The sequence below is a fragment of the Lissotriton vulgaris genome, chromosome 2_1, assembly GCF_964263255.1.
Source record: "Lissotriton vulgaris chromosome 2_1, aLisVul1.2, whole genome shotgun sequence".
Taxonomy (NCBI): Eukaryota; Metazoa; Chordata; class Amphibia; order Caudata; family Salamandridae; genus Lissotriton; species Lissotriton vulgaris.
In genome coordinates, this window is record NC_141687.1 from 217,294,185 (window position 1) to 217,366,273 (window position 72,089).

Consider the following 72,089-nt stretch of genomic DNA (forward strand, 5'->3'; position numbering starts at 1 on the left):
CAAACTGGCAGATGGATTATAGCCAAACTAGACTTTGAGTTAGCATGTGTATCTTTCTACGGTCTAAACATCGATGATCCTGCGCACTTATGTAAGCTACAATGGAACTTTTTTTTTTTTTTTATTGAGCAGAAAGAGGTTAAAAATACAATACATGACTGAGGAATTTTCAGCAGCAATGGAATTAAAAAACAGGTTTAGAAAAGATGCTTCTTCTAAGAATTGAAATACATAAAGATAAAACATGATTAAGGAGCGGATTAAAAAGGGGGTACAAATTTGAAATATGCAAAACCCTAAAGCAGGCATTAATGTACTCATTATTTCACAGCATATTGATTAATTTTCAAATAAAGTCAGTACGCAGCGATCGCAAACTTTGATCATAAAGTGCAAGTGCAATACAGTACAGTCAAATATGGTAGAATCAATGTGCAAAAGTCCACAAATTTAAGTGTAAAGTGCAAATGCATAAATAGTGCAATCCAACCTGAAATAAAGTGCTTGAACAAAACAGTTTGCTTATTTAATTCGGTCTAACAGTATTTCATGCCTGCTTTTAAAATCGTTTTGATCTAGTTTTAGCATTCGATCTAGTTTTTAATTCAACCCCCCCTTTATCGTCTTCAAAATCTCAAAATATTTCCATTTTCTTTCAAAATTTCTGATTGCTCCCACTCTACAGGCATAGGCTTTTTAAAAGTTCCGGGACCTTCTCATTTTGTTAAACCATTTTAGATGGGATGGAGGTTCCTTTGATTTCCAATTTTGGAGTATTAGGGAACGAGCAACTGTACATGAAATAAACAAAAAATGTTCCTTGTTCTCATTGAGGGAGCCTCTATCTTTGGATATACCAAAAAGGGCCAGTTCAGCTGAAGGTATTAGTGTTTTTTACCTATTGCCTCCTTGATGTCTATGAATATAGCCTCCCAAAAGGATTTCAATTGAGCACAAGAAAAAAAAGTGTGGAGCCATGCTCCCTGGCCGGCGGCTAGGCATCTAAAACATTTATTCTCAGCCTCTGGAAACCTTTTTTCGATTGCTTCCGGAATCCAGTACGCTAACCAGCGGGACAAGAAGGCCATCCTTTTAAAATTAGCGGCACGTAATGATTTATAGCCTAGCAAGCATATTGTTTCCCAATCCTTGTGTGTTATATTGCATTGGGTTGGTTAAATATTTTCTCTAAATGGCTATTCACCGTATTTAAATGGCCACTGCAATGGAGCCTTTTGTACCAATTTCCTATGCCGATGATTTTGACCTCATAAAGGAATGGTACCACCTCACCCACTAAGGGAAGATGTCCACCAATAGTTTTTCTTAAAAAGTACGAGATTTGTAGTTATTCAAAAAAAGTTGGTTGCATGGGAGTAGTTGTTCTATCCTGGACTTTTTGACAAGAAATTATTCTGTTTTGGACAAAGAAGTGTCTTAATTCCCGGAATCCCAACTTCTCCCAATTTAAAATTCAGCTAATACTAATTTGGAGGCCCAAACAAGAACATTCACATAGGCTTGGCAACTGGGAAGCTGAAGAGCTCTGATTTTTCTTTAAAAAGGACTGTAATCTAGATAAATGTACTTTTATGGTCTTATATCTAGTCCTTTTGAGGAGTTTTGCGGTCTTTAAAAATACCTGAGTTTGGGAGTCAGATTCTTGTAACATTTTTACTAAGAAGAAGCTGTCACGTTTGTTTTTTAATCCTATCAGACCCACCAACGAATCCAGAAAGGCTGCTTCATAATATGTTTTTATGTGTGGAAGAGCCAGTCCCCCCTGATCAACTGGGAGTTGAATGACCGAAAGCTTTACTCTGGGGGTTTTTCCCCCCCAAACAAAGCGTCTGATCATAGATTTGATTTCTTTAAAAAAAGTAGAATTCAGCTCAATAGGTATATTACTAAATAAAAATATTAATAAAGGTAAAATCGACATCTTGATCAGAGATACCCTACCAATCAAGGATAGAGGAATTGAAAGCCACTGAGAAAGGAGATTCTTTATTTTATTGTTCATTCACACGTAGTTAAGGAGATAAAGCTGGTTATAATCACAGGTCACATAAATGCCTAAGTATCTAATTGGGTCTCGACTTATGGCCTGGACATGCAAACAGGATGAAAGATGGCTAAGACTGGTGTTTAGGGCGAGAACCTCTGTTTTTTTTGTATTGATTTTGTAGCCTCCTATTTGTTCATATGCTTTTGAATTCTTTTAATATGCTTTCAATATTCTCCTTGTTTGGCTTTGCGTAGAGGATAATATCATTGGTGAATAATTTAAGCTTCGCCATCCCAGTAATAGGGGGGAGGATATCAGGATTGTTTCTAATTTTGATAGCCATGGGTTCAATAAAAAAAGTAAAAAGGAGGGGGGATAAAGGGCAGCCCTGCCTGGTCCCACGATTAGCTTGGATTGAGCCAGCTTTTTCTGCATTTATTATAATCTGTGCAGAGGCTCCTTGATAGATGTTCTGGAGCATTTTAATCACCTGTTTGGGGAACCCGAATTTATTGAGGGAGTAAAACAGGGTTGCCCAATCAACTAGGTCGAACGCTTTTTCAGCGTCGACCGTGAGGATACAGGCGGGGGTTGAATTCATATTAAAATAGTCTAAAGCCTGTATTAAAAATTCAGTGTTTGAAGCCATAATACGTCCTGCTATAAATCCTGACTGATCACTATGTATGACTTCTTGTGCCGCATACGTAAAACGCTGGGCCCAGATTTTCATAAGGATTTTATAATCAGAATTTAAAAGACGAATTGGTCTATAGGAGTTGATATCTTCTGGGTTTTTGTCTTTTTTTACGAAAGATATTATTATTGCTTCTTTAAAAGACGCGGGTACCATTCCTCCTGACTTGATGTAATTAAATAAATTCATGAGTGGAGTGGTTAGTTCTTTTATGAAGGTTTTATCAAATTCAATTGGGAACCTGTCTTGCCCACAGGCTTTCGCCCCTGGTGTTGCCTTTATAGCTTCTACTATTTCTCCTATATTAATTTCTAACCCTAGTTGTAAAGCCCGGTTGTTGGTGATCTTTGGGATATCTAAGCTCATAAAATATTCCTGAATCTGACCCTCCTCTACTTGATATTCAGTAGAATAAATGTGATTAAAATGCTCCAAAAAGCCCTTTGAATCAACCTGTTGTCCATTATCTCTTGATTGTTTAATGGATTTCTGATTTTAACTATTGCAGCAGATTCTTGTTTTTTCCTTACAGAATTAGCTAGAAGCTTTCCAGCCAATTGGCTGTCCTCGTATATTCTTTGTTGGAAGGTTCTAGAACTGTTGATTTCTTCCAGAACAAAGAAATCCCTTAATTCTGCCTTTCCTTTCTCCAAGTGGTTCGGGCAAGGGATAAGCTGTAGGGCATATTCTATATCCACGGCTTTTTGGAGCGTCACTATCTTTTCTCTCCTTTCCTTAGCCTGGGCGGAAGTAAAAGATTGTATCTGTCCATGTGCTGCTGCTTTGAATCCCTCCCAGACCGAGAATGGTTCTGCTGAATTATTATTAATAATAAAGTATTCTGAGATCCATTCTCCGAAACCGGCCACCTAGTCGGGGTTTTGAAGCAGGGTCCGATCCAGCTGCCACCTGGATTGTTCCCTGCCCCCACCACCTAAGTTGACTTCCAATTCTATTTTCCCATGGTCAGAAAAGGGATTGCCACCAATGGTTGAAGTTAAAATCTGAATTGATCTTGATATCAAGAAAAAATCAATTCTTGACGCCGTCTGAAAACGGTGTGAAAAGCAAGTGTAAGATGCACCTTCTGGGTTTAATGTACGCCAAGGATCTATAAACTGGTATTCTGAGATAAGGGCGTCCACAGCTTTTTTTGTGTTTAGTTTTAGTTGTTTCTTGTTTTTATTAGAGGTGTCTTTTTTTTAAATTTTGTAAGTAATTGAAATCCCCTCCCATGATGATCTGTCCAGGGACTCCCCTAAGAAGGTTGTTGATTTCTAAAATACTAGACACCTCATCGAGTATTTGCCCATAATAATTTACAAAGTTCATTATTTTCCCCATGGATTTTGATTGCTACCCATATCCATCTCCCTTCGGGATCCCTTCTTATTTTAAGAATTTCTCCGGATAACTTCCTTGAAAAATAAATTGCGACGCCTCTCTGTGCCACCCCTGCTGAAGCGAAAAACACATGGGAGAAATATTTTGGGATAAATAAACTGGGGGTGTTGGTTTTTAAATGAGGTTCTTGAAGAAACATCACGTGGGGACTTTGAGAGACTGCCCATTTTATGAGAGCGCCATATTTTTGTTTATTTAAAACACCATTGGCATTGACTGATAGGATATTACATTTGTTCATTTCCATAGATGAATTTTCGCATCAATAAGTCCCTCATTCAGATTTTGGTATACGTCCTGCCTACAATTTCTGCTCTTTTTAATGCTTTCCACCCTACCCTCCCTCTCCCTCTCCCTCCCCGACTGGAGTCCCTCCCTCCCTCCCCCTGGAAGTGGCCCTTTTCTTACCCTCCACGCAGACCACATTCCCCCTCCATTCCTTTTAAGCCCGGTGCCCCCCCTCGACAGCCAAACGTTTTTGTCCTGTTCTGTTTTGCTGCAAAACAGAACAGGACAAGCTACAAAGGAACTTGATGGAAGTAGTTTCCCCTATAAAAATCGGGGGAGATTTTAATGTGTTGCTTGACCTCTTGCTGGATAGATCAAATCAGAGTCAATATGTAGGGTGCCCCAGGTATGTCAGGCTTTAAATAACATGATGCATGACCTGGAGCTTTCTGTGATATGGAGAGCTAAGAAGGGCAACATACAGGGTTTTACCTTTCACAGTAAGAAACATGGACATTTCTCAAGAATCGACTATGTTCTGGCTGATAGGTCTATTATAGATGATATGATGTCAGTTACCAATCTGCCAAGTCATATATCAGATCACTCCCCTGTTGCTTTTTCCCTAGCTTGGAGCAGGTATAAATTAAGACCTAGATGGACAGTTAAAAGATCTATGTTGGTGGATCCAGAGATAGCTATAGGGCTCAAACCTGTATCCCTCGACTATTTTATTATAAATATTGGATCTACGTCTCTGGACTATGTTTGGGATGCCTTAAAGGCATATCTGAGGGGCTTTCTGCATAGTTTTATTTGTACTAAAAATTGAGAGGAATCACATGAGTTAAGAACGCTGGAGGATAAAATCTCCCAACTTGAAGTAGACCTGCTTTGGCTCAATCAGGAGGCCTCTGAAAGAGTACAACAAGCTCAGAGAAAGCTTGAAAATGCCCACCAGAAATATAGGATCAGGCTCGATCAGAAATTTAAAGCACAGTGGCTGACAAAGTCCATGCAGAATTTCGAGTACGGAGAGAAGGCAGGAGCACTTCCGGCCTAGAAAGCCAGAACGGATCGGGCAAAGAACCACATAAACGAACTAATTATAAATTAAAATGGGAAGATATCTCGATCAGAGGACATGCAAGCTTGCCTTCTCTCTTTATTCTCGGTCATTCTATAAGGAGGAGATCTCACCTAATACTGAGATCCTTGAAACCTGGCTGAGGGTGAAATCCTTGTCTACTCTGGAGGATTTTCTGGCCAAATTTAACCTCCTTGAATTTACAGCAGGAGAGGGGGTACCTAGAGCATCAACGTTCAAGGGCTCCCCCATGGGTTCTATTATTGATTATATTTTTGTGACCTCGGCCATTTTTAATTGTATTATTTCCTATTGTACTGTGTTTTCGCCTTTTAGTGATCATAACCCTGTTTTCCTGTGCATCCGTTGGGGGGGTGCTTTGGGTCCCATGCCAGGGCATTTTAAACAGGGCTTCACCCTTCGCACAACAGACCAAGGCAGGCGTTTGAAATGGGGGAATGTGGTGGCAGATGAGTTTTACACTAATATCGGCCAAAAGATTGAAGAGCACATCAAAACCTGTCAAGATCCCACTGTGCCAGGTAATGACATCATGGCCGCCTTTCAATCAATATGTTATATAGTGGCTGAGAATCTTACGGTATCAAGGGGTAGGGGTGATCAAAAGCTGCATAAATGGTTTGATTCTGCTTGCACCAGGGCCCTTAGAGATTTAAAAATGGCCCTTAAAGCACAACCTAGGGACAGGGCTTTGGTTTCAGTATTGAGAAAAGAGTATAGGGCCGCCACAAAGTCCAGAAGGGACAGCATCAAACAGGAGGCATGGGACCAACTAAACGACATTAACATCTTGAGAGACAGCAGGCAATTCTGGGCCGTAGTAAATCACCCTTATTTTTCAGATTCTCCAAATCTAGATACCGATTGTGTAATACCCGATGAGAAGTGGCTGGCCCACTTCAGCTCTGTCTATGGCGAGCCTGGTGCCTGTTCGCTGCCACAAAAGCGTGCAGGTTCTGTGGCCACTCCTATACAATTCAACAGCGGGGAAGTGGAAAAAGCAATCTGTGCCACAACAAAGAATAAAGCCCCCGGCCCAGACGGGGTACCAGCTGACTTTTATCTACACTCCCCCAAATTCTGGGCTGGTATCCTGGCCAAAGTGTTTACAGCCGTAAACACCACGCCCCCCCCAAATACATGGGCTACGTCCACCATAGTGCCTATATTTAAAAAGGGCAGAAGGGATGACCCAGGGTGCTACCGGCCCATTTCTCTCCTGGACTCTGCTATTAAGATCCTGGGCAGAGTCCTTTTAGTGAGATTAAGAGATAGCCTGGAGGATTGCGGTGGCCTGGCTGACATACAGTATGGCTTTAGGGAAAAAAGGGGCACGCTAGAACAGTGCTCAAACCTGCACCTTCTGATTTCCAAGTACACGGTGGCCAAGGAGGGGACCTTGTATTTAGCATTTATGGACCTCTCCTCGGCCTTCGACCTGGTCAACAGATCGAAACTTTGGGAAATCCTAACTAACATGGGAATCGACGCCGACTTGGTGGCTTTTATAGCTTCTATGCATCAGGATTTATTTGCTGCTGTAAGAGTAACCAAAGAGGGAAGATGCACGTCAAGTTTTAGATCTCTACGGGGCGTTAGGCAGGGATGCATATTGGCCCCCCTGTTGTTTACTATCTATATAAATGACCTAGGCAAGCATTTACTCGAGGCAGCATGTGACGTACCGCGTGTAGGAGAAGTTAAGATCCCTGCTCTCTTATACGCGGACGATGCTGTACTCATTGCACGCACAGGGGTATGCCTCCAAAAATTGTTGGATGCTTTTGGGACTTTTATGGACCGGTTGGACCTGAAGGTTAATGCATCCAAATCGCATACCATGGTTGTAGGGACACAAGGGAAAAGTGGCAAGAGAGGAACCAAAACCTTCTTTTGTAAAGGGGAGATTGTGTCAGGAGTTCCCGTGTTTCCATACCTGGGAGTGCTCTTCGATAGCAGGGGTACCTGGGGCCCACAGATACGTGCAAAAAGCCTAGCGGTTACAAGAACATCTAGGGCCATCTTAAGTTTTGCTAAAAGGCTGGGACATAGACCCATGAAGGCAATCATCCAGGTTTACAACAGTAAATCCCTTCCTGTGGCTCTGTATGGTGCCTCCCTATGGGGTTACGCACGACTAGAAGAAATCCAGGTAGCCGAAAATAGTTTTCTACGTTCAGTCCTGTCCCTCCCCCAATCCTCCCCGGTTTTCTCCATTCATACAGAACTTGGCTTGGATTACATCCAGGACAAACTGAGATTGGCCCCATTAATATACTGGCTTAAGACCTGGTTAAACCCTGAACTTCTGTTAAATCACACGATCATGAGGGATGTGATGAGTTTAGAGTACGGTCACAAGATACCATGGATGGCGTATTTGTACAAATCTTTTAATGAACTAGGACGACCAGAATTATTCACCTCCCCCTCGTGTATCACAAAGCAGGATGTGAGTTTTATAAAAAAACAGTTTATGTCTAGGGCATATATGTTGCGAGAAGAAGTCGAATTAGCAAAACCATCTGTTCGAATGCATTATTTGTCACTCCAGTCACCTGCAATTGAACCCTATTTATGTTTTGTCACTAATCCGTTCCATAGATTTTTGCTAACAAAATTCAGATTTAACACTATTCATTTTTATTTGGGCCATTTTAATACCTGGATGAAACCTGAGTTAGCTCCCCCCTGCACTTGTGACAATTTTTCTGTTCAGGACAGTTTACATTTTGTTATGTTTTGCGATTTCTTCTCCGACCAAAGGAAAAAATACCTGTTACCAGTCTTAAGAGAAGCGGGCTTCTCCCAGGTGAGACCTGCCATGTTATATTTAAAATCACTGGGTAACATCTGTATTACCTTCGCCATGGCCAATTTCCTTGTGGCAGCAACCAGAGCTAGAAGGGGCATGAATTTGGAAATCTGATGTACATAATGTGTTTCTTAAAACATTTCAATGTACTGATTTTTCGTCTCATTAACTTGCTTATAAATGAAATTGTTTAATTCCTTTTTAAATTGTAAATAATACTGTTTTTATGTACTTTGTATGATTTTAACAAATCGAATAAAGTTAATTTGACTGACTGACTTGTCTACTCTAACCGGTGAAAGCTGGAAAAAAATGTGATGCTCCAATAACAGGACGAGATCAGAACGCAAATCGGGAGATGCAAAACTAATAAAGCAGCAGGTACAGACGCGCCTCCAAGCAAGATATATAAACTCTTGATGGAGGAGTTGGTTCCAATCATGGGCACTCTATTTAATTCGGTCTATCGATTAGGGGGGCAGGTACCTTGGTTCTGGAAGGAAGCAACGATAGTGCTCATTCTGAAGCCCACTAAGGATCCCCTAAGGGCTGATTCCTACAGACCAATCTCCCTGCTGAATGCTGATTATAAGATCTTTATGAGCATTCTAGCAGGGAGGCTGGTCAATATTGTTCCACAGCTGATTAATTCTGATCAGAAAAAGGATTTATCCCTAAAAGGTATATTCAAGAAAAACACAGCAACTCATAGGTAACATAGACTTGGCAACTACTCGATCTGAACCCTTGGCCGTGGTGGCACTAGATGCAGCCTGGGCATTTGACAGGGTATGCTGGGTATATCTTTGGGAAATGTTAAGAAAAATGGGTTTTGGGCTTATTTTTTTCGAGAAAAATGTTATCTTAAAATCTAGTTTCCATATATACTCAGAGGAACGAGACAGGGTGGTCCCCTTCCGCCCCTAATAATCAATATTTATATAGAACCCTTGGCACAGGCAATAAGATCAGATGTCTTAATAACTCACTTTAATTTCCATTATTATAGCAGCAAAGTAGCCTTGTACGCTGATGACTTGCTGTTATATACTGATAACCCTGCAGTGGCAGTTCCAAGGGTTGAAACCTTGCTAGAAGAGTTCAGATCTCTGTCGCGGTATCTAGCCCACACCTCTTAAATCGAGGTGATGTGTTGGAATATCGACTATTGGAGGGGAACAAGTCAAAATTTTAAATAATTGGGTATTATAATCGTTAACCTCTTGGCTGCTAATGACAAGGGTAACTCGTCATGGACTTTCCATTGATTTCAATGGAAATTAAATAAAATCCGTAATAATGCCTTAGCAGCCAAGAGGTTAAGGACATCGAGGAGATCCCACAGATTAACCTAAATAGGGTTATAAAAGAAATCAATAATTTATTAGCACGGTGGAAAAACCTTCCTTTAACAATGTACAGAAGGGTTAAGCTAGTTAAAATGATTATTCTCCCCAAATCAACTTACTTGTTTAATGCCATCCCCCTCAATTTCCCAAAGTTGGGCATTAGTAAAATCCAGAGTAAGATCGTAAGTTTTATCTGGGCCTATAAGGGTGCCAGGTTGGCCTGGAAGAAGCTTAGGCGCAGGCTTATTAAAGGTCGACTGGCTCTCCTTATATCAATTGGTACTGTGTAGCCTTTCAATTTAAGAATATCCGGATGTTGCTCACGAAGCCGGATTATTCAACTTGGGGAAGACTTCTGGCTAAAATGATAAGGCAGGATGGTGGGGACAGTTTCGTATACAAATTTGGGGCACCAAGGTACTTAAAAAAAGTACGTTTAAAAGTACTGAAGTCTGCCCTCAGTCTGTGGTATATGGTTAGAAGCAGATGGGGGGTAGGTTACTACTCTGATTATGCCCCAATCTGGGAATCTCCTGGGACCCCTTTATGCCTTAAAGATAGCCTAACTATTCCAATTAGAAAGGCGGGCATAACAATATGGTCAGATCGGATAACATCAGAGGGGGTCCATCCTTGGGAGGTTTTAAGAGCTAGGATTGGAAGTGACTTCTCTATATTCAAATACATGCAATTAGTATCTTGGTTTACAGCTAAGAAGAATGAAATCTGTGGTGACTGGAGCAATCCCTTCAAGACGTATATCTTAAGAGCAAGGCAACTGCTAAATGGTATAAGAAGTCCCTGGAGGCAGATGAGAAGGAGTATCTTCCACAACACTCAGTATGGAATGAGGTTTCTTTCGAGTGTGATATTGAAGCAATCTATGAACTCTCATTGAAGCTTCTATATAAGTATTTAAAGCCGGATAACCTCAAGATGAAACACTTTTTTGTTATCATCGGCTGTACTGGACTAAGATAGCAAAGTTTGCTTCATCTCCCACTCCCAAATGCCTAAGTTGCGATCTCATAAAAGCTAACAACCTCCACATTTCTTATGAGTGCCCCAGGCTGACAGCCTATTGGAGTGGAATTGAGAAAGCCCTCTGCTGTATTTTTGGCAGGGAAATCATCTTGAATGTGGCACTTGTTCTTTTTGGGGAAGATGGTACGATAAGGAAGAAGATGAAGCATTCTTACAGAGGTTTACTGCTGTATCTTGTTTTGATTATTTTCAAAGAACAAGGGAGACCCAAAGGAATATCACTAGGGACCTTGGGCAGTTACGTATTTCAAAAGACAGTGGTCCCTAGTAGTTCAGGGATTAGGCAGAATTGATGGACATACACTCAATAGTCAGTATGACCTTTGTCCAGCAGGACAGGTTTTTATTTTAAGAGATATGGAAAACATAAAAGGATTTTTTACAAGGTGGGTACAACCAGTAACCCACAGGGGACAAGACAAAACAGGGGGGTAAACTTGACGCAACAAAGGCGGTCTGTGCTAGTATCTCAGTGAACAGACAATGGTAAAGTACAAAGCATCATTGTGAACAATTTTCTATTTGTAGGGTACATATGATGCTACTATGTCGACGGCGTTTCGATGCCTACACACAGATACATGGCATCATCTTCAGGACAAAGAATTAATTTGTTTGTCTTGAAAGCATAACAGTTTTTTGGGGCCTATAAGCATACATACAGTTATATTGGGGAAACAAAAAAAGGGAGACAAAACATAAACATTGGTCAATAACAAAAAGACTAGGCATGTATATAAATCTGACCAGTGATCATCTGTGGCATTGTGAACTGTTTGTGGCAGTTATTCATCTTTTAGGAATAGTAATTTTGTGAATTGTAACGTGGTGGCGTTACAGGCTTTTGTTTCCATGCAGCCTATTGTGAATTGTTTATGACAGTGGGGACAACATTTAAAATCCGACGCAGTGACGGAACTGTGGGGGGCGACGCATGAGATTAAAAAACATTCAATGAGCTCAGAGCTGGACCATGCAAAGTTTAAAAACGGGTGGCGAGCGGTGTAAGCGGCGAAGTGTTGGTAACCGGCGGTTACGTGTAAAGAGTTTTACATGCGGTTTAGAGGCGAAAGGAGTTTGTGAATTATCGTTTAGCTCTACGTGATCAATTTTAAAAGGAAAGTAGCGCGAGCATACAGATCGTGATTTACCAATATTGTGGTCCACAAAGTAGTCTGTTAAGCAGTACCTATGCTTTTGGAATCAAAGCAAGTAAGGAAATTGAAGGGTTTAGGAGCACAATAGTATCCTGCCAAAAAAGCGGGAAAATAAAAGAGTGAGTATAAACATATTGGTGGACCGGTGAAAAGGTGATGAAAAGCTCAAAAAATAAAATAATTACCAAACCAGGGCAAGGGAGCCTCTAAATACGAGACCGGACCAATCGTGTCTCACTAAGTATGAAGAAAGTAGATTTATATGAGTTATGGTCCTCGTGGGGTATGGAAAAGCCGATTAGAGCATTCTGCAGGTACTTACTTCCTGGTTTGGCTGCTCCTTGTCTATGCAGGATACAAAATGGCAGGAATCGCTGTTGTGCTCGTGCCTGAGGGCTAGATATAGGGGAATTCAGAAATGGAAGAGGGACTAGTCGTGGTGAGTACGGCGGCCATGCTGGAAAGGTGTGGGAGTGTTTAGAGATAGGTAAAGGACTAATCGCAGTGAAACTGGCGGCCATGCTGGAATGGTGTGGGAGTGAGGAGAAGAGGTTATATATAAAACCATGTGCAATAAACATTTACATATTTACATGAATTGTTTAAGAAACATCGCGAAACCTAGGAGGAAGTCAGGTATGTATTACAGGGTGACTGATCACAGGAGAGATGTCCAATCTTCGAGACGATTGAGGCCTGTATGGATACTGTTGGTGCGCAGTATCCAGTGAAGTTCCTCCTTGTTCAGTAACTGAGTTACGTCCGCTCCTCTGGGTGGTGGTTTTACCATGGTGATGATTGTCCATGTCAGATCATTTTCAGTGTGTCCTTTTTCTTTGAAATGTTCGACAAGAGGGGCATTTGGAGTATGGCACCGGATCCTACTATGGTGTTGTCCAATGCGTAGCTTGACCTTCTGGCTGGTTTGTCCAACATATATCATCTTGCAGGGGCAAAAAATGGCATACACCACATTGATGGAGTTACAATTAGTGAAGTGTTTTCTTTCAAAGGAAATAGTGCCAAAAGTAAATGTTTTTCCCTCAATAGTGAAGTCACACACTATGCAACTACCACATTTTGCATGACCCGTTAGGGCAGGTAACCCCCATGCATCATTGATGGTTGTTTTCAAATTAGGCTGAGGTAGGGAAGCTCTTACCAAATGATCTTTTACATTTTTTGCTCTCTTGAATGCAAAGATAGGGTGCTCAAGATTCAGTAGTCCGGCATTTAATACAGGCCAGTGTTTCAAGATGCTTTTCTTTATGGCATTAGAGGCTGGGGTAAAAGTGGTTACACACACTAGTCTGTCTTGGTTTTTCTTTGGTTTTGGTTCTAGCAGACTCTCTCTGGGGCAGTACCAAGCCCTTTTTAAAGAACGCCTTACTAGTTTTCGAGGGTATCCCCTGTTTCTGAGTTTTATGCTGAGAGTTTTTGCCTCGGAGAAATAGTCTTCTTTGAAATAACAGTTTCTTCGAATACGAAGGAATTGTGAAAATGGGAGCGAATCTCTGAGTGCTCGGGGATGGTGACTGCTATAATTCAGCAAGGTGTTTCGTTCAGTTGGTTTTCTGTGGAGGCTGGTGGTAAGGCGTCCTTCTGTATGTTTAATTTCTAAATCTAGAAATGGAATTGAGTCTTTATTCTGGGATAGTGTGTATTTCAAGCCATTACTGTTATTGTTAAGCCAATGTAGTAGGTGTGGTAATGCTTCCGGTGAATCGTTCCAAATCATAAATATATCGTCTATATATCGTTTCCACAGGGCAATGCCACTGTGGAAAGGATTAGATTCTGTCAGTATACAAGAGATCTCAAGATGATCCATGTAGAGAGTCGCTAGGTTGGGGGCAAAAATAGCCCCCATAGATGTTCCACGTACCTGGCCATAAAATTGACCCTCAAAAAGAAAAAAGTTTTTTGTTAAACAGATCTCCAGAAGTTGAAGAATAAAGACTGATGGGACATTGTGAGGGCGCGGACGTGTGTTAAGAACTGTCTCAATCACGCGTGGTGAATCCTTTTGTGGAATATTGGTATATAAAGATTCCACATCCAGCGTGCACATCGTGCTGGATGTGGGATCAAATGGGTATTCCTCAATCATAGTGATCATTGACATGCTGTCTCTGATGTAGCACAGTGTGTCAGCTACAAAAGGTTTTATAAAATAGTCAATATAGTGCCCGAGTGGCTCAAGGACAGAGCCACACCCTGACACTATTGGGCGACCTGGTGGTCTTGTTTTGATAGCACAGAGAGAAATATGTATGAAATGGAAATACCCCCTGCCCCCTAAGTTGGAAGATTGGGTTAAAGCAGCTTCTAAAATGGCCCGTCTGGACCAGGCAGGAGGCAAAGAGAATTGCCTTGATATTTGGCAGGCCTTTATATTGTGGTGTAGAGGTTGGGGATTCGAATAAGCCCTCATTGTCCAATGATTACACCAGGTCATCAACAATGGTGCAGGACTGGATTGGTTCATAGACCAAAGCAAATGCAGTGGCCGTGAGGTGCATAGTTCAGAAGGGCGGCTCTATAAGAATTGCAGACGCATATTTGTTGATATGAGGATTAAAAAAAAGAAAAGCTTAGAAATTCACTTAAAAAAACAAAGGTTATTTGGATGTTATGGTCAGGCTCAGATTTCACTCATACCAAATATGTGAAATTCAGCAATTATAGTTACCTGAGCTATCTATATCTTACGCCCCCGCAATGCACTATGTATGACCCCACATATTACATTGGTCAGTGTCCGCTAAGGCGTTGCCCCACTTATTTGCAGCAGTGAAATAAAGGGAAAATAAAATGCTAATAACTCAAGGCTATTATCCTCTTATTTTTTCCTGCTGCTGCAGCTTTGTGGGCGGGGCTGCTCTGATGATAGAGGAGCTCTGGAGGAGTGGTGGCACACTATAAATACACATGAGTGTTTGGCCGGCCGTCTGGGGCCGGTCAAACAGTCATGTGCACTTTGCATGTTCAACACCTAGGCTGCAATACAACCAGGGAGGAGAGCATGCCCAGGCTACCACTGCCTGTCTGAGCACCGAACCTCGGTGCTCAGTGAGTGTCTTTGATCCTGGGTGTTTCCTGTTCTGAGATGAGGAGAGACACAGCCATAAGGTAAGTTCTTTTTTGTCTTTTTTCACAACCTTTAACCTCCCCCCCCCCCCCCCCCCCTCCCACAATACCCCCCCAACACCCCTCACCCTGCCACCCCCGATCCATGCCGGTGTACCGTAGTTTCGATCTTCCCATCTGGCTGATCTTCCCCCTCGTTTGTGCGCATGCGTATCAGTAAGCGCATGCGCAGGATGCCCTTTTTTGTAAATCGAGGTATTTTTGATCTCCCCCCGTTCTGGCATTTTTGTGCGCATGCGTGTCATTTCACGCTTGCGCACGAAGTAATTTTTCATTCAGTTTGAAGCTCCCGTGGCAGCGTTACCACCATTACCAGTTGTGCTCCCCAGCTGCAGCCTTTTTTAGTGCGCATGCGCGTCATTTCACGCATGCGCAATAAGTCCTTGTTTTTCCATTTGAAACTCCCGGGGCAGTGATAGTGGCAGTTAACCAGCTTGTGACCGCGGCGCGTTGCTGGACCAGGAACGGACTTTCATCCCTTGAGAAGCCCAGCTAGAGGACAGGAGAGGCTGGTTCAGGTACTGCGCGTTGTGTAATTTGTCGGTCATTAAGAGGCTTTGTTATAAACGCATGTAACTGTGCTCACCGCTTGCTTCTCAGTGGCCCGCGTAGCTGAAGGGCTCTGGGGCTAGGCAGGCAGCCCAGAAGCGGTCAAGCCCCTCTGAGTTTATTTATTTAATGCATTCTTATAAAGCGCGGACTTTAGCCGAAGGTGTCATAGTGCTGTACAATAGAACCAGAGTGTGTGATGGCACTCTCCTCGGCCCGGAGAGCACACATGGCAACCTCATGGAAGGCGTCTCCTAGGGCCTCCGTGGCCGCCACAGTGCTCAGCGTGGTTGCCGCCGTGGGGAAAGCATGTGAGGTCTAAGTGCGCAGGAGAGAGGGGCTCGTAGGGCCCTGCATGTCGCCTTTGTAGTTTTGCAAGGATCATGTGGGTTAACCAAATGATCGCAGTACCCAGGTGTCCTGTTTGATCCCTGCTACGCTCAGCTGCGGGGTCTTTTTATTCACAAATCTTACGTAGCTCTGGCCATAACGCGGCCTGGTGTGAACAGGTCAAACTGATGTACCCCCTAGTGCTCCTCAGTCAGCCATCACGCCCACGACGCGCCAATGCTAATCCTCAACTTCCCTTGGCCTTCAGATGGACATATCACTCTTTCACCCCCTCCTTTTTATTTTAAAAATGTGCCCTAGAAAGTCAGTAATAACTAAGGCCTGTAGATAACTCAGCCCACCCTGGCCGTTCGAGGACGGGTGGGCAGAGCAGGACAAGGACTTGACTGTCTTTTCCTTCTTACCCAAATCAGACAAGCACATTCTCCACCTATGCGCTGCCGCTGCACGCCCCCCCCCCCATTCCCTCTTTGTCTCGCTCCTCACTTAGTGAGAACACCGACGACTCTTACCCTCTATTTTCTCCATTCCTTCGTTTTCCCCCCTGTGAAATGGATAAACAAAGCAAGATTTTTGCTGGAAATGTCTTTCTAACATTTTTGAATTCCAAAGTTCAGCCTCGAGATGGAGAAGGAAAAAAAGGTTCGAAATATAAATAATTAAATGAAACAAGCCAGAGTGATCGCAAAGTGGCCTGATTGGGTTTTATTTACAACCCAACACATTAGGGCCACTTTACAGCGTTTGCCAGTTAGGCGCTACTGTTGTTTTCTGCTCTTTTTGTTTGAAAAGTATTGTTTTCCCCAAGTGGGGAAGTGCACTATTCATGTAGGTACTCAATACTCTGTGATGCGTGGAGTGTTAAACTTTTAATACGATATGTGTCTACTATTTTGCTTACTTTAGTTTACAAAATGTATACCGTTGCTCTGTTTTCTGGAAAGTGGTCTTTATAAACCATACTGCTGTCATGTACTTAACTTATCAGGCAAAAATTCTTATTGATTTCTGAAAAATCTAAAAGAGTAAAGTTTACCATGTTGTTCCTGCTTATATTTGACACGCTTTACGAAATCTTTAATTCACTAAGAGTGTTTGCTTTTTCTAGGATGTTACATTTTTTTCAGGCTGCATATTACTTACTCTTTTCTAGTGCATAATTTGAATTGAGTCGCAACCAGGTGTTTATAGCGGGGCCCAATTGGGTTGTAGCTGAAAGCACTGCAAGTTTCTCTCAGCGGGTCATTATGGTGTTCAGTAAGAGAGAGAGAGAGAGAGGATGTGGCACTACGGCCAGAGCTGTTCAATTTGGAACTGAGGAACCATGGTTAAGCCTTAATGACCAGACCATTCTCTGGAGGGAGCACATTTCCATATTAGAATTTAGATGGCTTCAATGGACCTTTGAAGCCCTGCTCTCCTAGCACTAGCAGGTCGACCCTAGCAGTGGAAGTGTGGGTTAAGCTTGAAGGCCTGTCCACTACAATCCATACTGAAGTTCATCTCCAGCCTTGTGGGTAATCTCACGAAGCAGCACTCCCTAGAGCAACATTGACTGTCACTGAGGTCACAGGACCATTGAGGCCAGTCCGCCTCACCCATTGGTATTGTCATTGTTTCAGCAGTAGCAGGGCAACTCGCCAGGGATTGGCAATGCAGGATTTGCACACACACCAAACTAAATTTTCAAGCTTCACGTTTCAGACACGGGCATTCTTAACTAATTGGTTAAGCAGAGAAGCTTGCAAGAAATTATAGGTTTTCTGATTTTACATTGCTCATTCAGCCTCTGGATGAGCATCGTGTGACCTCTCGTAGTTTACATCAAAGGTTAATGTTAATAATGTTTTCAATTTGTGGTGCTTTAGTTTAGTGTGGGCGACAACCAGGAGCCACATGAAAGTTTGGATTCCTTTTTCTCAAGGGGCCCTCATGCGGCACCAGAGCTAGGCATCTGGCCCAAGCCTCTATTGGCCTGCACACTTTTTAGTTTAATCTCACATCTCTTGCACTCAGCTGGAATGTGGATACTGCCAAAGGTAGTTGGCTTTGCTACTTGTGATGAAATTGGAAAAAGTAGGTCAGGAAGCCCGATTTTTATAGGCAACACTCACCTGCAACAATCTGGTGTGTACTGGCTGCAGTAAAACTGCAGATACTGGTCCTACTACTGTGGGACTGATCACATAGACCTCCCCCTTGTAGTTATGTGGTGTTCTGATATGATTAATTGCTTCACTAATTTCTTGGTACTTGCAATGTTTGTAGATTGTCTGTCATTTTAAGCCACCTTTGTCATTGCTCTAAATTCTCCACTTTTCCTTTAGATAGTTTAGGACTCCCAGCCATTGCCACCCTTCTTTGTTTATTTATTATTTGTTCCGTGCCTGATAAATGGGATATTTGGATGCTGTTGCCATGTTTAGTGCTCCTGTACCCAGGGGGTTGGGACACAGTTCGGGACCATGGCCTGCTGGTACAGATGGTGCATGCATTGTTTTAAGTGGAGAACTCTGGAGAAGGGCGCCTGGTGAATAGAGGCCTGGGGGAGGAGGGATATGACTTTTCCGCCATTGGAATGTTTTTCATTTTTATTTTTTTTCATAGGCTGTTCACTGCTCTAGTATTTCAGTTGCACACAGAATATTTTGAGCGGTTGAATTGCATCAATGCACTTGTCTTTCTGTCTGTGCGTTATAAAGCGTTGAAATATGTCCATTATTGTTTCCTGAGGCAAGCATTTATTCCTGAATCAGGCTGCATGATCCAGTGTGTAATAATTGTATAGCTCTACAATCCCCGGTGGCACAGCTTTCAGGATAATGTGCTTCATGGCAAAAAACATGTAAAGTCCCAAATCGAGACCTATTGGCTATGCTAATGCTTGTTCACTACAGTGAACTCCACAAAGAGCTGATCACCCACCTGATGGTCTTTGGGGCAAATCTGTATCGAGGATCCACGCTTTTGGGTTCCAAGTACTGCACCAGTCAACACATTGTTCCCAGCAACAGACATATATATAGTTTAGTTCTTGTTGAGGGATGCCTTGCAGCCAAGAGTATGTCCATCACCTCTGGAGTAAGATCAAACATGTTCAGCTGTCGCAGCTCATTCTCCATGCATGGACATGGATTTTGCGAATGCCTGGCCTGAGAACCCAGCTCTGCTACTGCAATAGCAGGTCCTCCCGTTGACATAGCCTCATCAGAGTACAGATACTCCAGCATTACCTTCTGTGCCCAATTTGGGTCCTCTTGGAAAATTTGGTCCAGTTGGTCCTAATATTCTTGAGAACGTGAGACACGAGTGGTATCCACAAGAAGGCATACAGGAGTCCCACAATCCACCTAAGGCGGAACGCATGTCTGAGTGACAGATGCCTTTGAAACACCAGTCTGCAGAAGTGCTGACATTGCTTGTACTTGACGGTGGCAAACAGAGCGAAGGTTATCCCCATTTGTGGAAGAGAACCTGACCTGGCTCCATGTGTTATTGCCACTCTTGATCCTCCTAGGCTCTGACTGCTGAATTAATCCGCCTAGACCTCTGTACTTCTGGTCAGAATACTGCTCTTCCCCTCAGGCAGCTCCACCGTTAACTACCTACCCCATCGCTGCAAGAATGGTGTTCGAGGCTTCTGTGCCTTCTGCTCGTCTCCCCTTCTGTGCCTAATTCTTTCCTCCTTATGTCTGCCCTTTAAGTCTTCATTTTTTGCTACCCATTTCCTTGCCTTTTCCTGTTCCTTTTTTTTTGTTTATTTTTTTTTCCTCTTCCCCATGTTTTTCTCCACTGCGGCTCCTCCAGCATGGTCCTGCCCTCTCCCTGCTAACCCTCTACTTAATAATAATAATTTGTGGCATATATGCGCGTCCCAACCGCGGCCATCACCAGGGACCCTGGACCTCCGGCCGCCAGTGCAGCATCTACTCTGCCCTATAGGCACTCAACACAGGCCAGGACAACTGCAAGGGTTCTTAATCTATTCACACCCACGGACCTTTTATCTGCTGCCACTGTCGCCACGCCGAGACCCATGACCCACCTCAACTCACTGCCACAATTTCACTGCACCCCAAACCCTGCAATGTATCCTCCTCAGTATCCGTTCCCTCCACATACACATGGAGGAAATCTGGGACCTCCTCGACCGCACCTCCTACGATGTCACCCTCCTCACAGAAACCTTGATAAATGACTCCTTGAACTGGTGTTGCAATCACCACCCCCAAAGGCTACAACATCACTCAGAAGGACCCCCCAGAGGAGGCATCACCATCGCTCACAAATCCAACATCTGACGGAGCACCCACACAGACAGGCCCACAGACCTGATGGAACACCTTCACTTCAACATGCAGACCAACCCGACTACCACCCTTCGAGGCACCCTCATCTATAGACCCCACGCACCTTTTTCCAACTCAATCACCAACATCATCCCGCAAGCCATCACCTCCACGTATTGCACCTTGCTTGGAGAACTCCACTCCCACCTCAACAACCTCCAAGACCCCAACTCCTCCTACCCCCTCAACATTGGACTCCCAACAGATCCTACCACAACCAACATCAACCGCAAACGTCCACACCAGCTCCAACGCAGGAGTTTGAACACCAGTGACCAGCTCACTGCCTCCCTCAGAAGTTCCACTCCCACCTACACGGATGACGACCCAGCCAACGCTGCCTGAACGCTGCACTGTTGGCTCACCGACTGCGCCAACATCACCCACCCCTTCAAGAAAACTATCAACCCACAAGCCAAGAGAGCTAGCTGGTTCTCCGCCGAACTCCGAGAATTGAGAGTAACTTGCAGACGCCTCAAAGAGATGGAAGAACTCCAAAACCACAGCAAAATTTGATAACTTCAAAGCAGCCACTGCTGTTCGCCACAAGCTCATCAGATACACAAGGAAGAAAGCACTCCAGGACAGACTCCACCCACGCACACAACAGCAAGGAACTCTCTGGCATCATCGGAGTTTGCCCAACCCAACAGAGAGACGACCAATATCCCCCCCCCTCACCTGTACCTCTGCAGCAGACTCAGCACCTTTTTCCACCACAAGATCAAGACCATCTACACACTGAACCTATAATCACCATTCCCTACTCTACGCAGCCATCACTCAACAGCTGTACTGCCCTCTCCATCAATGACACCCTGAAGGCTATGAAGTCAGCCAACTCCGGGGCTCCCACAGACCCTTGACCGTACCACATCTATCACAGAGCTTCCAACATCATCGCCCAGAGCTTCAATGAATCATCAACGTATCCTTCAAGACCGCCTCCTTCCCCAATGACTGGAAGCACGCCGAGATCAACCCTCTCCTGAAACAACCCTTGGCAGAGCCCCACCAACCTCAAAAACGTCAGACCGTTCTCTTTACTCCCTTACCCGGCGAAAGCCATCAAATAGCGTAAACAGGCAGCTTGCCTCCTTCATAGAAGAAAACATCTTCAACTCCTCCCAATTTGGTTTCAGGAAAAAACGACAGCACTGAAACCACCCTTCTTGCCGTGACAGATGACATCCGCTCCCTCCTCGACAGAGGAGAGACTGTGGCCCTCATCCTCCTGGACCTCTCCGCAGCCTTTGACACTGTATCTCACCGCACCCTGGCCCACAGACTACAAGACGCAGGAATTCGGAACAAGGTCCTTGACTGGATCTGCTTATTCCTATCCTGCAGAACGCAGCAGTTCACACTCCCACTATTCCTCTTGGATCTCACACTGACTGCCTGCGGAGTTCCCCAAGGATCCTCCATCAACCCCGCCCTGTTTAACGTCTGCATGGCCTGCTTGCACCCATTTTCAGATCCCACAAACTCAACATTGTATCCTATGCAGACGACACCTAACTCATCCTCACTATCCAACGAACCCAATATCTCCAAACAACTTCCAAGAATGAATGGCAGCTGTCGCCAGGTTGATGAGCAGCTGCCTACAACTCAATGGACAAAACTGAAGTGCTCATCATGGACCCATACACCTGGAATGACACATGGTGGCCTCCTGCTCTTGGGACCCCCAAACCTGCCCCACCATCCCCCTCCCACCCCGGACCACGTACGCAATCTCAGAATCATCCTGGACTTTGAACTCAAAATTAACTGCCAAATCAATGCCGTCTCCTCTTCCTGTTCCCACACCCTCCGTCTACTATGAAAGTCTTTCAACTGGATTCCTCTCTAGCACGGGGAACCGTCACCCATGCCATCACAAACAGCAGACACGACTACAGCAACACACTCTACGGCTTGATCAACGAAAACCTCACCCACAAACTTGAACGTCCACAACACCTCCACCAAACTAGTCCAAAACCTACCTCGAGACTGCCACGTCACCCAACACCTGCGGACACTACATTGTCTCCCCGTTGAGAAGAGAATCTCGTTCATGCTTCTCACCCACATAAGCCTCCAACTCCAGGTCTACCTACCTGAACCACTGACTCTTGTTCCACGTACCCCAAAGATTGCTCAGCTTCCCCTTGATACAGTGTCACGCATCAAGAAGAACAGAAGACATTTCCTACTTCCTCGCTGCCAGGGCATGGAGCATCCTCCTTCAACAGACACAAACACTCTCTATGGTTCATGACCTGGCTCTTCAAATTAGGCCCCCCACCCAAAATGGCCTTGATACCCTTCCGGTGAGTAGTTGCGCTTTACTACCTCTGATTTATTTATTGGCCCTTCACTTTTTTAGGTTGATGTGGGGCTGGAACTCGGCCAGAGGCCACTTATCTCCACCTCTCACAGGTGGGCACCCCTAGCCCATAAGCAACGCATTCCTCACTGTCGGGTCTGTATAGGGATGAGAAGAAGGCTCTTGCAGTGTCTTCCAAAATATCAATTTAGTATGAGATGTCCCCTTGATGTTGGGCCCACAAAGACTTCAGATCTTTTTCCATAGCCCCCATTTGCCACTTGATGTTTAGGAGGCCATCATTTCTAGCAGCCTTAGAGTTGGTCTCAGTCCAGTACCCAGGTTTCACATTGAAGGATGCTGCATTGAGCTTTAAACATGTATTTAAGCTTTAATGTTTACTAAAACTTGCGGTTGAAATGTCTATTATATTTACCTTTGGACATCCGGTTTACCCTCCTCCCAGTAAACACTTAGTGTTCTGCCTTGTGAAGTTTGAGTGTGGCAGGCAGAAGCCACGCTAAGCAGGTGAAGTATTTTCAGAATTTACATAACCACATTTCTTGCTGCTTACAGCAAGCTATCTCTGAATAAGCAGGTAAACGCATTCTCATCTGCCTGCTTCCACACCCTACACATGCTTGGCAAGGTCTTTAGTTGGCTCCCACTCAACACTGGAAGGACTGTTATGCAGGCCCTTGTTGCTGGCTGGACGGTGTGAACACTCTGTACATAGGACTCACCGCACATCTCCTGAAGAGACTACAGTCAATACAAAACTCAGCTGCAAAACTCTTCCTCGATCTCCCCAGACAGACCAGCATCACACCCCACCTCCAGAAGCTTCACTGGCTCCAGATCCAGAAGAGATTCCCGTTAGAGATGCTGATCTACTCATACAAAGTCCTGCATAGTGAAGGACCAACACAAATCAACAAAAGCATAACTTTCCACTAACCGACCAGACACCTGCCATCTTCTCGCCTCTTTCTCGCACACAACTTCTCTGATCTGCCAAGTTAATAGCCGATGACGCTCCTCACAGCTGGTGCCCAAAGCTTGTAACGGCCTTCCACTGCACCCCCTGACTACCCCAATCACCCCGGCAATTCAGGAAATTGCTCAAGTCCTGGCTGTTCGAATCAACAAATCACCACAAAGCAGTTAAGCAGCTCCAGTGCCTTGAGACCCTCACAGGTAATATGCCATGCTTTATATATCCTTTCTGGATTAAGATGTCGTAGACTGCCTCAATGGCTCTGTGGCGCTTGGATAAGTGTGGGAACTGCCGAAGTCTGAATCCTGCACTGTATCTAATTGGGGTATTGCACTGCAACGATGATTCTCAAAGATCCACCTCATGTCTGCCTTTTCTGGCTGCTCGTGCTGCCCTGTAGCAAGTGGGCCACTTGGGTTGTGCTTATACCCTCCCATGGCAAACGTGGCTCTGCAGTTGGAGATGGGGTTTGACAAGCCCTCACAACTCAAACTGGCCACAAAAATACTAGTATATTGCACCTACCGCAAACCAACTCTCCCATCAATAACAATAAACCGCCATGCCCAACATCCTCAAAGCAATTCAAGGCTCCAGGGAAGCAGTACAGACAAAAGTGGATAAGTTCTGGGTGGATGTAATCTTCCTGCAATAAGATACTCACAAAATAGTAGGTAGGGTGGCTAAAGCCTGGGTCTCCGTGGTTGAAGATGAAGTGACAACCCTTAAACTGCAGGTCTCTAGTTGCTCTCCACAATGGATACACTGGAAGAACGAAAAGAGGGTGCCGAAAGCAATTCCTGAGAAACAACCTGTGCCTCATTGGGTTCCCAGAGGGGGTTGAGACCTCCGGGACAGACTGCTTTCTGTGGAGTGAACCAGAAGCTCTTGACCCAAAGGTGTCGCTCTCTGGCACCCCCACAATCTTTCAGACTCGAGATGGCGATCATGAGCCACTCACTTGAACCCCGCAGATGGAGAGGTGCAGAATAATCCTTTCATGGATGGCCAACCATTGCTACATAAGCTGTGAAATACTGTATTGCTGTATTACATATAGTCTTTTTGGTTATGGGTTGGAGGGAGTGTTATCCTGTGTTCTTACGTTCTTTTGTTGTTTTATTGTGATAATCAGAAATTGCTGTCAGCTACCATGATCCTTCTATTGGGCAACAGGGAGCCTAGGATGTAATCCTGACACCCTACTAGTTTCTTTATATTTGAATGTTTGGCGACAGATGCTTCATAGTTAGGAGTATGTGTTGAGGTGGGCGGTGTGGTGGGATGGGTTAATGTTCTGTTTTCCTTTATTGTTCTGACTTTCTTTTGCAGGCACCAACAACAAATTTTCTCCACTGGGTCCACTCACATAACAACATGCTCTATGGTTCCACTGAGTCTATCCCTATTTGGACCGGGAGGCCTCTCATGAGGAGAGTGGCCAGTACACCACTTTGCAGCCCTGCCACACATGGTAATGTTAATTTCCTAGAATGTAAACTATGTTCTTTATCGATAAGGGATTGCCTTTAACTTTTTATATAAAGCGGTTTCGCTAGGATGTGGTCATGCTCCACGAAACACATCTTTTAGGGTCCCACTGTCCCTGGCTCATCCGGTTTGGCTGTGACTTGAGTTTTTCATGCTTGTTTCTTCAGAGGTTCATGAGGAGTTGCGATCTTGCTGCACAAGGCCTTCCCAATGGCATTGTCCTCCTCCTACATTGACCTGCAGGGGAGGTACATAGAAACGGAGGGCACTCTAGAGACTAGACACCAGAACTTAATATCTGCCTACGTTCCCCAACATATGTCGCACTGGACACTGCAGGCTCCCCATGACCTTGTGGTGCCCCCGCTACTCGGACTATCTGATTGGTAGATGTGGTGTTTTTTTAACGCTGTCTCCGACCCCTTTCTGGATATTTCCGAGGCCCTTTGCCTGTGCCTAATTACACTCTCATCCCAACTTGCATTGTAGACCTACTCAAATGTCCTAAGCGATGCTTTTTAGATTATTGAACCCCTCACGCTTGTAAACTTACGTGTCAGCAGAGCATAAACTGGGTTCCAGACCTAGAGACCCTCACTGGTGAAGCTGCTGTGTTCTACAAATCCTGATTGAATCAGTCAGATTTGGCTCCCATCCAATGACTTCCTGCCCGGAGGCATCTCAGATCACACAACCTTCAACTCTGTAATGGAAACTCTTCGGTCTACTTACGAGCTATGTGGCGCTTCAACGCCTGGCATGTAGTAGACCGCGACTGTATTGACGTTATAGCGGAGGAACTCCAGATCTCATTTAAGCTAAACTGTAATACGGAGCCCTCTGCTGGAACCCCTATGGGTGTCCAGCAAACCCACCCCAAGGGGGTCTGACCAAGGGACATGTAAGTGGAAAGGAGATACTCCAACTGCTACAGTTAAGGGATTTTGAAGCCCAGATCCTCTCTGGAGTGGTGGACTTGTGGCTGGGCCTCTGTGACATTGAGCGACAGTTGCAGGACCACCAGTCCATAGAGAGAATCTGTTCTGGCCACCCTGAAGCAGATCTTCAATGAGGATGCTAGGCGGTGCGGGAGAGCGTTGACCCAGCTGGTCTCCGAACATAGAGACCAATCTAGCAAGCTCTTATATTCTCGGGCACCGTATGCGGCCTTGACTAGAACCGTACCGGCCATTCGTAATTCTCATGGAACGCTTCATGAAAGTATGCCTGAGGTAGCTCAGGTCCTCGCGGTGTATCAAGACTTCTAAGTGGCAACCCCTCTACCCCCACAGGAGCTGCATTTCCACTGCTAAAGGACATTCCCCCTACACTTGATTCTCTGCTGTCTCTGGCCCGAGAACTTGACCAACCGCTCACAACTGTGGACATAAACATAGCTATTTCAGATCTCAATTCGGGCGAGACACCTGGCACAGACTGGTTCTCCGTAAAATTCTTTTAAAGCAACCTGGCCCGTTTGTTCCCTCACTTACTGGCCCTCTAAACTGAGGTGGCAGAGCATGGATCTTTCACCCCCAAACCTGGGCACTGCCATTATTGTGTGATTTTAAGGCCAATCAACCGGCAGAATAATGCACCTCGTATATGCCCACCTCTCTCAAAAAAATAAACATCAAAGTGTTTGCGGAAGTCAGAGTGATTACATTAAGTCAGACACTGAGTTACCTAGTCCACCCAGAACAAATGTTGGCTCAAGCCTGGCAGGATCCCCTGCTGTTGTGCACGGAGGGTACAACTCTCCCTGTCCCAGCTGTCACGTTTGAGCAGTTCCCTGGTCTTAGCCCAAATTGACTTTGAAAAGGCCCTTTACACTGGGGCGTGGACCTTGGAAGCTGTGCTGAAGCATGCATGTTTTGGAACCTACTTCCTCAGACTCATCAGCCTACCATACAATTCCCCTGCATCCCAAGTTCAGGTAAACTGAGCCCTATCCCCCCGCCCTTTTCAGTAGTCTGGGGCTCCAACCAGGGCTGTCTTCTGTCTCCATTACTTACCCTAGTAATCTAACTCTTTGCACGTATTATCAGATGCAACACCCACATTTGGGTTGGCTTTAAGAGGAGGATCCTGAAAAGCGCAAAGCTCTGTAAGCGGATAACATCCTATTATTTCTGGCTGACCTGCAGTCTTTCAGCACCAGACGCCTCAACCCATATTGTGAAGCATGTGGTCTGCAGAAAAACATGAACAAGTTGCTGTTCGTACCAGTTGAAGACCCAAGAGGACATTCTTGGCACCCTGCGATCTCGATATGTTGTCTCCTTCAAATATTTAGATCTCTAGATATTCTCCGCTGCCAAGCCCTGGCCTGGACTCTTAGTTTTCAGCCCCTTGTGATCACCCTGACTACTTCCTGTGGAAATGGGGCCTCCTGCCTCTAATCGCTATAGGACGGGTAGCTTATCTCTATTGACCCTTGTGATTGGTTTGACCACCACGCCATCACCATCCGCCTGCCTAGCACCCACGAGCCATGAACAGCACAACCTGTGATTACCAAACGATGGGTTAGACACCAAGAACCTTGATCACGGGAAAGTGGCAGCACATTGTGAGACTTCCTCCACTATATCTGATATTCTCGATGACATGGTTCAACGGATCCCTCAACAAGGAGAGGAGAGCCCTTCGCCAGACTGAACAAAACTGGAAACACTCATCAGCAACCCATCTAAAACTTCTCCGCCAGACCAGGAATTCCGACAATAAATAAGATCTTCAACTCCAAAATAAGAATTCTTCTGAACAGAGCTTGACTGCCAAAAATCGACCTCTCAAGCTGGTTAACTTGGTCAAATACCAATCCAACAAACTAGCGAAAACCTCCAAACAAACACCTGAACCCCTAATATCTAGCCCCCCTATATCTTGCCTTAGCCCAGCTGCTGCTGCTGCTGGAGGAAGTTGGAGGCCCTCCTCCACCTGCAGGCTACAACCTGCGCCTCATCCCTGGTGGCCAGTGGTAGGCCCTAGGTTGCTCACTGTTACTGTATTTCTTTTTGTTGTCATTGTTTATTTTGTCTTAGTTTCATTCCTCCTTTTTCCCCTCTTGCGCTATTCTGTGCCCTGTGACCTCTTTTGCTTTCTGTCCCCCTCCTTGTTCCTCACAAAACACTTTCCCACCCGCTCTCATTTGTCTGCTCCCAGCTGCTCCTCCCACCCACCTCCCCCCTCTTATGGCGGGCGCGCCAAAGGCGTGCCTAAGGCAAGCCCGTCTGTGCATGGACTGCACCCAGCTACAGAATCCCTGGCCCCAACTAACGCCACGACACCAGATGCTGCTACGATAGCAGTATCCCTCCACGCACTCCACATCAGACGATCACACACCTGCTTCCTAGACGCCCGAAGCGTTCCAAATACCCTTCTCCTGCCAGAACTGCAGCTTCACCAGCATCCGATCCGCTAATCCACCCACCAGGAAAGAACTCCACTACCTCAGATGCAATCTCCTCAACACCAGCAACTGCTCTGTTGAACTCTGGGGCTACTTGACTCAACCTCCCCATATGTCGCCTTCCTGACGGAGACCTGGCTGAACCCCGCCTCGGCACCCAACATCGCCATAGCCATCCCGGACGGCTACAAGATAACCCGCAGGGACCGCACCAAGGGAGCAGGAGGAGGAATCGCCATCATCCACAGGAACACTCTCTTGATCAACACAGACGACACCCTCAGCACTGCAGAACACCTGCACTTCCAGATCCACACCGATTCCAAACACCCTCAGAGAAACCCTAGTCTATAGAGCCCTCGAACCTCGACCACAGTTCAGCGACTCCATTGCTAACCTAGTCAGTACACACACACACACACTCGCCTTCAGACTAAATCCTTCTCGGGTACCTGAACTTCCACCTCTAACAACGACGACTGCAATTCCACCACCGTGATCGACAACCTCTGGCTCTAACAACTCCGTCACAACACCTACCCGGTCCGCTGGACACACGCTTGACCCCATCTTCTCCGCAAGTGCCCACTTCTCCTTCAACCACACGACCGAACTCCACTGGACCGACCATTGCTGCATCCACTTCACCTTCCGGAAACCCACCGCACCCAACAGATCCCCCGCTGCTGCTGGAGCAAAGTCACCAAAGACTAGCTAACCACCACCCTTGCCCGTAGCCCACTGACCCAACCGCCGCCCGCAACCTTAGACAATGGATCAACTGCATCAACACCCTCTCCCCGATCAAGAAACCCCCCAACAAACACCAACAAGAAAGCAGGCTGGTTCCCTCAAGGCCTCCAAGCAAACCTTCCGAAACTAAGACAAGAAATTGCTCCCTGAACAGACCCCGGACAGCAACACAGCCCACAAGAACGCCACCTGCAGACACCCATCACCTCATCAGATCTGCCAAAAGAGCCTCCTTCAAACACCGCCTAGACAACAACCCACACAACAGCAAAGAGCTCTTCAGCATCGTGAAGGAACTCTCCAACCCCAGCTCCAACAATACCAACATCCTACCTTCGCTCGCTCACCAGCCCCCCATTAGAGAGACCCCCCCCCACCCCAAGTGGTCCAGGAATCTGTCGCAAATCTGCACTACTGATCTAGAAGAAAAAAATCTCCCTCATTCCCATCTCCCCGGACGGCCTCTCTACCGCTGAACTCACAGCACATTACAACACAACAGTGTACAAAAACCACATCACTAAAGAAAAAAACAACTTTTTTTTCAATGCGCTCGACAAGGCAAAAAACAGACCAAGAGAACTATTTGACATCATTAAAAAGCAAACCTCCAAACCGTCTAATTCCCTTGTCCATCCCTCTAAAGCCTTATGCGACAACTTCATCAACTTTTTCAACGACAATCCACAAGATCGAACTTTCCCTTGACATTAACCTACCTCCTCCAGGCAACAGCCTTATAACTATCTAATCCTCCTCCAGTAGGCTTCCCGCACGTACCTGGTCCGCCTTCGATTCCCGTCTCTGAAACTGAGATTCTCAACTTAATCGCCTCATCGAAGGCCTCATCCCACAATATGGACCCTCTACCCTCCCAATTGGTCAAAGCTCTGAAATTCGCCCTCGCTCCTATCTCGTGCGAAAACATAAACCGTTCCTTGAAAAACGGTACCATACCCGAATGCCTCAAGATCGGACAAGTTACCCCTCTCCTAAAAAAAAAAAACAGGCCTTGACTAAAAAGACTTGAACAACTTTAGACCGGTCTCCAATCTCCCCTTATTGGCCAAAATTTCTGGAAAAATGTGTGCTCCACCAACTGAATAAACAGATTGCTTTTGATCTAGCAGGTTGATTATGTCAATCGTGTTTCATAAAAGGCTATAGCACCAAAACTGCAATTCTTAACATTGTCTACAACATCAGTCACTCCCTTGACTCAGACCACTGCTGTCTACTCATCCTCCTCGGTCTGTCAGCCGCATTCGACACAATGGATCATAATCTTCTCATCAAGGCCCTCAAGGAGAGAGTTGGGGCGAAGACCAGGTTCTACAATGGTTCTCATCCTTCTTCCAGAATCGTTCCCAGAGAGTCAAAATCAAGTCATACACCTCCGACCTTCTCCCCGTGAACAGAGGCGTCCCCCAAAGCTCTGTTCTCTCTGCAACTGTTTAATATCTACATGTTTTGCAGCGTGAATCTTTCTGGATTCACTATGCTATGCATATTCCCCAATCTGGTGTTTGGGTCCGGAATCGTAGTCTTTTTCTTTTTGTCTTTTTTCGCAGCCCAGGTGGTCGTCGACGTCCCACCATTTGGTGTACCTTCGGTGACGTCGGAATGCTTCCGGCGGAAGCTCCCACCCTTGGGCCCCATCTTCAGATTCTTTTTTCCGCCGTTGGGTCTGGATCGTCGCGTGAAGCTCCAGAAGTTTTGTAGGAGAAAAATAAGTGAATTTCTTCAGGAAAAAACTCGAAGACCAGGTGAAGGAGATCACCCGAGCCGGGACGACGGAGAATGCACACACAGGGGACCCCCTGAGCGCAGTAATGGACAACACACCATTTAAAATCTGCTGTAATTGCCATCACAAGTACGTGCAGAGAGACCAGCACCCGGTCTGCAACCTCTGTCTGCCTATCGACCACGGGAGCAAGGACTGCAACACCTGCTCAGTCTTCACGCCGAAGACGCTGAGGATTCGTGAAAAACCGCTCACCACACGATGCAGGGCAAGGCCCCATCGCTGTATGAACTGGGCCTCTCCACCGACGACTAGGACAAAATCGCCGAAGGTCCAGATGTCTCCACGGTCACAGAGACCGATAAGAAATCGTCAGACAAGGTAGGAGAGTCTACGACTCCGAAACCCTCGACAGGGCCTCGAAAACCTGAGGCTGACTCTCAAATCAGAGTCTAGAGCCTCGCAGGGAGCACCGGGGTAGAAATCTTCGACCGAAGCTGCGGTCCCCGAAAAACAGCCCAGCGAATCCTTCGAGAAGGACTCCCAGGCGGCAAAGACCAGCGAAAAACAAGGGCTGTCGGAGCAAGCTCCCGAAAAAGGAACCTCGACTTCAAAGGAGCCGAGAGCCGCTCCGACGGGCCGTCTAAGAGGGCTACCGAAACACTCGACGCAGAGCAGGCCGCACAGATGGAGAGAAAGAAAAGAAGGCTCAAGGCCGAGATTGACAACATCATCCAGAGGAAGAAGGATTTCGAAGACAACATTAAAAGCTTCAGGTTCCCCTCTAAGCCCACGACGGTCCTCGAAAAGATAGAAGAACACGAGGAATTCGACGCAGAAGAGCTACCGAAAACTCCGGAGCCCTCGGTGCAGGGAGAAGAGGAGGACCTCTATTACACAGAGGGTGATTATGGGGACCCGCGTTAGAGCTACGACTCTGGATCCTTGACGGCTTAGGACCAGGATTGGCAGGACATCGAGGCCAAAAACCCGGAGGAGGCTGTGGAGACATACCCCTCGAGGCCTTCGCCGCCAGATGACATTGGGGCCTACTATGAGGTCGTCAAGAAGGCTGCAGCAGCTTATGAAGCCAAATTGGAGGAGGAGAAGGCTAAGGCAGATTTCCTGCTCCCCCCGCACAGACAAAAAGCCACTTCCAGCCCATGCTCAAGAGTATTATGGCACAGGGCAAAGAGGCGTTCAGAGAACCAGCTACCTGCAGGTCAGTCACGCCAAGGACGGAGAAGTACAAGTTCTCCTCCCAGGACCACCCTTACATCCAGGGGTCAGTTTCAGCAGACTCAATTATAGCCGCAACGGCCAGAAGAAGGGCCACCATATGACAAGGGAAGCAGGTGAATGGACCTAACAGGCAGAAAAATTGAGAGAAATGCAGCAATGCACTGGTGGATGGCAAACTCCAACGCCCTTCTCAACAGGCACCAGTACCATCATTGGGACGAGATGAACCAATTGCTCAAACACATCCTAGAGGAACACCAGCAGAGAGCCGCTCACCTCGTGGAAGAGGGGAAAAGCATCGCAAACTCGTGCCTGAAGACCGCCTTGGACGGGGCAGAAACATCCAGCAGGCTGATGGCTATAGGAATCACAGAGAGAAGGCAAGCCTGGCTCAGGATCTCAGGCTTCAAGACGGAGGTTCAAAACAACATCCTGAACACCCCTTTCAATGGAGAAACACTGTTCTGAGCCCCAGTTGATGAGAAACTCACACAACTGAAGAAAGACAATGAGACGGCAAGGTCCATGGGGGCCCTGCAACTCAGGGGGATGAGAAGAGGCACTCCTACGCGGAGGCCGAACGGAAGGGGTGAAAACCAGCAAGGACAACCACACCAGGCCTTCCACCAGGGTCAACAAAGTGACAGCCAAGGCCACCAGGGCCAGCAGAAGCAAAATTGGAACTACCAGAACAGGGGCCAGTTCTTTCGCGGGAGAGGAAACGGGCGGGGCCAGAGAAGCAGAGCAGGTGAACAACCCCCCTCTAAGTGACTTCACACAGGAAAAGGTGGCCACCCACTCAACCCCTCCGAGGGAAGAGCACGGACAAGACACAAAAGAACATGTAACACCAGTACGAGGCAGGCTGAGATTGTTCCTCCGAGTGGAGGAAAATAACCACAGACAAGTGTATACTCAACATCATACAGTTCGGATATGGCATAGAGTTGGAAAAGAGACCACCAAACAGATATCCAAAGAAAAGAGAGCACTCAGGAAGGGAGCTGCATTTGCTCAAAGAGGAAGCTCAAGAACTCCTCCTCAAAGAGGCCTTCGAACCGGTCCCATTCAAATAACGGAAAAGGGGAGTGTACTCAAACTACTTCCTGGTGCCAAAAGTGGACGAAAGCCTAAGACCCATCCTGGATCTACGGTTTCTAAACAAATATGTAAAGACTCAAAAATTCAAGATGACGTCCCTACAAGAGGTCATCCCACAGGTAAAGGTTGGGGACTTCTTGTCCACCATAGACCTCAAAGATGCGTACCTGCACTTCCCCATGAACAGGAAGCACAAGCACATGCTAAGATTCACAGTAAATTAGGATCACTACCAATTCAGAACCCTGGCATTCGGTCTAAAGTCAGCACCAAGGGTATTCACCAAATGCCTCGCAGCAGTGGCCGCACATCTGCGAAGAGAGGGGATACACGTGTACCCCTACCTCAACGACTGGCTCGTAAAGGCAAGCTCTTACAAGACATGCAAAAATCATGCAGAACAGGTCACAAGAACGCTAGCAAGCCTGGGATTCTCCATACACTGGGGAAAATGCTTGATGGAACCGGAGCAAGTGAAGATCTTCCTGGGAGCTCAAATCAACACCGTCCAATGCAGGATGTTAACCAGCGAGAAGAGACACTCAGCCTACTGAGGGAGAAACGTCACTACCGGAAGGGGTGAACTCTGACAGCGAGGACAGTGAGCAAGATCTTGGCAATGATGGCAGTCATGCATACACCTGGTCCCCAATGTACGACTGCAGATGAGACAACTCCAAGAGTGGCTGCAACAGCAATGGTCACAAGCTACAGGCAGTTGGGAGGATCTAGTGGTTGTAATGCACAAAGTGCTGGAAGAAATAAAGTGGTGGACCAAAGAAAGGATAACAATAGGAAAGCCTCTAACGCCACCGGACCCAACAGTGACCATCACCACAGACTCATCCCAGAAGGGATGGGTCGCACACATGAACAAGCTCAGAGTGAGGGGTCTATGGAGCCGAGGGGATGTGGTCAAACACATCAATTTCCTGGAGCTGAAAACAGTGCTTGCCCTCAAGGCCTTTCAGAAACAACTGTACAACCAGAAGGCGCTGATACAGACGGACAACACCACAACAATGTTTTACATCAACTAGCAGGGGGAACACAATCATTCCCTCTGTCAAGCTTGGCACAGGAGATCTGGAGATGGGCAATACCACTCAAAATAGACCTGCTAGCCATACACCTGCCAGGGAAGGACAATGTAGAAGCAGATTAGCTCAGCAGGTAAACTTCAGCATCCGATGAGTGGCAACTCCACATACAGGAAACAGAGAGACTATTCAGGAGGTGGGGCACTCCGACAATAGACCTGTTTGCAACAGGCCAGAATGCAAAATTCCAGTACTTTGCATCCAGACAACCAGAGGCACTTTCCCAAGGGAATGCCCTATGGATAAGCTGGTCAAAAATATTTGCCTAAGCTTTTCCCCCGATACCATTGGTCCCAGGGTTCTCAAAAAATGCATGACGAACAACATAACACACATCCTGGTGGCACCACAATGAGCCAGGCAGACCTGGCACAGGTTTCACCCCACAAGTTCCCAAAAAGAAAAGACCTACTCTCCATGGAAAAGGGAGAAGTTCTACACCCAGAGCCGAAGGGCCTCAGCCTATCTGCTTGGCTCATGAGGACTTGGAGTTTGCACATCTGAAACTACCAGAGAGCACCCTACGGGTGCTGCGAGAGGCAAGGAGGCCCAGCACACGCAAGTGCTATGGGGAAAAATGGAAAAGATTCACTCAACGGTGCTGCAAGAAAAAACTCCAGAGAAAGCTAACCAATGAATCAACGGTGCTAAGATACCTCACGCACCTAATAAGAGCCAAGCTAAGCTCATCCTCGCTTATTTACATCTCAAGTAGTAAAAAGATTCCTGGTAGGGGCTAAGAGAATAGCGCCACCAAAAAGGATGCCGGCTTGGAACCTGAATGTGGTACTGACTGAGCTCATGAAAGCACCTTTGGAACCCATCCACAAGGCATCACTGCAAATGCTGACAATGAAAGCGGCCTTTCTGGTAGCAATCACCTCGCTACGTAGGGTGAGCAAACTACAGGCACGAACACTGCAGGAACCGTTCATCCAGATACACAGTGACAGGGTCGTTATGAGAACAGACCAGCACTTCATGCCAAAGGTGGTGTCAAGGTTCCACATGAATCGGCGTATTCAGATTCCTAGCTTCTTCCAGAACCCCACGAAAAGTGCTGAGAGTGTGCTCCACACTCTAGAGGCAAGAAGGGCAGTGATGCACTACATTGACAGGACGAAGGAACACAGGAAGACAAAACAGTTCTTCGTATCCTTCGCAAACAGTTACATGGGTAGACGAGTGACTAAGAACACTATAGCTCGATGGATCGCACAAACGATACAATTCTGCCACAAGCAAGCGGGCAGGAGCTAATAGGAGGGGCACGGGCCCACTCGACCAGGAAGAAAGGAGCAACAATTGCCTTTCTGGCCAACACACCAATTCATGACATATGCCTGGCGGCAACATGGGCTTCAGTGCACACATTCACTAAGCACTATTGCGTGGATGTACAGATGAACAAGGAAGCACAAGTAGGACAAAGAGTGCTTCAACATATATTCAACAACCAACGCTCATCTTCCACCCAGCTGCCACAAAAGTAACAAAACCGCTACAAAATCTATGCACAGCAGAATTAATCCAAAAAGATTCACGCTGCAAAACGAATAGTTTCTTACCTGTCGGTGTAGTTTTGCAGCTTGAAGATTTTTCTGGATTCACTAGCGAACCCACCCGTCTACGCCAGAAAGATGAGGCTGGAGAAGAAGGTGGAAACACATGGAAAGGAAAGCAAGTTGAAGCTTACAAGATACGTGAAAAGAATTACGTTGAAAAAAGGATTAACAAACATAGCCATGGATTCACTACAAGCACCGAAAAGAAAAAAGAATCCGAAGATGGCGCCCAAGGGTGGGAGCTTCCGCCGGAAGCACGCCGACGTCACCGAAGGTACACCAAATGATGGGATGCCGACGCCCACCTGGGCTACGGGGAAAAAAAGACTACGATTCCGGACCCAACCACCAGATTGCAGAATATGCACAGCATAGTGAATCCAGAAAGATCTTCAAGCTGCAAAACTACACCGACAGGTAAACTATTCGTTACCCCTCGCTTTCATTCTGAATAAAGCCAACATCCCCTTCCACTTGTATGCAGATGACACCCAGATTTACCTGGAATCCTCCTCCATCAATGAAATCCTAAGGCTCAATAATACTCTCAAAGAAGTCCAAGAATGGCTATCCTCAAACCACCTGAAACTCAATCAAGATAAAACAGAAATCCTACTGATCTCAAACAAGGAAGAAAACCCGCAAGTTTTCGAGTGGCTAAAATCTATTGACACTCTCAACGTGATGCCCACTCTGACTAATTCTGTAAAATCACTAGGAATCATCCTAGACCACAAATTATCCATGGCGAACCACATTAAAAACTGCCAAGAGCTCCTTCTTCAATCTGAAACTACTCAACAAAGTGAGGTAATAGAAATTTTTAGGTAGCTAATGTGTCTCCCACTCGCACCCCATCCAAACACACGTGTCCCATGTATGTCATGTAATTCCTTTTCCGTGCCTGCTAGAAAGACGCATATGCATTTGCGTCCAACATTAACATGTCAGTTATATAGTTCCCCAAGAAAATCACGTTAATTAGGCTTCTAGGCTTATGGTGCCAACGTCTTTACATGGTACACTTTTGAATGAAGCACACGTTTTCTCCATGTTTTCTGGCCCAGACGAGCCAGGCTCTTAATCGAGGCTCCGAGTTCTTTTCTGTCTCTGAAAGCTACAGTTTAGGTATGCATCCCTGACCTCTACCTTACATCCTGCCCAGACGAGCGGTGCCCGGCTCGGCCTGCCTGCCAAGATGATATTTTACCTACAGTTATCTGCTCAGCCTCCTCAAACACATTCCAGTCTAGTGAAATAGGTAAACATATTCCCGGCTGCAGAGCAAAGGGCCCTGCCTTCCTGTCTCCATGCAAGTAATTTACTGCACTTGTTACCATGGTAGGCCCATGGCCCCCGCACTTTACATGAAGATACATATGCACGCACTAGCATTCAGTGATGAACGGCCTCTGCCCGAGAGACCTTTTACTTCAGACACTACATCCTCTAAACATAAGATACCAGATATGCTATAGGTGCAGGTCGTTCTGACATCCCAGACATTAGTCTCCTCTACTAGTGCAAAAGTCAAAGCCCCCAGCTCTCCCCAGTTGCGTGTCATGCTCAGTTGCGCGCGCATCTCGGCCAAAGGTTTCTGCTGATCCTGCAAACTTTCTCTAAGCATCCACCCACTTGTGACGTTACTTGTGACGTTTCTCTGACATGCCCAGTGCACGCCCACGTGTACGCCTTCTTACACGCTTCCTGTTACGCACATGTGTTCTTATCTCTCTTTTCACCTGTTACGCCTACTGTATTCGACTCAAGTATATGCTTTTACTATATATATTGTGTGATGTTAATAAAATGTGGAATGTCCCTTCCTGAACCTTAGTAGTGATGGAACTCGATGTCCCATGCCTCGAGGCATTTCATTAAAGCCCGTATGACTCAGATACCACGGACTCTGCCTCTCATTTGATTGAGCAATCCTTATTGTCATTTAATGTATAGAAAAATAGTCCGGTAATTTTATTTACCACAGAAGTCCAACCCTACATTCCACCTGCGGATCTCAAACAAGCTACCCAATCTCTTGAGTTATCCAGACTGGACTACGGGGACGCACCCCTCTCTGGTACCCCCCTCTTCCACCTAGCTCCTCTAAAAACCACCTTCAATGCATCGGCCAGAATGGTTTTGGGAGTGAGAAAATTTGACCACATTTCTCCTGCACTCAGATATCTAAAATGGCTCCCAGTGGAAATGCGTGCCAGCTTTAGAACAGCCTGCCTGACTCACAAAGCCTTGCACACAGGGAAACCAGAATACCTTGCCTCGAAACTAAAGAAAGCCAGTCAAGCAAGAACACTCAGAAGCTTAAACTTCCTCCTGCTCATCCACCTAAGAATTCGGAAACAGAAAACTGCAAACCGCTCCTTTGCTGGGAATGCTCCGAAAATCTGAAGCGCCATCCTGGTCGACATCAGAACTGTTTCCTCCTTTCTAAAGTTTAAATCCCAACTAAAAGACCTCTACCTCAAACATGCCTTCCCGAATCCAATTACATAACCCTCTAATCCGAACTTTTGTTGCCTCCAGATCGCACGTTCCTGCAACTGACCTCTCCCTCCCCTTTTCCTGGGGTCGGCCTCGCTACGGATATGACTTTATCCGCACTGCCTCCGGGCCAGTTGAATCTCTTACTGGTATGCGTATTCTATTTGTGGTCCTGCTGTACGCTCACTTTGTGCGCTTTCGATTCTTTATATGACTTATACGTGTTGGACTTGTTGTTCGCTTAACGTTCTGTGTATTGTATTCGCTATATTGACCTACACATCTTGTTGTGAAGCGTTCCAATGCCATCGGGTTTGTCCAGCGTTATAGAAAACTTAAAAAAATTAAAATAAACCTGTGCAACTCCCTTGCCACCTTCCATCGCAAGATCGCAGACATCCACGACCGCTTCACGGTCTGACCGCCAAGACAACCACTGAGACCTCTGTCTGCACGTCCACCATCCGCACCGACCCCCTGCGCTCCTGGACCAACATAAACTACAATGACACCATCAAAATCATGAACACCATCCCCTCCGGATCTCCGTCAGACCCATGCCCACACCACATCTTCCACAAAGCCAGCACCACCATCACAAACCCATCTCCGGAAGGCCATCAACATCTCCTTCGAGACAGCAACCTTCCCGGAGAGGTGGAAGCACGCCGAGATCAATGACTTACTCAAAAATCAAAGGCTGACCCCGAGAGCTTCCGCCCCATCGCCCTGCTCCCAGCAAAGGACATCAATTAAGACGGTCAACAGACAACTGACCCGCTACCCCGAGGAGAACAGCACCCTGGACCCGTCCCAGTCCGCGTTCCGCAGCAACCACTGCACCGAAACTGCCCTCATCGCAGCCACCAATGACATCAGAGCCCTGCTGGATTACGGAGAAACCGCGGCCCTCATCCTCCTGGACCTGTCAGCCGCCTTCGACAGTCTGCCACCGCACCCTACGCACGCCTCCGTGACGCTGGAATCCAAGACAAGGCTCTGGACTGGACTACCTCTTTCCTTTCCGGCAGAACCGAGATCTGTGGCGTACCCCAGGGCTCATCCCTCAGCCCAACATTGTTCAACATCTACATGGCGCCGCTTGCCCACATCACCAGACTGCACTACCTCAGCATCATCTCCAATGCCGACGACACCGTGCTGATCCTCTCCCTCACCAAGGACCCCCTCACTGCCAAAATCAACCTCTACGAAGGAATGAAAGCCGTTGCCAAGTGAATGAAGAACAGCAGACTGAAGCTAAACTCGGACAAGACAGAAATCCTCCTCTCCACCCCCTAGGCCTGGGACGACTCCTGGTGGCCGACCGCACTGGGAACAGCTCCAACACCCACCGACCATGCACTCAACCTATAGTTCATACTCTAGTTTCTCCATGACAAAACAGGTCAACGCCGTCTCATCCTCTTGCTTCAACACCCTCTGCATGCTCCACAAGATCTACAGGTGGATCCCCACAGAAACTAGAAGAACGGTCACACAGGCCCTCGTCAGCAGCAGGTTGGACTACGGAAACGCCCTCTACGCAGGAGCCTCGGCCAAACTCCTGAAAGGACTCCCAACGCATTCAAAACTCCTCCGCACACCTGATCCTAGACATCCCTCGCTGCAGCCACATCATACCCCACCTGAGAGACCCAGGACCTCCTAACCTTTGGAAAACTCCTCAAGACCTGGCTTTTTGAGTAGTGTTAAAACCTAGACTGCAGTGTCAACATTATCGGCGCCATCTTGCCCCCTTTTCGAGCCCATTCGTGCGCGTAAGCGGCAGCCATTTTGAGTACCATGGCCTCTCTGCCCATCGCCGATAGCTAGCGCGTCTCTCTCTCTCTCTCTCTCCTGACCTCGCAAGCATCCCCCGCACGCAGACAGCCCCCGCTCTCACAATGCCTCTGGTCATAAACCCCTCTTCAGCACAGCTCTGCCTCGGAACCCCTTCCTGTTCCCAGCGCGACACCTCCCTTCATTCCTTTCATGATCCCGGGTCCTTTGATAAAACCCACCTTTCCTCTGTGCCAGTTTGTCTCATTCGTTCCCAAGCCGCCACCTGGCTCTGCGGATACTGTTTATTGCCCCCCCCCCCCCCCCCCCCCCATACAGTAGGAAGCCTCCCCCATCAAAGGACCCACGAGTTGATCAAAGCCCCCACCCCATGAGATCCGATCAACCTCATACATTCCGTGAATCGGCGGAATGTCCAGCTGCGCGATAATCATCACCTGTTATGACCGGGGTGGGGACTTCAACTGTAAATGTGTGTGGGAACGGGCCTGAAGTGGGGATTCCGAGGATGTCTTTCCGTACATCAAAGTGTTGACAGAGATGTGTTTTACGCAATAAAGCAATAAACTTGTGTATAAGAGGCCAGGCCTCAGATGCGGTTAGAGCACCTCGAGAAGATACCCTGTTGTCTGATTTGATGTGTTCTGCTCCGTCGGAATAAAAACTTCTGTTTCCTGCCTTCCAGTCTCCAGCGCCTGCCTCTTTGTTTGGTAACTTGAGTGGGTATAGAGGCGGTTAACGCCGGGCAACTCTGAAAAAGGTCATCGGCCCTACCTTTTTCCACAGTAGTAGCAGCATCCTTACCCCCCCCCCCCCCCCCCCCCCCCATCTTCAGCGCCTTGAGACCCTCATGGGTAATTAGTGCGCTTTACAATTGTATTGATTATTTGATGACTAACACTCATCTCGAAATCTTGCCTCTTTAAACCTGAACAATCACTTCAATGATCCTCCCCCTTCTAACTGCCTAGCTGCCGCCTCTCAGGCTATTATCCCTTCCTGCACCTCAAAAATCAACGCCTCCCTCCTACAGGGCTCCATTCCTGATTCTCTCAAGGCTGGCCAAGTTGTCCCCATGCTAAAAAAAAAACTATGTTGGATCCTGCTTCCGCTGACCACTGTAGACCCAAATACAACATCCCACTCCTAGCCAAAGTTCTGGAAAAATGTGTGCAACAGCAGCTGAGCCTGCACATCAACCACTCCCACCTTCTAGATTACTTCTAATCCGGGTTCAGACCTGGACACAGCATGGAAACCATCCTTCCCACATTGTGGATGACTCCCCCCAAGCCAAAACCGGTTTGCTAATCCTCCTAGACCGATCTTCTGCCTTTGATACGGTTAACCACGAATTTCTCCTTGAACGCCTCAAACTCAGGATGGGTTTGGATGGCACAGTCTTGAATGGTTTAGATCCTTCCTCCAAAATCGCTCCGAGTCCTCATCAACGGTAATCTATTCGCTCCCTCTCCGGTTAGAGTCCCCCAAGGATCAACCCTCTACCCTACCCTCGTCAACCTTTACCTTGAACCACTCACTGAGGTGCTGCCAATATCTCCTACCTTATGTACCCCGACGATACACAGATCTACATCAAAATCTCTTCCCCTGGGGACACTTTCTCCCAGAATGAGGCCCTGAAGCCGACAGTCCATTGGCTCACCGCCAACCAGCTTAAATGCAAATAAAACTGAATTTATTCTTATCTCCCCACCCACAACCAATTCAGATATCCAGGAATGAATCCAGACCAACACAGCACTAAACTGCCCTTCTACCATTGTTGACTCTGTGAAATCCCTTGGAATAACCCTGGACGGCACCCTGAACATGTGTGGCCATATGAACTCTTTAGCCAAAACTGCCAGATTCCACCTGAGTTACCTCAGAAACCTAAAACCCTTCCTCGATGTTTCTACTTTCAAACTGCAATCTAGGCACTAGTCATTTCCAGACTTGAATATGGATGCTCTACTCTCACAAGGCTACCCAAGAACTCTGTCCCCTTTGAAAGACTGCCTCAACGCCGCCGCTAGACTCCTAACTGGCTCAAAGAAATTCAACCACATCTCTCTCCACCTCAAAGTTCTGAACTGGCTTCTCCTAGAGGCCAGAGTCCAACTTAAACTGGCCTGCATTACTCACAAATCTCTTTACTCCAATTCCCCTGCATTTCTCACCCGAAAACTTGTGATACCCGTAGAAGCCAGAAACTCCCGATCTGCCAAAGACCTGTTGCAACTAGCACGCTTCCGGAAGAAAAAACCTACAATCCGGGCTTCTCTGAGCCCGCTCAAAGAATTTGGAACTGTCTCCCACCCGCCATCGGAAGACTTCCGTCCTTGGCGCACTTTAAAAAGGAGACCAAATCCTTCTTAATGGTCAAATACATCATCTAACGATAACATTTCTATTACCTCAGTAACCTGTTCCACCCTTCAGCTCTGCATTATCCGCTGTTCCTACGGATGATACCAATTCCTGCACTCCTAGGCATCCCACCCAAGAGTTGAGACGGCGTTCCTTCTTTTATAATGTATCTATTTGTTTTAATTTTTATCCCAGAAGTACCCGTGGCCTTAGACTGTGTGTTTTTTTCTTTTTTTTTCCTTTTTCGTTTATAATGATTGCCTGCATAGCGCTGCAGCGCGAGTGCTGCACTCTTAATTGGGACTATTTAAATAGCTTCTGGGGAATGCTGACTCGGCGCTCATAGAGCTACTAATAGAATTGGGAACGCTTGGGGGCATTGTACTGTCGGCGATTCTTCTTTAACATTAATTTATAGAGGACGTTTCAGCAGCAAGCTTTGTCAATCACCTGAGCCTCAGCATAACGCAAGTTGCGTTTATTTACACAGCTGCCGCCATCTTACGCCTGTTGTTGTTGTTCAGACCAGCCCCCACAGCCCGCCCGCCTACCTGCTGACCCTCCCTCGCCCCTCCCCCGCCCCTCCCCCGCCAACCATTTATGACAGATGCTTTTGCGTGCAGCGTCCACGCGCAGTGGTCGCGCCCCATTCGCGCCGAAGGTGCGCCAAAGGTAAGCCCCTCTACGCCTGGACCGCGCCCAGCGCCAGACCCCCCTGGCCCCCGTCCCTTCCACCCCTCCCGCATTACTTACAATGCCACCACCCTCCTAGCCCTTAACCCCGGCCGACTCCCCAACTGCGCCCAAGCCGCTCCTGGACACACCCATGGACCCTTCTCCTGCAAGTTCGACTGCACCAAGAACAAATCCTCATCCACGAACACAAAACAGACATCTGACTCCAACCACCTAAAATGCATCCTGCTCAACACCCGCTCGGTCCACAGACACGCCATCGACCTCTGGAATCTACTTGACACCAACTCTCCCGACGTCGCCTTCCTAACAGAAACCTGGATGAACGCCTCATCAGCCCCAGACATCACCATTGCCATCCCGGAAGGATACAAGATCATCCGTAAGGACCGCACCGACCAAACAGGAGGAGGTATCGCTATCGTCCACAAGAACTCCATCCGCATCTCAACCAGCTCAGACGTCAACCTTACTAGCGCCGAACACCTTCACTTCCAGATCCACACCGACCCCAAGACCACAATCAGAGGTACACTCCTCTATCGACCTCCAGGACCCCGGGCACAATTCAGCGACGATATCACTGACTTTATCACCCCACACGCCCTCCCCTCCGAGGAATACATTCTACTGGGAGACCTCAACTTTCACCTGGAAAAGAGCAATGACAGCAACGCCACCTCCCTTCTGGACAATCTCGCCAACCTCTGACTCAAACAACTTGTCACTACGCCCACCCACATCGCAGGTCACACACTCGACCCTATCTTCACCTCCAGCAAACATGTCTCCTTCAGTCACACCACAACTCTACATTGGACGGACCACAGCTGCGTACACTTTATCTACAATAAAACCACAACTCGCAACCATCCTCAACCTACTCTGCGAAGAAACTGGAACAAAATCACAATCGACAAAATCTCCTCATCGCTTCTTCAAAACCCCCCTGCCCACTCCTCAAACCCCGACCAAGCAGCCATTAACCTCACCCAATGGCTATCCAACAGCGCCAACATCCTAGCACCGCTGAAAAAACGTCAAATCAAACTAGGCAGCAAAATTGCCTCCTGGTTCAACGATGATCTTAAGAAATCGAGAAGGCCTGGAAAAAAGACCCAAACACCAGCACCAGGGACGCCTTCAAAAACGCCACCCGCATACACCACCAACTAATCCGATCTGCCAAGAAAGACTCATTCAAAAACCGACTAGACAACAACGCCCATAACAGCAAGGAATTATTCAACATCGTCAAAGAATTTACCAACCCCTGAGCCAACTCCAATGATATCACCCCCTCTCAAGCCCTCTGCGACTCCCTAGCTTCGTTCTTCAACAACAAAATCGCAGACATCCACAACAGCTTTGACAACCGACCAGGAGACCAACCCACCCAACCTTCTGCAGGACCTTCACCCCCCTTGAACATCCTTAATGACTGAAACCCAATCTCTACCGAGGACACCATCCGCCTGATGAACTCCATCCACTCAGGATCCCCCACAGACCCTTGCCCTCACCACATCTTCAACAAAGCAGACTCCATCATAGCACCACACCTCCGAGACGTCATCAACTGCTCCCTCAACTCCGCCACCTTCCCAGAAAGCTGGAAACACGCCGAACTTAGCGCCCTTCTGAAAAAACCCACATCTGACCCCACCGAACTCAAAAACTACCGCCCCATCTCGCTCCTTCCATTCCCAGCCAAAGTCATCGAGAAAGCTGTCAACAACCAGCTCGCCGCCTTCCTCGAAACCAACAAATCCCTCGACTCCTCACAGTCCGGCTTCCGAGCCAAACACAGCACGGAGACCGCCCTCATCGCAGCAACAGACGACATTCGAACTCTACTGGACAATGGAGACAGTCGCCCTCATCCTCCTCGACCTCTCTGCAGCCTTCGACACAGTTTGCCACAGCACCCTTCTACAGCGCCTCAAACTTCGGAATCCATGGAAAAGCACTGGAATGGATCACCTCGTTCCTCACCGGAAGAACTCGGAGAGTCCGCCTCCCACCGTTTAAGTCAGAGGCCACCGAAGTCATCTGCGGTGTGCCACAAGGATCTTCACTCAGCCCCACCCTCTTCAACGTATACATGAGCACCCTCGCGGCCATCGCACGCCATCACAACCTCAACATCATCTCCTACGCGGACGACACTCAACTGATCCTATCACTCACCTAACACCGCCAAAACCAACCTACATGAAGGAATGAAAGAAGTAGCCGAGTGGATGAAGCACAGCCGTCTGAAACTAAACTCAGACAAAACAGAAGTCCTTATCTTCGGTACCTCCCCCTCCGCTTGGGATGACTCTTGGTGGCTAGAGGCCCTTGGAAAAGCACCCGTCCCAACGGACCACGCACGGAACCTGGGCGTCATCCTGGACTCCTCACTCTCTATGAACAGACAAGTCAACGCCGTTCCATCATCATGCTTCAACATTCTTCGCATGCTCAAAAAACATTTCGCTGGATCCCCACCGAAACCAGAAAAACAGTCACCCATGCACTGGTTACAAGCCGCCTGGACTACGGAAACACCCTATAAGCTGGTATCACCACAAAACTCCAGAAAAAACTCCAACGCATCAGCCAGACTCATACTAGACATCCTGCGTAAAGACCACATCTCTAGTCACCTGAAAAACCTCCACTGGCTCCCCGTCAATAAGAGGATTACTTTCCGCCTCCTAACCCACGCACACAAAGCACTTTACGAACTTGGACCCGAATGCCTCAACACACGACTTTCCTTCTACACCCCCTCTCGCCAGCTACGATCTTCCAACCAAGCCCTTGCTACCGTACCTCGCATCAATAAAACCACCATGGGGGGTAGATCCTTCTCCTACCTCGCAGCTAAAACCTGGAACTCACTCCCCACTCACCTTCGTCTCACTCAGAACCACCTAACCTTCAGAAAGCAATTTAAAACTTGGATATTTGACAAGTAATTCCCCACCCTTCTTCAAGCGCCTTGAGACCCTCCGGGTATGTAGCACGCTATACAAATATTTTTGACTTTGAATGTATCCACCTATTTTACCCAAGCGGTCCCTCTCTACTGTACGCTTTGTCTACCACCCGTAATCCTGTAAAGCTCTGGAATACCCTCACGGGTCTGGTTTGCACTCTATGAACTATAAAATATCCATTTTCATGTGAGGCAGCTTGCGGTCTCGGGATCTTTGTCTGTTGCACAGCTCTTTCACAGAGGAGTGCCCAGATACCCAGGGCTCAGTTTCCTCTAGGTCTGACCAGTGTTCTCCCAGAGGAGAGGAGACCTAAACTTGTGGCTGCTCTGAAGTTTGCTTCCCAGACTTCTTACCTTTTCTCTTGCAGTGTTGGGGTATTATTCCAGGCCCCAATACCCCTTTTCTTTTCTGCCTTTGGCTTTGCTTTGTGTTCCTTGTTTTTACACCAGCCCAATCTGGTATTCCCAGCATGGTTGCGTGGAATTGTTATCTCTACCTCGGCCCGTGCTGAGGGCTCCAGATCATTCCCTAGATGACACTGTAATGGGATGGCAAAAGACCCAACCACCTTTTAATTTTGTCCAGTAACCCCTCCCCACTTTAAGGGCACGGTAGCCATGAGATGAACTTTAGTATAGTTCTCACCATTGGTGACTAGTTAATTTTGTCCAGCGCAATACTGCTCTAGGGATACCAGGTTTTTTTTTGTCGCCATGGTTACACTTGCACCTATATCTCTGTGCTTCTACTCTAACCCCATTGATGTGTGGCTGTCCAGGTCACGGAGCCAGACAGCCAGAGCAGTTGCTTCAATCCCACACTTTTTAGATTACGGTAGAATCCCATCTGTAAACTCACCACTTCAGTTGTAACTGGGGGTGTACTAGTAGAAGCCTTTTTGGGAGCAGGAAAGCCCCCAATTAGGTGTCCATTTGCCTTACAATTGAAACAGTCTTTTTGAAATCCCGTTTCTTACACTAGTACCCACCCTTGGGTTGCGGACTGCCCCTGGGCCCACCCTCCAGGACAGGTTTTTGTGGTACCTCAGATGTCAGGGTTTTTTTTTGTTCTTAGAATGTTCCACATGCTCCCAGTAGAGGGAATAGCAAAAACTTTCCTTTGCTCACCCCCACCATAAGACTTTGGGGACCCCCTAATCTTGTTTTGATGGTTTTCCTTCTTCCACTAACTCCTCAGGAGAGGCTAAACCTATGTCTACCAAGTATTGATCAAATATTTTAGACTTGTAGTCACCTACACACCACCCTACACTTACACCCCCTCACTTGCATTCATCAATATGGCTAAAATCAAAAGATCCAAGCTAAGGATCCCCCACTGAGGGACCTGTCCAGCATTGCAACATCGGCCCGACGAGGAGCAGACCAATGATGAAGCATGACATCCTTCTGGGTGTGTGATAGCATTCAGATCCGATCACTCTCCAACCCCCTCATCTTCCTCAGGATCCCTTAGGTCTACCAGCCAGTTACTTCAATCAATCACAGACATTTATAGAGCGCACTACTTACCCGGAGGGTCTCAAGGCGCAGGGGGGGGGGGAGAGTGCTGCTACTGCTCGAATAGCCAGGTCTTGAGCTTCTTCCTGAAGGAGAGGTGGTCTTGGGTCAGGCGCAGGTCGGTCTGGAGGGAGTTCCAGGTCTTGGCGGCCAGGTAGGAGAAGGACCTTCCTCCTGTTGTTGTTCTTCGGGTGCGGGGGACAGGGGCGAGGGCGTGGCTGGCTGATCGGAGATGTCGTTTGGGAGCGTAGAAGTTGATGCGGTTGTTGAGGTAGCTCGGGCCTTGATCGTGTAGGGCTTTGTGTGCGTGGGTGAGGAGGTGGAAGGTGATTCTTTTGTTGACGGGGAGCCAATGCAGGTCTCTCAGATGTCCGGAGATGTGGCTGTGTCGTGGGATGTCGAGGATGAGTCTGGCTGAGGTGTTCTGGATCCGCTGGAGTCTCTTCTGGAGCTTGGCGGTGGTTCCGGCGTAGAGGGCGTCGCCGTAGTCCAGTCGGCTGGTGACGAGGGCCTGGGTGACCGTCTTCCTGGTCTCGGTGGGGATCCACCGGAAGATCTTCCGTAGCATGCGCAGGATGTTGAAGCATGACGAGGAGACGGCGTTGACTTGTCTGGTCATGGAGAGGGAGGAGTCCAAGATGAAGCCCAGGTTGCGTGCGTAGTCTGTCGGTTTGGGTGCGCTGCCCAGGGCGGGGGGCCACCAGGAGTCGTCCCAGGCGGAGGGCGAGGAACCCAGGATGAGGACTTCCGTCTTGTCTGAGTTCAGTTTCAGGCGGCTGGTCGTCATCCCTTCGTGAAGGTTGGCTCTGGCGGCGGCGGGGTCGTTGGTCAGGGAGAGGATCAGCTGGGTGTCGTCAGCGTAGGAGATGATGTTGAGGTTGTGTTGGCGTGCGATGGCCGCGAGGGGGCTCATGTAGACGTTAAAGAGGGTGGGGCTCAGCGAGGATCCTTGAGGGACGCCGCAGATGACTTCGGTGGCCTCTGACTTGTACAGTGGTAGACGGACTCTCTGTGTTCTTCCGTCGAGGAAGGAGATGATCCATTCCAGTGCCTTCTCCTGGATTCCGACGTTCTGACATCCTTATCATCCCTCCCACCCCATGATGAACTGCAACGTCCTTTTGTGCTAGGTTGTCATTTCTGAGGTCTGATGCTGGACCTAATACATCTCTTCCTTGTCCCTCCTTTCATTTATAGTGATTCAAAAGCTAGCCAGAAGAGTGGAACGGGTGATCCCTGTTTTAGGCACCGGGTGTAGCGATGTTATGAGAGATGTGAGGTAGTGTCTTCCCAAGAGGATTGGGATATCTGAAGAGGGAAAGTAGGAGGTGAAGAGCAGTGGTTAGAGGTTACATCTGAAGATGCAAGAATAGCTGGAAAGGGTGCTGCAAGGTCTGCATGTACAATGGCCAGTGGAGGTGACTTGGGGCGGGTAGGCCAGAGATGGTGCATAATGTGCAATATCTGCTGGTGGTACCACCACTACTCTCTCAGTGGGCAGGGGCAGATGAATTGGTGGGTTGTATGGACTTGGACTATGAGGAGGATGGCTGGGAGGAGGACTAGGTCTTGGGCAGTGAGGTGATTGATAAGGCGTAGCAGGGGAGGTGGCAAAAAGGGGCCGGAGGGTCCATGGGTGGTGGTGGGTGGGTTTGTTAATCAGTGTCCACTTAGGGTTTTACAGGCTTAAGGCACAGATCCACTGACCCAGGTCGACGGGCAGGTGATTTCTACTGTTAAGGCAGCAGAAGCAAGGCAGCAGACTACGGAGCGGGCACTGACTTTAATGCCAGGTAAGGATGTAAGGGCGACTTTGTCTGCCCCGGTTATGTAGTCAATTGGGTTGGAGGCTGGGAATGGAAAGGAGTAAACTACATGTCTGCGGATGTACTGTTAAGTTAAGGACACTGTTGGGCACGGAGGAAAACGGGTCCGAACAAAAGGGTACACAAAGTGTCTGGCCAAAGGGACGGAGCATCTTGTACACAAACCGGTAAGTAAGCATGAGAACAACAAGGGGACATGGCTTAGAACATGAGAACTGATGCTGTGGAACAGATTGTGATGAGAGGTAGAAATGTACGGTCAAAATAGGGGATTTCAAAGAAAGAAAGGAGTTGAAAAAAGTTGTCATACATGTGACAAAGCCATTGGGTGCACACCACAGAACAAAAATGGCAGGAATTATATGTCGGAATGTTTTCACTGTTGCATAGTGAGCTGGAAGCTAAAGAGAGGTCTAAGGAGGAAGAATACGACCTGTTCAAACGACCTAGGGTTTCCATAACAATATAAAACTGAACAGCAGCATTTTTGCTTTTCGATGGTGCATATTTCGAAAGGATCCAGAGCAGAGTGTGGCCCTGTTTAAATAGTTGGATGTTGTAGGAAGCTGGCTCTGTATATGGTATACAATTTGGAGTTTATACCATGCACAGAGTCCAGAGATTCCCCCGAGAAGTGTTCAGGGCTCAATGCAAACCCAAAGTGCTCTATTTACTCCACTATTGGAGCTTTCATAGTTTCACATGCCTGAATCATTCTCCGTCGTCGAGACGGGAGTCTCCGTTACATAAAAAAAACAATGCCCAGTAGTATAGCAAACTGAAAAGAGGCCTAGGCCCATTTCCCTTTTGCAACCCATAACCTTCGTTATGTAAAATAGACCGAACTTGTCCCTGAACCAATAAGAAACTCCTCACCCTCTAGAACACATTTTTGAGAGAACCTTTTGCCCCTCAGATTTTCTAACGCACGTTTTGCTAGGGCGTCTCCTTTGAGCTCTGTTCAAACTCTTCAATTTCTACTCAATCTAGATTGGATTTGAGTTTTCTTCTTCAGATTTAATTACTACCTATTATTTCTCCAACTAGTACAATGAGAAAAAAGGTTTATTTAGAGCCTGTGGCACCTGTTCAAAGAAAAGGCACTATGCAGACGACCCTTAAAGGATTGCATCTACTGCCTTTATCGAGATCATCAAGCAAAGGATTGTAAGGTATGTCGTACCTTTTCAAATAAAAGTTTGAGGGCTCGTGAAGGAAGGCTATTATTTTGTCTTCAAAAGCTTAAAGCCAGGAAGGAAGTCCTGTCTAGGGTCTTCTGGCTGCAGTCCCTCTAAACCTCCCCCAAGCAAAGAAAAGGAGAGCATGGGTCATGCTTCAGGGTTGAAACATACCAAGAACTGAGGACTTCAGGGCTAGGCTCTGGCCTTGACTTTCCATGCCCTACTGTGAGCAAGGGCCTGGCCAAAAACCTAGGGGTTTGGTTCGAAGAAGACATGAACTTTTCTTCTCAGATAAAAAAAAGTTGACAGGGACTTGTTTGGGGACCCTTAAAATCTTGATATTCCTCCCTTTGCTGCCAGTGAGCGCTAAGGAGACGGTGGTCAGAGCAATGATTCTGTCTCGCCTAGATTACACTAACGCCTTGCTGGCTGGCAGTCTGTCTTACTTGACCAGGAAACTTCAAGTAGTCTAAAATGCGCCCGCCAGACTTCTACTGGGATTGCCTCATAGACAGAGAGTCCGCATTAATTTACATACTCTGCATTGGCTCCCGGTGGAGTCTCGCATTTAATTTAAAATGCTTTCCATGGCTCACCGTGCTCTGCATGGTCTTGGCCCTAGCTTTTTGTAGAAGCGATTTTATAAACCCTCACGGCACCTGCGATCATCTGATCAGCTACTAATGAAAAATCATTGGTTCATCCGCCAGAGGCCTTGCAGCAACTCATTTGTTCGCAAAGCCGCCCTGGCTTGGAACCTACTACCGATGGCTCTAAGGAGTATCCATGACCCATTGCTTTTTTTAAAAAAAAAACTAAAAACGCTGTGGTTTTAGCTTGACATCGGAGTATGGATAATTTTTAATTCTTTCTGGAGTTAGCGCCGGGACACTTTCAGTAGCTGAGCGCTGTATAAATTTAATATAACTTAACATAACAAGAGGAAAAGCTCACAGTCCACAATCACCCACTGAAGTCAAACATTCAGTCAATAAGCCGGCCTCCACACCTTCTGAGGGGACATAGGAGAAATCTACACTGTCGACGGGAGCGTCGATGAAGATGGCGGCGTCTATGTAATAGGAGGTAAAACGTATGTCTAAGACTTTATCACCGTCGGCGGCAGTGTCGATGCCGAGATCTGTGGTGACTGCATCGACTACAATGACTACAGGTAACAATTGCAATGACGACAGTAACGGCATAGTCGATGGTAGCGTTGACCATGATAATAACGTCGGTGGTTGCGATGCCGAATTTGTCGATGAGAGGAAAAAAAAACAGAAAATGGGTTCTTGCCAGGAAGAACCCATCACCAAGTAAGGTGACCCCTATGGTAACATCTCACCTGTTGGATGAGTCGGAAGAAGTGGAGGAGGATGGCGGTCCTTTTGGCTATGCTAGTAGCCCGTCGCAGTTGCAAATAAAGAACCAAGAGGGTGACTCAGAGTACGAATATGAGGGGCAATAATACCGCCATGATGAGATGGTGAGTGTTCCATCTTCGTTGCTTAAGGATTTGCAGTTCATGCTGGAGGATTATAAGAGACATCCTGTTCCTCATACCTCTAAAGAATTGCAGGTGACTACGCCTCAACCACGCTCTATACCAGGTACGCCAGTGCGTAGGCGATAAATTTTACCAGAGCCTTTGCCTAGATCTCCACCAGCAAGATCTCATCTAGAGCCAGTGACCACGGATGATGAGGAGAGTACATCAGTGGTTTTCATAATTTAATGGAGAGAGCCACAAACAGATTCACACTCACCATGTCCACAGACAAAGCAGAATGTTTCTTTTACGACTTCAAGGAACATTATCGTAGTACATTTCGGTCCCTACCGATTGTCGATCATCTATGGAAAGAGGGCTTAAACTCCTGGAGACACCGGCAATGGTGACTCAAGTACTTGCCAGACTGGACAAAAAATATAAGGCATCTTCGGATGCTCCAGCTTGTCTTCTAGGCCACCCCAAGCTGGACTCCGTCATAACCCAGGCGGCTCAGCAGAAGACCAGGAATCCGTCCGCTCCTATTGCGATACCTCCGGACAGAGAGCGTAGGAGATTGGACAATGCGGGGAATAGGTTTTCCTCTGTCTGCCCTGTTAGTTAAAGCTTTGAATGCCCTGGCCATTCTAGGCAGGTACGATAGGCAGATGTGGTGTGACCTCTCGCCTCCTGCATTCCAGAGGCTGACAGATCAAGATTCTGCAAGGGGGAGAAAGGACTTCGGCTGAAGTCCTAGATTGTGCTATGGACATAGACATCGCAACCACAGCCTTCAGATCGTTGGGAGGAGCGGCGGTCCTGTGCAGACAAGGATGGCTGAGAGCAACAGCGTTCAGGTTGGAAGTCCAAAATCTCTGACCTTCCTTTCAATGGAGAGGATTTATTCGGAAATCACATAGACTAGGTACTGCAAGGTATCGAAAAAGATACTGATACAGCAAAATCATTAGGAACACTACAATATAGGAAAGTTCCTTTTCAAGGCTCTAAAGGTAGAGGCCAATCATCTTTCAGTGGAGGATACCAGCAGGGAAGATATTCATCTTACTCTACATCATCACAGCCTTACCGTAAGTAGTATACGCACCGTCAGTCAGGAGGCTACACAAAATCTACACCTAGAGGGTAGGGCAGGTAGTCGGGGGAAAGACCACAACCAACGACAATGAGCGCCTTCAGGATCCGGCTACACCTATCCCTCTTACGTCACATGTTCCCTTGGGTTGAAAGATTGCTTATTATCTCCAAAATTGGCAGCAAATAACTACGGACCAGTGGGTCCTCAACATAATTCAATTCGGACACACTCTAGAACTTCCACAAACGCCCCCTTGTACACCACCGATACATCAAGAGGTCAGGCACGTACTTCAGATGCGTCGGGAGATTCGGACAATGCTCCGAAAGGGAGCAATAGAATCGGTGCCGAACTCCCAGAGGGGAAGGGGTTTACTCATGATTTTTCGTAGTCAAGAAAAACACTCTCCAATGGCGTCCTATTCAAGACCTCCGATCCCTAAACACCTATCTCAAAAAGCAATCTTTCACAATGGTTTCTCTTCAGGACATCTTTCTGCTTTTAGACCCAGGAGATCATATAACCACAGACCTACAGGATGCGTATTTTCACATCCCCCATCCATCCGTCCCACAGGCAGTACCTTTGGTTCATGGTTGCCGGAGAACATTACCAATTCAAGGTACTGCAGTTCGGCCTGAAATCAGCCCCAAGAATATTCATGAAATGCCTGGCTCCAATGGCGGTTGTTCTAAGGAAACAAACACTAAGGGGCAGATTTATGAGGCCGTTGCGCCGCAATTGCGTCACTTTTTTTGACGCAACTGTGGCGCAAACAATGCGCCCTATTTACAACGTGACGCATCTAAGAGATGCGTCACGTTGTAAAGCACTGCGCCATAAGGAGGCGTTCCTGCGCAGGGAGGGGCGTTCCTGCGTAGGAACGCCTCCTGAAAGTGGCTGAGTGAAATCTATGAGATTTCACTCAGTCACTTTCAGGGCAATGCTGTGTCAAAACCCTGCGGCTGCTTGAAGCAGGCGTAGGTCTTGACGCAGCATTATGTAGATGGGGCACCCCCGAGCCTTGCTGGAGCTGCGTCGCGCTTGCGATGCAACTCCAGCAATGCGCCACATTTCTGGCACAGATGCGTCACGCATCTGTGCCGTTTTTGCACCATGGTGCGCCGCATTATAAATGCGGCGCACCATGGGTGGCGGAGCTGTGTCGCACGTTAACTGGCGCATCCCCAGGGATGCACCAGTTAACATAAATCTGCCCCAACGTATTTCCTTACCTCGCTGACTTGTTGGTTAAGGTACCATCAGCAGCATCCACCCGATCGCCAACAGCGGCTTGCGTGGATTTGTTTGCCAGGTTAGGTCTGACTTTAAACTAGGAAAAATCATCCCTTCAACCGACAAACACCACCTTCTTGGGAGTGATACTGGACACAAGGCATTTCCCCTCCAAAGAAAGGCAACTGAGAATTACATCTCTTTTCAAAGACTTCACAAATAGAAAGTGCCTTTCAGTATGCAAGTACAAGTCATTGCTGGGAACGATGTCATCTTGCATTCCCCTCGTACCTTGCTGCAGGTTAAGGATGCGTCCGTTGTGAGAGCAGCTAGATATACAATGGCTTCAAGCATAGGGATCCTTCGAAGACATAGTCAAGGTAATGCCGAACAGGGTTCAAGCGGTGAAATGGTGGCCCCAAGAGAGGAACATCTCGCGGGGCCTTTCATTCCTCACAGAGCCAGCCCCACTGATAATTACTACACATGCGTCCCTAGAAGGATGGGGAGCCTTCCTTCAGGACCTTAAAGTCAGCAGCCGCTGGAAGTTGCACGAGCAGAAGATGCATATCAACTTATTGGAACTCAGAGCTGTCCGCTTGGAATTGCTGGCCATTTGTCGACCTGCCCGTAATCCCTATGGACGGCATCTCTCCCATAGGGATAACTATGCTCGGTTTCCGACCGAATTTCCACTCAGGGCTTTCTGTCATGGAAGCCTGTCAGAAAGTGAGTTTAGGGGCCCCTAGAAGGGCCCCCTTGCCTTCGCAGCCTACGGCTAGGGGTAGAAGGGGCACCAATGGTGCCCCCCATTAATCACTGCAATGCGTTACCGGCATCTCGGGGTGCTTTCCACATGGTGGAGGGATTAACGGGGGTGCACCATATGTGCAGGTTGTGGTGTTGGTAGTGGTATAAGGTTGGAAGTATTTTTATTATAAGTATTTACAGAGTTTTAATTATTTTGAGTTATTTAAATGATTTATTTATGCACATTTTGTCAGTTAATTTTTTTTATTATTTTTGATGTGGTTTGTGTTTTTTGTGGGGCTAAAGCTTGCTAAGGAATTTAATTGTGATGTTAATTGTTATGAATTATTTAATTGATTATTTGTGATTGTGAAATTAGCAAATTTGTAAAGTCATCTATGTGATGCAGGTTGTGTTTTTAGGGGTAATGAGTGGGAAGTTCATTTAATATAATTTATTTATTATTATGTAATTGTTGTTCATTGTTTAATTTACATTTTTATCGCTTAACTATTTTTGAATTGAATATTTGTAAAGTTTATAGATATATTTTAGGTGTTTACAGAGTTATTGGCTAGGTACTTATTTAAGTAATGTAAAAATAGCTCTTGTTAAAAAAATTATTTTTGTTATGTTTTTATTAATTTGAAATTAACGTGTTTGTTAAAATGTTGAAAATCTAGCGTGGGATTCGAATTTTTGTTTTCGTAAATAATAAACATTTTAATGTCATTTCTTTTAATTTCAATCATATATTTAAAAATGTTATTGGTTTAATGTAGTTCAAATATTTGTACTGGTACTGAACAACTCTAATGTTGCAGACTGGAGTGGGAATAGTAAATTCGACACCTCCCCTATGCTGCGGATGGGGTTGTATTCCCTACCGTGGTGGTGGTGCTTACCAGGCACCGCCATAGGGATTACAATGTGCCTCACTGTCCGCATTTTCATGGTGGGTAACCCGCCATGAAAAGGCAGGCAGAAAGCGACTTTAAGGGGCTGTAGGTCTGCCGTTGTGGAAGTCTCATCAAAATGCCTGTTGGCACCACTGACAGCCTTTTGGGAGGTCCTGTTGAAGGATAATGCCTGCCCACCATCCTAATCCGTCGCTATAATTTGTATTTTTGTTTTTTGGTCCCAGTGAATCAAAACATCATAGGTTGGTTAGAACTTATTTTTAAAAAAAATATAATTGCAGGGAACTTACTCGAGAACCATGCAGCGAGTGAGCTGGTGTCTTGTAATCTCTTCCGTTGAAAGTGGATGAATCCGGAGGTGTGATATTAATTTGAGGGGTGTAAGTTGATGAAAAGCCAGGGTGTGTTCACGGAGTGCACCAAGGCCTCAAGGCCTCAATCCGATGTCTGGTGGGACCATCTCGGAATCGGGACCAGGTTCGGTCGGATTTCCATTGACTCCTATGGGAGCCTGTGTTCCGCCTGACAACACAGGCTCCTTTGGGGAAAATGGAGGTGTGTGAAAATCTCTGCACTCTGTCGCTGGCACCCCATTGTGCCTGTGACACAGTGCAACATTTTACAGGGTGGTCCCTTAGATACCCTCTCTGCCCCCAACTGGAGGCCTCAGGATGAAGGGGGCCCTGCTAGTCGCACCATTCCCGCTTCGTGGTTTTGACAACTAGATGCTCTACTACGAGATTAGATATGGTAAAAAGGGAGGAGGCAAGTAGCCCTGCTATACTACAACGCCCATCCGCGGAAGGAGGACTTGTAGTGCCTAACTTAGAGCTATACTTTTTAGCTTTTGAACTCCAGTGGCTGGTGCAGTGGTTGACAGATGGTGGCCCAATAGGCACTGACCCAGGGATCCGTACGGATCTGATGCTGGCAAAGATGCTAGAACATTGCCATCTCCTCTACAGGAGCGACCGAGGGGGTGAGCGAAGGGGGGGAAAAAAACAAGCGGCGAAGATTACAAAAGATATGACGGCTAAATAAAAACACTGAGTTGACCTTCATAAAAACGCTACTGCAAACAGACCATGATATACCACACGACAATGGCCAGGTAGGGAATGCTCAAACTGCCCAGGTCACACATAAAACTTGGGGAAATTGCGACATCTACGACCAGATGTGTGTATAATGACCCACTGGTGGTCTAGCGCCCACCCGGCCCCACGTATCTCATGCACACGCCCCACACCGCCTGCTTAACGTATTAGCAAATTCAAAACCCTTAGCTCCACTGCTGTTAGATAATTACATAGTATGATTCACCAGTTGTATTGCTTTATTTTATTAAATGTCGGATATTTACTGACTGACAAATAATATGTGACTGTATACATTTACCAAAATAACCGTTTCCTAAAACTTACAGGTGAAATAAGACTTGAACGTATGAGACTGATTTTATGTGTAAGTTCTTTTATGGATAACCTTCTCTATGGCTTCTTCGAATTGTAACTAAAGTTAGTACAGGACAATTTTATATATGCCAAATAAGTGCTGTATTGTGATATATCACTAATTGCTGAACTATATTATTATGGATGTATATTAAAATAAATGGCAAAAAAATGTTGAAAAAAGGGTATCCATGCAATATACATATCTGGACTTTGCAGGGACAGGGACAGGGGCGGAGAAGGGAGGAAAAGCGTACTTGATGAGAAACTCAGTCGGGCATAAGTTCCCTCCAGAGTGTCTCTTTAGTTCGAGTGGGACATGCTGGTCAAGTAACCTGGAAGTGGTTTGTATTGACAGTCTAGTCCAGAAACCCTGGAAAGCAGCCGGTGACTAGAATGCTAACTACTATCCGGTACACAAGCGCATCTAGGCATGTAATTCAGTACGCAGTACCAGCAGCCGCTATGGAGAGCCGTTCTGTACAGTGGACTGGAATGCTGACTGCTGTGCACATGCGTGAGTTTAGCAAGTAATTTAATGCGTACATTCAGAGACCTAGTAACCTTATAGCAGGACAATACATGCTGCATCTCGAAGGGTCCCTCCTCAGGACCCATGCCCTACATACCAAAAGGTACCCCTTACTAGGGACTTACAGCGGTGCAAAGGGCCTTGCCAATTGTGGAACAATTAGGCATATACATCATTTTTGTGAAATAATACTGGCACTGGCAACCTGGTTAGCAGGAACCCAGTGCTCTTCAAAGTTGCATCAGCTATCAGGCAAATCATGGGGCTAACTATGTACAATATGGGCACTTTCATACAGGCATTTTATAAAAACCTCCTAAACATGACTAAGGGCCTGATTACGACTTTAGCGCTGCAACAACGGCACAATGCAGCCTTTGCTGTGCAAGCACCGCCAACTGCATTACAAGTTGGAAATGTGCAGCTTGTAATATGGTTGGCAGTTCTTTGGCCATTCCCATGGTGGTGCACTGCAGTGGGAACTGGCAAAAAGTTCCAGCATGGCATGGACTGTGACTTCCATGCTGTGCTTTAACTGGGGGAATATATTCATGGGGGGAGGAACATGTTGTGCCACCCTGAATGTATTCCCAGGGCATGAGGGCCCTGTAGTTCTTGCTGCACCAGCTTATTCATGGTGGGGCTCTGCCATGAAATTGCTGGTGGTGGAAGAACTCCAAGTATGCTGCTTGGGACTTTGCCAGTCCCTGCTCAGTAAATTGTGTTGTGGCGCACCTGCACCACTGACGGGGTACCACTGTTCCCTTGCGCATCTGGTGTTCCACTGGCACAGATAAAACTTTGTTAGTTGTAATCTGCAGTACAGTGGAACCCCCTCACGTCCCACCCCATACTCGTAATTATGCCCTTACGTTAGCAAAGTTAATAGTTTTGGTCTGAATAATATGCAAACTGACTAACTTATTAATTTTTTGTTTGATGTGTTTCCTTTTCCAATAGGTAATATGTGTTTAATTCTTCAGATGGATACATTTACAATGCTGTCAAACAGAAGAGGCAACCTTACTAAAGCTGTAAGGGTTCCAATGTAATTATTAATAATCTTTTGAGTATTAAATGCAGAGGTATAACCCCACTATGCTCTCAGAGTACCGAATATGAAAATCGTGATATATAGGAGGTGGAATCTTAATGTGTTTACAATAATATAAATATCTGCATTGCTCATTGTTCTGGTTTCATAAGTAAAAGTTTTATTTCATATTTATCTACCAATTGTAGCCCCCTTTGTTTCCATAAGTGGAAAGTTTACAGTAAACATTTGAAAAGTGATTTGTGGTTTTCCGTTCTACTGTCTTGGGTGTATCAATCTGTATATGCAACAACAAGGTCAGTTTCCCAGTCGTCACTGAGCGAGAGTCTGACTTTGCGTACCAACGGAAAAAAGGACCATTATCACAATTTAAATGCATGGGAAACTACTACCATTTAAAAAATATATATATATATTATGTATTGTAATAAAGGCTTGTACAAATATCTATTTTCGGAAACTGCCAATTTATAAAGTAATTGCAAATAAAAAAAATTCAAGTATTTTTTTTTGTTTCCTGTTACTGACTCTAAAATAATAAAGTGTATCGCTGTAATTATTATTTATTCATAATTATTGTGGTTTTAAAAACAAAATGTCTCGTAATCTCACTGTTGTATTCATTTTTCCCTCTAAAATACATTTCAGTTAGTAGGTAAAAATTAAGTATTAACTGGGTATTAATATAATACCCCGCCCATTACCCCTATATCCTGTCACTAAAGGTGAATCTAGAAGTGCTATTAAACATTATTGAAAATGAATGCTAAAATAAAATGTATTTAGAGACCAAGGGGTCTATGACAATCTCTATTGTAAACCCTCCAACCATAGGTCAGAGGCTTTACAACCGAGGTAGCCCATTTCATTTCTGACCAGCTGATTACCATACAGCCGGTCAGAATTGAACTGGCCTGTCATTACAGCTGGATTGCTACTGGCTCCAGGAGCCCATAAGCCATTCAGAGACCGGCCTGTAGTCCCATAGGAAAGTGTTTCCACCTTTAGGATTAGGATGCTTGGTTTCCCACAGTCTTTCTGACATAGTAAGCCTGATGGAAAGCGAGTTTTTTTAAACCTGTTTTTTTTTTAAACATTTGAGAAAAAAAAACACATTGTTCAATTTAAGTTGTTTGCAATAGCTAAATTAGAATATCAAAAATGTATTATTTATATCTATGTTCAATGAATAAAATTTTTTAAACAATGGACACTAAGGGGTCCATTACGATGTCGGGTGGGTCGCCAACGCCATGGTGGCGGTGGCAATCCGCCCGACATAAATGCCCGCCTGCCACCCTTTTCCCCCCGACACGTTACGATGGTGGGGGGGGGACCGCAGCGGAGGCAAACACCGCCCGCCACTTTTCCGCCCCAGTCTCCTTGCGCCCGGGGCGGAAAAGGGTTCATATGGTGCCATATTTGGATTTGTGTGAATAGGTGCCTTTCCGCATCGAAAGCAAGTGGTCTTTGCTTTGGGGGAGCCCCTGCGGGCCCCCCTGGTGAAGGCCAAAGTGGGGGTGCTCAGGGGGGTACCTAAGGTACTCCCCTTTATTTGCATGTACAAAGCAGCAGGCACCGCGCGGTGCCTGCTGCTTTGTATATGCAAATGCGAGAAAGCATTTTTAGCATTGTGGCGGGCGGTGCAGAATGCACCGACCGCCACAATGCTAACAATGAAGGATGTGCCTGCCACTGTGGCGGGTATATCCTAATTCCCCCAACGGAACCCCTGCCCTTATGGCGGGCGGTCCAGCATACCGATAGGGCCTTGTTAGGATGGCGGGCAGACTTTGTCTGCCCGCCACCCTAAGTATTTTGACATCTTTAAATCAAAATGTATTTTAATTTTTTTTCTCGAAAGACCTATTAGCCAAAACAACAATGAGATCATTAAAATATCAGTCAGCAATATTGCGGCCCAACACATTTTTTTTTTTTTGGGGGGGGTATTTTACAAACTAGAGTTCGACAGTTGAATCTGCCTGAATACTATGCTTCCAAAAAATGTTCAGGAGGAATGCCATTCAGTATGATGGGAGCCTGTGTTTGCAACAACACCACAAATGCCTATAGTGGGTAAATCTCACTTTTGACAAAATGACAACATGTAGAGTGGACTTAACAGAGCCCATGAAGTGTCAAAAAACATTTTTAGGTGGTGGACATACCAAGTAAGTAAGGATGTCAGAATACAAAATCTGAATGGATGAGTTGTAAAATGTATCTGCAGATCTGTATGGATCGCATACTAAAAACTTGGGGCCCCATTACGATGTCGGGCGTATTGCCTCTGCCAAGCTGGCGGTAGCGGCCGCCGGTCTGGTGGAGGTAATCCTTTCAACAGCCATTCCCAAATCCACCCTGCCATATTAGTATGGCGGGGTGGGGGAGGGGGACTGCGGTGAACGGAAAAACCGTCCGCCGCTTTTCTGCCCCGGTCGCCATGCCATATTACAATGTGCAAAAATTGATGCCTTTTCGTGGCAGCGTTGCTGGCACGGAAAGGCATGTGGTGTTCACGCGGGGGGGGGGGGCCCTGCAGGCCCCCAGAGGGAGGGAGGGATGGGGTGTGCACACGGGGTACCTGTGGTACTCCCCAGCATTTGCCTAAACAAAGCAGCAAGCACCGCGCGGTGCATGCCACTTTGTTTATGCAAATGCGTGCACTCATTTTTAACATTGTGGCGGGCGGTGAAGTGAGCACCGCCCACCACAATGTTAAAAATGGGGGATGCTCCCGCCACTGTAGTGGGCGCATCCTAATGCAGACTTCGGGACACCCACCCTTAAGGCGGGCTGTCCCGTCTTCCGTAAGGGTGTTGGGCGGGCAAAGCCCGCCCGGCATCCAAATGGGGATCAAAGAGTACACTTTGACCTTATGGATCCATGGCACACATTTCCACATTGACTACTTTTGGGTGTCAATGAGACAGCTTTGTAAGGTAGAGTTTACATAAGAAATGTTAAACCGCAAAATATCGTCATCTTGCAATATTAAGAAAGAATATGTTAAACTTAATAATGATATACTAGTGATATACATTAAGGAATGTTTGAAGTCAAATTTTATGTTTTTACCAAAAGTGTTCAAAAATTTTGTAAAAGGAATAATCTCAACAGTAAAATTTAAATAAGTCAAGTGATAACACAATTGTAGTAACAGCCAATTGCAAAATGTTTTTTTTTTAGCTTTCAAAAAATTATCATTTCTTCCAAAAATAAAACACACACACAAATCCTTCTAAATATCTAGTAGCTTCGTGTGGCAAGTATCACCAGCACTTAAACTGCCGCGGCCCCCCCCCCCCCCCCCCCGCCCGGAGGGGCTCTGCATCCAGCGCCTGGAAAACTGCTGAGGAGGGCTCATCCTGCACGCCGCACGGGACTCCATTGTCCAGGAGCCCGTGCGTGATCCCACCTGTGCGGAGGCACGCCCACCGTCATTTACATCAGTATCTGTTTTCCGCAGCGCGGGACGAAGCCCGGACAAAGGGCGGGCTGTCTGGGGACCACAGAGGACGGGCCGGGCCACACCTCAAACGCCCTCTACCTCAAGGTAACTCGGCAAGTCATAGGTGCGTAAAAGGTATAGAGCGTACTGTAACCTATATCTGTTCAGGGGTGTGGGATTTATACTCCACTGTGACTGAGGATGGCTAAAAAGAAATCCATGGAAGGAGGGGAGGAGGGCTATTGAGGCAGCCAAACGTCAGAAACGGAGCAAAAAGAAGAAAGTAAAGGGAACACCTAAGCATGCTGGGATGAACTGCATTATGGACAATATTAACCCCTTCACTGCGGCAGCTATTCTGCCACAGTGCTAAGGGGGCGGGGCGGCCGCATGCTGGTGACGGAACCGCTCCGTCACCAGCGTTGGTGGCGCTGTGCTTATGACTGAGCGGTTCCGCCATGGCCCGCCCCGCTCAATGGAACTCTCAGCGCAGGCGCGGAATTTGCGCCGCGCCGAGCTGGCCATGACGGAACCGCTCCGTCATCAGCACAGCGCCACTGCAGCTGATGACGGAGCGGTTCCGTCATCAGCAGGCAACAGGTTAACAATACTATTGATGATTGCCAGGAAATCCTATCTTCTGATTTAGGATTCCTAGAGGTCGTAGAGCCGGCCAAGGATTCAGGGTGTCCAAAGCCTAATCCATCAGAGGTTGAAGGCCCTACTATTACTATCCCTGAAATGTTCAGAGCCAGTGCTAAATCGAGTATGACTGCTCTGAAACAACAAGGGTAAAAAGGTTACACAAAGGGTAAAGGTTCTCCCTACTGGTGAAAGTGAGGGAAATTTCCAGGTTTTACCTGTGATCGATATTATTCCAACTCAATGCTCAAACAGGTTAACAGTACTAGCAGAGATTCAACAGGAGATAGAAAAAGATACCCCTAGTAGTGGAAAGAACACCTCCCCTATAGTAGTCATAAATGATGCTTGTGGCCACATAACCCCAAGAGACAGCCTAGGAACTATTAGGGATTTAGTTAATCTAGTCTCACTACTTAGGGACGAGATTGAGGGCATGAAAAAATTAATAATTAATTTAGCTGTAACTACAAAAAACAATCTAGGTGACCCTAGGTTTCAACCAGGGGTTTCTCATAAGACAGCTACTGCCTATCCAACTAAACTTTCTCAAGGTTCCCTCCCATTAGTAGGGAAAAGCGTTCCCACAAGTAGCAAAATGCATAGGGCTGATTATGCAGAGGGGGAAGTGACAAGTATATGTAATTCCCCTATTCCTACCAACAATAGGGCAGACCACTCCACGATCCAAACCAAGGCAGTAAATACGCCTAGCGTCCAGAGGACACAGAGGGGCTCAAATGGGGGGGGGGGGGGGGGGGCAAGGATCGACAGGGCCTATACTATCAAAGGAGCCAAGAATGATGGCAGGGGCACAGCATCATGGTTTCCCAATAAATTTAAACTAAGGGCCGCCAAATTACAGCTCAGAGCCCACTAGGGTCCAAACACATGTAAAGGGTAATTATGCCACAAATACAATATTCATGATAAATGTGCCCAAGTGCAAAGAGAGACCTGATTGCCCAAAGGAAGGGGTAGACTCCCTGACTAATAAGGCCATTCACTGGCTGCGGAATGTCAGAGGGTGTTGATCGGTTATTAGGGACAACATAGTCAAAGCTAGGAGATTCAGCCATCCTGGGGCCACTCATGATGTTGTTGAACTAACTTTGTCTTCCGATAACCTAGCTGAAAATCTGTTCATGCTAGAATTCAGATGAAGCCCCCCCCTATACATTCGAGTATACAGCTGAGAAAGATGCTCCCTTTTCCATTCTCGCCTCCCTTAGTCAAGGATAATAGGCATGGGTCTAATAGATCTAGGCTCAATTCCATTGATTGACTATCCAAAAGGGGGACGAACCAAGTGAGAGCAACATACTAATTGCAGGTGACTTGAATATGACCTTTGAACCCCTCTCAGTAGGTGACAGGTACTCTGGGGAAGATGTGGATTCCGAGTGGGGGATCCCCAAACTGGACTTAAAACCAGTAGGCAGATGGACATAAAGCATAATCCAGATGAACGCTATATGTAGCGAAAGGGGGCTCAGAGCACTGAATGGAAGAACCGCGAGTGACGGCCAGGGTAAGAACACCTTCGACAACGGCCGCTCGCAAAGCAGGATTGATTATGTTATCTGCAACCTGGCAATTTGACACCTGATGAGCGACATGAAGGTGGTTAGTAGACAGGAGAGTGATCATAACCCCTTGTGTATTACTCACCTCATATGGGGGTGGTACCTGGAGGGACAAGAAATCGTCAAAGAGGTTCTAGCAGAGATCGTTCCAACGAATGACATGAGGCGGGTTAAGTGGCCCCAAATTATGACGAAGAGCGAGGTGCTAGAGAGCATTAGTGAAGACCTGGATAAAACTACTTCTGCTATGGAAACCATATTGAGGATAGGAACTGAGAGTGGAAATTAACTGGAAAAAAATATTGATCTGCACTGTGACTTTTTTTTTTATCTAGAAAGGGACATTTTTATAAGGTAGTCCCCCATTCTTAAGGCAAGAATAATTGCCCAAAAATAACGGGGTGGTATAACGAGGCTTGTAGGATGGCAAGTTCTTCTCTGGGAACAGCAATTAAAAATAGAGACCCAATGGTCATTAGGGAAGCAAGACAGAAGTACAAGGCCAGCATACATATGGACAAGAAGCAATGGGACGACCAGCGCTGGCAAGACCTCAAAGCTGCCAGCATTGCCAAGGACTCCAGATTATTTTGGAGTATCGTTAAATGGGGGAAAGGAGGTCTCCCCGAACCACCGACTAATCATGTTTCGGAGAGCAGTTGGTTAGAATACTTTGGACCCCAATATTCATGCCGCCCTGAGGATAAGACTAGGGAAATTGTAGACACTGCTATATTTTTAGTCCCTCCTTTCAATAACACAGATGCAGCAGTAGCTCTGGATTCAGTTCCAAGGGGGAAGGCTCCCGGACCTGATGGGGTTCCTGCTGATGTTTTTCTGTATGATCAAACGCGATGGGGCACGTACATATTGGAGCTGGCTAATGCGGTGGTGCTTGGGCACCAGTACCAAAGTCTTGGCAAGGGGCTGTAATAATCCCTGTGTATAAAAAAGGAGACAAAACACTCCCTGTGAATTACAGGCCCATTAGCCTAATAGATACGGTACAAAAGGTGATAGGTATAATGACCCTAGCAAAAATTATGGTTTGGGCAGAAGAAAACAATGTTTTGTCATCCTACCAAGCAGGCTTTCGTAAGCTTACTAGCACCATATAACAAATATTCAGGTTCACGCTACTTCACTGGAAGACAGTGCAGCTAGGGAAGGGTAGCCTCTATGCTGCTTTTATCGACCTTCGAGCAGCCTTCGACATAGTTCCTCGGTCACAGCTGTGGAAAGTGTTAGCCAAGATGGGTATGCCGCAGGAAATTCTGTCATTAGCAATGAGACTGCATGAGTAAAACGATGCAAAAATTCAGTGGGGGAGGCATGGGCAAGTCACCGCTGAGTTTCCATTACAGCGGGTGGTACGCCAAGGCTGTGCCATGGCCCCCACGCTCTTCTCATTATATATTAACGGTGTAGTGGAGCGTATGTTGTCTGGAGCCGTAGATGCTCCCACTTTGGATAGAGCGAAAATGCCATTTCTATTATTTGCAGACGACACGCTCATTATGTCCAAAACCCCTAATGGACTACAGCGTGCCCTGAGGATTTTTGGGGGCTTTTGTGTTGATCGTGGGCTAGAAGTCAACGTAACCAAAACAAAGCTTATGGTATTTAACCCACATGCCAGCTTCAAAGGGAATTTTTATATGGATGGCCAAAAGGTGGAAATGGTCTCAGACTTAGTCTACCTGGGTATCCACATAGCAAAGGGCGTAAAGTGGGTGAAGCACACAGAAATGGCGGCCCTCAAACTCTGTCAAAATGCAGGTGCTAGAAGTGCTGAGCATAAAAAATCTTTGACTAAACCGATCCTGCCAGCACTTCAAGTGTACGAGGCTAAAGCACTCAGCTCGGCACTTTACGGTGCCGAGCTTTGGGGTTATGACAATTTAGCCCCGTTAACACTTGCTGAAAACAAATTCCTGCGTAATCTTACTGGCCTCCCTAAAAGCACACCCATGAAGCCATTGCGCTATGAACTAGGTAGGAAAGCCATATCAGACCTAGCTAGACTACGACCCATTTTATATTGGCGTCGTATTTGAGTCACTCCTAAACTTGCTCATTATGCGCAGGGTTTTTTAGATGTAGTTAAAACTGATAAAATCCATATCATAGGCTGGCTAAAGGAATTGTGCAGAACACTGGAGAAAATGGACATGAAGGGGCTGTGGGAGAACCCAGAGCTAGCCCAGTTCCCGTCAAAAGACATTCTAAAAGCAAAGTACTGGGAAATGGTAGCCCACCGGAATTGGAATGATGCAGACCCCTCCTCCATGGAAGGCCGTTTCTTGGAAGTAAAAGTTTCCCCGTCCCTGGAGCCCTATTGGGACATAATAACTAAGCCCGAGGACAGGAAACTTTATTTCCAGCTTACAGTGGGGTCACTCCCAATTAGATCGCTGACGGAAAGATGGGCAGAAGCTAATTCCAATGTTTGCTCAGCTTGTAATAGTGAAATCGAGTCTATTGCCCATCTTCTTTTTGTTTGTGGGGCCTATTCAATCCCTCGATGCGTTTGTCTAAGGGCGATGTGCAAACAGCTTGGTACGGGAGAGAGCAAGGTGGCTTTAAGAATAATCTGCACCAGCACTTTGCCTGATATTTCTGTGGCGGTTGCCAAATTCTTGGGGTGGTCATGGTCCATCAGAAAGAAATTGTTTTTGTAAATGTAGGTCTGCTGAGATCAAGCTGGGCATCTTACCCCCTAGCCTTCTGGAATGCTTTGACCACCTACTCTGGGTATTAACTGGTTTTATAATTATAACTCTGTATGTTTTTATTACTGATTTTAATATTTGTGAAGCCATGATGCTTTATTCTTTTAAAACTTTTTTGTGTAAATGATTTTCTGTAAATCCATTTTATTATGGACCAAAATGGTTTTTAAATGTATTATGCTTTTATGAGTTTTTACCTCGAATAAAGCAAATTGGCTTCATATAAATGTACCTATATATGTATATGAATATATATATATATATATATATAGAGATATACATGTATGTCTATATATATATATATTTATATACATATATTTTGTTATTTAGTTAGAGAAAGCAAAGCAGAAATAAAGTTATTAAGGTAAATACAATGGGGAAAATGTTATCCATTGACATGCTCCGACTGTCCCACATACATCTCCAATATTCTAAAAATTATAAAAATGAAAGATGTGTTTTTTGTTATTACATTTTTTTTATTAAATCCTACAAAACATGCTAAGAATTGTTTTTATAAAAAAAACATATTTAAAAACTTCTATATTTGCAAGTTGTCTGTAATAAGAAACATAATCATATACCTAAAAGGATTTCGATTATATAGTATAAACATTTTTAATTTTACATGGTATAATCAGGATAAATACAATATTATTGAGAGCAAAATTTGAAAACAGAAACATTCAAATTGTAGGATAAACCATACAGACAATAGTACGTTAGTGGGAAAGTAGGATTGTGGATGGGTGAAATTAAGTTTTCCAATTCCAAGCAGCGTAAACATTATAAAAAGTGTTATTTGATGTAGAGGTAAAATGTAGTTTTGCAACAGTAATAAGTGCAAGAACAGTGAAATAATTGTTTTGCATAAGGTTAACGTTTATTGCTTAATATTACATTAAGTGGAAGATTACAAACATTGGATTATAATTTAAAGAAAATAAAACACATAAAAAATTCTAAATATCACTAAAAATGTGTTTATAAATACATACATTGAGACTAAATAATTAAAGTATAATGTGAAGAAATATTTAAAGTGATAATATCAGAAATAATAAAATTTAAAAACCAGCATTGACATCATTTTTTTAACTTTGAATACAATGCGGCCAATAGAAATATCTATAGTACCGTGGGTGTATTTAGTACAGAGATGTGTCGAAGCAGTCAGACAGATCCACATCAGGCTGCATTTGGTGAGATGGGATAGGAAAAAGCATCAAACGATGGATTACGATGCAACGTTCAGCCATGCATTTCATACAGCTTTTTCTACATTTATAAAGCTGGTAGTATTTTTGTTTGTTCTGGTCACGATCAGAGTTTCTAACAAACATATACATACTCAATGGTGGAATCCTCAATTGGTGTACCACATGGACATACTTGCATGCTGTGACTAGCATGGGCTGTAGGGATGTTTTAAAACAAACCTGTTCAGATTAAAGCTTGTGATGCGGACCTTTTCCAGCCTGCAACACAAGTGTTTATACAATAGAGAGGTTTGCACATGACTCAAAGGCAGTCGGTTCACAAAATAGGTGGGTGGGAGTACTGACTAATGTGAGTCGATCACATTCTTGCAGCAATGGCGTTAAAACAGTCTTCCAAATGCAATCATTATCCTAAATAATGTTATCCGTGCTAATGTTAGTTACATTCAAAAAACAAAACAAAAGGAAAAAAGTCTTTACCATAACATAAGAAAATTTGAAAAGTTAAAAAGACTGTTAATAAATGTATTATTACATCAAAAAATGAATACGCTTTAGTAACAGATATTCGAGTACAAATACCTTTACTAAAGTATTAAAATAAGATAATTAGTACGTTTTATAAATGAATATAAATAAAAAGTGAATACCAAAATAATAATTTAACATTCTATTTGTAATTATTGAAATACATATAAAAAAGAAATAGAATAAGAAATGATACCAAATATTAATATATATGATTAAAATAATAATCTGATATTTTAAAATATGTAATTTAAAAATATGTAAAATTATTAAAGTATATAACTTACAATGTGGAAAATTATCTTACTTTCATGTGTACATATTTATATATAACAAAAGTCACGCTAATGACAAACATTATCTGAAGTACATATAAAGCTTTAATGTTTAATATTTAATTATGTGTTATAGATTAACATTCTATTTAATTTTGACAAGGACAGCAATTTACAGGTTTTTTAAAAAGAAATCGCTAACTCAGCAGAAATAACTAAGTATTGCACAATATACGTATTTCTCCAATTAATATTAATAAACGACAAATAATAATTATTTAATAAGAAATATTTTAATCCACATCACATACAGCTGCACAACAGTAACCAGTCAACTATAACATGGGGGTGTAGTAGGATGTCGGAAGGATGTCCGCCGCCGGCTGTTGGTGGGATACACTGGACATGCGACTGAAATCAGTCTGCAAATGAGCAACGGAAACCTGCCAGTCACATTGTCATTGCTGTGATAACAGCAGCAGTGGTAAATCACAAACACATTTTTTCGACCACTAAAAGTCCTCAGACTTAACGAGTGGCAGTGCTGGACAACAAAAAAGAAAAGAGACGGTAATGGAGCAGGGTATGACAACAAAAATTATGTCGCCAGAGTACGCGAGCATTTCATCTTCATTGGAACCCCCATTGAAAGGCTTGCAGAGACTAGTACAGAGGGAACAATGTGGCCCACACATATGTTAGAGGGGAGCACAGTGTAAATACCAATTTTTATATATCCACCTACAAAAATTATTGAGTTGGAAATATAAAAAGAAATCGAATATTGAGGACATCCATATCATTGGACAAAATATTGACCCTAAGGTAAGTAATATTGAATTTTTTAATATCCATGTCAGTAATATCAAAGTTAATAATATAGATATTTGTATTATTGTAATGTATATTATTATGTTTCCGTTTAAAGTTTTGGTTATTTTTTTAAATTTCTTTATTTATAATTACAATCTTTCTCTATTCTTTAATAATTTGATTTAAAATTAATGGTATGTTTTAGTACCGGAGCGGGGTTGTGGGTTTATAGGGTAATAGGGTGAGAAGTAATTTAATAGTAATTAATTAATGATTTGAATGTATTTATTAGTATGGATAATGATGTAATATATAATTAAACATGAATTGACAATTCATTTTTTCAATTGATAATTCATTATTTTTAAACGGTAAATAAGGTTTTTAAATGTTAATGAAAAATGTAATAGGTAATTAATGTTTTCATTTGTTAATTTACAATTTTTAATTTGGTAATTTAATTTTAACTTGGTAGACAATATAGATGATAGGGAATTAATATTTTAATTGGTAATTTGTGTTTATGATTTGGAAATTATTTTTTATTATTTGTTCATTAAAGTGTCATAAAAAGTATTTTTGGGTTTGATAATAAATGTTATTGTTTACATTTTCTTTATTGTGATTTAATTTTAAATATTATTTTTTTGTATTGAAAAATGTTTTATTGTTTAAGATTAAAAACAATTAGAAAAATATTTGTCAATTAATATTCATTTTTAGGTATTGTTAATTTATTGTCAATTACGTTTTTAAATTGTAATGCCTTTTCATAATTATTAATTTTTTGTAAATGATGTTGATCTACTTAAAAATGTAATAATTCTTTAATAGAAATCTAACATTTATTTATTGGATATTGGATATTGGATGGGTATTTATAGAGCGCGAACGTTCGCTCCGAAGGGAGCATCTTGGCGCTGTAAAAACCTGGGACCAGATCAGAGGGAGGGCGGTGGAGGGTTAGATGGCTGCTTTAGTCCAGTCGTCAGAAAGATTAAAAATCCACGTTTTAAGGTGCTTCCTAAATGGTTTCTCATGCGTCTGAAGTCTAAGATGCCTTGGCATACTGTTCCAGGCTCTAATAGCCAGGGTGCTGAGAGTTTTTCCGCCTTTGGACTTCAGGTTGAATTTAGGGGGGGTCATGAGGTTTTCTTGAGAGGATCTGAGAATGCGACCCGGGATGTAATGAGGGAAGCGTTTCGACAGGTAGACTGGGCCGGATTTGTGGAAGGCTCGGAAGGCTACAACGAGAATTTTGAAGAGTATTCTCTTGTGCAAGGGGAGCCAATGAAGGAATCTGAGGGCAGTGGAAATAGAGGATTTGCGTGGGAGTTTTAAGACAAGACGCGCGGCAGTGTGCAGGACACTTTGCAGTTTCAGTCGGGTGGATTTCTTGGTCCCTGCCAAGAGGCCATTGCAGTAGTCCACTCGAGAGAGAATGAGGGCTACCGCAATGGTCTTTCTGGAATCG

At 45.8% G+C, this 72,089-nt stretch overlaps 1 long non-coding RNA gene across 1 annotated transcript; it reads left to right on the top strand.

The window, feature by feature from the left end:
* The first annotated feature begins 15,362 nt into the window (after positions 1-15,362).
* Positions 15,363-59,824, top strand: LOC147729868 (uncharacterized). Its single transcript, XR_015308351.1, has 4 exons — positions 15,363-15,478; positions 24,856-24,997; positions 57,752-57,789; positions 59,272-59,824. It is a non-coding gene; the product is annotated as an uncharacterized LOC147729868 (long non-coding RNA).
* Positions 59,825-72,089: the final 12,265 nt, after the last annotated feature.